The sequence below is a fragment of the Larus michahellis genome, chromosome W (assembly GCF_964199755.1).
Source record: "Larus michahellis chromosome W, bLarMic1.1, whole genome shotgun sequence".
In the NCBI taxonomy this organism is placed as follows: domain Eukaryota; kingdom Metazoa; phylum Chordata; class Aves; order Charadriiformes; family Laridae; genus Larus; species Larus michahellis.
The window spans coordinates 22,226,510-22,288,868 of NC_133929.1; the positions used below are offsets into that span (position 1 = coordinate 22,226,510).

At 44.4% G+C, this 62,359-nt stretch overlaps 1 protein-coding gene across 6 annotated transcripts; it reads right to left on the reverse strand.

The window, feature by feature from the left end:
• Positions 1-13,582: 13,582 nt before the first annotated feature.
• Positions 13,583-58,846, reverse strand: LOC141735565 (zinc finger protein 131-like). 6 transcript variants are annotated; one of them, XM_074568561.1, is made up of 8 exons: positions 37,191-42,622; positions 36,140-36,255; positions 35,851-35,989; positions 33,464-33,565; positions 31,790-31,934; positions 27,667-28,352; positions 23,350-23,480; positions 13,583-15,743 (listed from the first exon to the last, which is right to left on the reverse strand). In XM_074568561.1, the coding sequence occupies exons 3-8, from the start codon at positions 35,972-35,974 to the stop codon at positions 15,087-15,089; spliced, it is 1,845 nt and encodes a 614-aa protein (XP_074424662.1). In that variant the 5' UTR covers positions 35,975-35,989; positions 36,140-36,255; positions 37,191-42,622; the 3' UTR covers positions 13,583-15,086. The 6 variants fall into 6 exon arrangements, with proteins under 6 accessions (XP_074424662.1, XP_074424663.1, XP_074424660.1 ...); XM_074568563.1 differs by lacking the exons at positions 36,140-36,255; positions 37,191-42,622 and adding an exon at positions 58,705-58,807 and having other exon boundaries at positions 13,589-15,743; positions 27,667-27,889; positions 27,992-28,352; XM_074568562.1 differs by lacking the exons at positions 36,140-36,255; positions 37,191-42,622 and adding an exon at positions 58,705-58,846 and having other exon boundaries at positions 35,851-35,984.
• Positions 58,847-62,359: the final 3,513 nt, after the last annotated feature.

A 62,359-nucleotide genomic window follows, 5' to 3' on the forward strand; every position in this document is an offset into this window, starting at 1 on the left:
GAGGTCCAAGCAATACACAGCTCGCCACTGATTCACTGAAAGTCAGGGTCATGCTAAAAAGTTGCTACATCCCAAATCCCTAAAACTATCCTGCTTGTCATATCACATTTGAACAGCAAAAGCTTTCCTGATTTGAATGAGACAATATTAATGTTAATAAATCATGCTAATATTTAATTTCATTAGCTAATCTTATTGAGATTAGTTGAGTATCTGCCTTGGAACACAGATTATTTTTTTTGTCAAACCAAAGACTTACATAAACTGAGTTCCTTAAGAAAGAGTAGCACAAATCTGAGTAACCAGCAGCATTAGGAAACCAGTCGATATTCTTTCAATTGAATTTTTCTAATTAAATCCACTAGAAAAGGAACTGTTGTTCCAAAGATTTTTGGAACTGCTAAATATATATCATGGGGTGTTTAAACTGCCATACAAAAGATCATAAAATTTACCACACAGAAGACTATAAAACATCTCAAAAGCTAAGACAGATGATACTAATTAACATTTTAACAAAATAACACATTCAGTGTTCAAGTTTGAGGACCAGATTTTGACAAGCTTGCAAAAATGGAAGTTAAGAATAAATTCAACTCTATGGTATTACACAGATACGAATTAAATTCCATGGTTTCAGGAAGCATAGGTTCACTGATGAAGCAAAAAGTCAAGATACGCAAAAGTAGAGCATAAAACCATTTTAGAACATCTTTAAACCATACTCTTCCCTGCAAACATCCATTTCCCCTGATGCAGACTTATGCGGCATCTATACTTTCAGAACCACCGTTCACATAACACAATCCAAAATACCAAGTTTATGCAAAAGTCTATAGGTAAGATACTCAAATTCATTACCTTCCCTCAATTTCCTCCCCAAAGAAATCCACGGGAAAATTGCAGGTTAGAATCCATAAATGCATCCAAGAATAGAGGCACAACCACATACACACAGAAGAGTTTATAAGCTATTCCTATTTGACAAAAGTTCTGAAATAGTAATCTATTTTTAAACAGATAACAATATAATGATTCTAGCATTTCATTCACTGACTAATCTGTCCTAGATCTGCTTAATGCTCTACCCCTTTCTATCAGCCTTCCATCAACACAAGAAAAGGCAGCTGCCTGAATGCAGCAGAACTCAATGGAAGGGAAAACCCCTCTAGTTTAATTTTACTTTGTAAAGCGGGGAAAAAACAACAACAGGAAAACAACCAGTGGAACTAGCTTGTAATTAGTGTTAAAAAAAAAGAAAGAAAAGAGAAAGAAAATGTACAAAGTCAAAATATTATAAGATTCTGTACTACTTTAATGGTGATAATTGCTTGAGCATAACAGATTTTTTTCCATTTATAATTGTAATTAAACTAGAAAATACATTAAACCTATTTGGTGGGATTTTTGTCAAGAGACGTGAATGAAACCGCTGTTTAAGTGGTATGCACGTGAAATTATATGCTTGCAGGAAAACATACTGAGAAAGAAAAGCTGACTTTAAAACCATAATGATACTTTTCTGTAATACTAAAGGCAACAGTCATCACAGTGTCACTTGCAGTTCAAATGATTGCACATTAAAAAATATAAAGTTATAAGATCTGCTAATAGAGGAAAATGGAAACGAGATACAAAAGAGCAGCCTGTTTAGATTTCCCAAACTGAACAGGCTAACACAAGGAGAGCAAAACAAAACAAGATGAGAAATGCTTAATGTTGCCCTGAAGTCTTAGCTATATTTACAGCTAAGAGGGGACTTTGACTTGTTTGATCTCCTGTACCCCTCAATCTAGAAACCACGTTCCATTAAGAGTCTGAAACCCCTCAGGAAGGAGAAACTTTAAAAGATGGATCAACTCCTGAAGAGGTGTATTGGAAGCAATTCTCCAGCAAGCAGCTCAGAGTAGACATGACACTGTCTTTAATTTTGCCTGATGATGTACCACATGTGAACAGAGTCAACACTGCCTTGAGCTAGAACTACCTGCTTTGCTGGCACTAAGCAAATGTAATTTGCTTAATGTAAAGATTTTTGCTTAATGTAAAGATTTGCCTCTAATGTACAGATTCTGGCTCCTCCAAAGCTTGGTCTCCGACTGAACCTCAAGAAGGCTTTCAGATGCAGTCTTTCACAGCATGGGAGAATGCTGTCGCTGCTCAGCTATCCTACAGACATGCCTTGGAAACCATAAGCACCATTAAAGCAAATTTCGGGGGGGGGACGGACGACAACGACAATTCACTGATTGTGATGTAGTCCTGTATAGCAATTCTTTGATATAATTTATGTACCAGACTATCGCCCTCTCACGTGAAGAAAAGTTAAAAGAAAGTTTCTCAGCATCAGGGTCATGGGAATAGCTCTATGCAAGATACCCAGATGAGACAATGTGATGTTTAGTAAGAATTAAGCCTCAGTTACAATGTGTTTCTTTTGCTGAGCATAGAAGTTTTGGCAACTCCAATTTATATTCCCATGTATATTCGATATATTTTGCTTGATGACTATATTTTCATGTGAAGTATAAGGCTAGTTTCTGGGTATCTCTTAACTTCAGAGCTTTCATTTTTTCTGCCAAACATGTCCTCAGGAGGTCATCAAATCCTGGTCACCAGAGACCAAGAGCACCAAAGAGGATGATATAATCTGCATCTGGGAAAAAGGCCAAACCCAGCTCTTACTGATGCTCCAACTCCTTGATTCTGAAGGGAAATCTGCATCTTTTTTTTCCACTTAGCAAGATGTAGAGCTGTTTCAAGTGGCATCAAGCAGCAAAAAGGGGTCTGGGACAGAAAAGAGCATGAGGGATTAAAAAAAAAAAAAGAGCAAGAAGGCCTAGAAATAAAATAATTTGAAAACTCTTCATTACCGATGCAAGAATTTGTCAATGTTAATTACAACTAAACTGCTGTCAAGAGAAATCTCCTCCACCAAATGGAGCTGATTACACTTCAAATTAAGATAAAAATCAGTCATTGATATGCTGCAGAAGAGCCAACACTTTGCATTAGCACTACTTCTGAAATGCTTTCCTTTGATGTTTTTTTTAAATCTGTTCCTGCTAGAATCTGAGCATTTTTCAAGATCTCATGAATGTCCCCAGCTCCGGGGAGCTCTCCACATGCACCTCCATCCTCTAGACACCTGCAGAAATGCATTTCCAGTGATAAATATGATTACAAGTTGTTAAGGACGAGAGTGTAGCTGCCCCCTCCCCTCGCTGCAGCAGCACAGATAAAGGAAGCCTACTCTGAATTTGGTTCCTTCCAAGTAGAAGGATACAATAAATGCAGCTACAAAGGTTTGCAATGTCCATGTTTAGTGTGGTGGTGTAGCTGCGCAATGCACCACACATAAACAAGATATGGACTACAAGACAAAGGGCAAGATGTCAGTAAATCCCTTACAGCTCTACCACCAATCCAGGCAACTCTTCACAAGAGTGGAAGGCATGACACTCAGAGTCGCTGATCATTCCTGGAAAACTCAAATCCCCGTGCCCCTGTGGCATGCTCTTTGATAGCTCAAACAACCTTATGCGCTGTTGAGAGTAAGTACTAATGCTCAAGAGATTTACTGCCTGGCTCATCCTAAGTCTGTGCTTTTCAAGAGGGGATAGAGTTGTACAGTAGAGGCCTAAACAAGAAGCAAGCATGGAAGATGCCATTTGCTCTGAAGCTTTAGCTCTTTATCCAGACAACCTGTGCACACTATTAGGGCCTACAATATTGTACTTTACTGTCTTTATGAAGGTAACGCCATTGAGAAGCTACTAAAATTGAAAATATGAAACAGCAGCTGACATTGTGTTCACAAATCAACATTTATACCTTCCATGACATTAGAACCTTTTAAATATTATTTTCACTTTTGCTCCCAAAACTACTCTCTAGTAAGATACATTAGAAATTCACATGTCAGAGCTACAGGCAGGAGATTAAAACAATTGTTTGAGAAGTGTTTTCTCCTTCCACCCCATTCTTAGAAAGAAAAATCTAAGATATTGTAAATCCAGAAACCAGAATTTAAGAAAAACCATTGCACAGTCTCATTGCTTCACACCTTTCTCTTCCCTCTGCAATGTAAGCTGGGGTAGGGGCAATCACTTACACATTGCACATGCCTCAGGATATTTCCAAATGTCAAACACCAATTATAAAGAAGAAAAACATGCATGTGAACACAAGTATGTAAAGAATACCAACACTTTCAAAATATAAAAATTAACTAAATCATCAGTAAATATCGTGCTCCAAGAGATGCACCACTTTAACTGGGTGATAAATAGTTGCCTAAAGAATATCTATTTTCAAATATGCTTTATTTTCAAATAAAGCAAACCTGTAATTATAAACTCAGGCCTCCCGGCTGTGACATTTAGTAGCCTACCAGCATCCAAAAGGAAACAAGACTGACACAGAAGCAATAACCTTACATTTTTTGACTTAAAAAATAGTAAAATTATGAAACTGTAGAGTTAAATCCTATCCTGGACTTGAATACTGGTGCTGGGAGAACAAACGCAGGCCTGGCTGCTGCACATGTCAGCCCACAGCCTCACGGAGCCAGGCAGCTACTGGGGTGATGGGTCTAAGGGGGCATCCAGAAACTGACCCTCACCTGAGCTTGTTCCAGGCACCACTCCCAGCCCAGGGGCACAGCTGGAAAACTAAGAGGCAATGCCACAGTGCAGGAGTATTGGGAGGAAACTGATGGACAATCTGTTAGTAAAATAAAAAAGTACAGTTTTGGCATTATGAAGGTATAAACTATAAGGACAATAAAATCAACAAAACCAAGTTATAGATGAAAACCTGACACTAATGGCTGATAGCAGAAGATTTTTTTTCACTCTACAGGTCTAAATCAAGTACTTCGTCAAGAACATTTTCTATGCTTAAGGTCAACAAAATCTTAATAAAATTAACATGGGTATGAGATCAGTGACATCCATATGCTTTGTGGATGAAGCAAACACAGAGTGGGCAAACACAGTGGAAAGAGCTGCCTGCAGAGGCAGTTGAGGGAGCCTCAGGGAGAGCAGCCCAAGGCCACCAGTACACGCTGCAGCATGACACTCCAGGGAAGGGGGCAGGGGGGGAGCAGAGAAGACTTTTAGGGCTTATCACCAGGCTGGAGTGGCAAGCATATAAACGGTTTCCTAATGTTTATTCCTGCTCCTTTGTTTCACTGCATTTGGAAAAGCAAGACTTCCCTATTAAATGCTAATGAAAATGAGCCACTAGGATTTAAACACTGACTACCCATTTTAAATGTTATATTTATTGATGATGGTAAGTGAACAACTCTCCTTTGGTGCAATTATGCTGTACTTGGCCAAAGAGGAACTTTATTTAAAAGCAGAGCCCCAGGCTCAGTTCTACAGTGTAATTTTTGTACCTCCTGAACACTGGACCAGACTTGAGCTTGATCTGACAGAGACTCTTCAACTTGACTTCTGCAAAACCAAGTTTCTAAATCAGGATTCTGTGGAACCTGTAACTGATAAGAAAAAAAACTTACACAACTCCATCATGTATAAAAATAAAACCGAAAATGAGGAGCACTGGTGGATCCTCCCTCTATAACTAGTAGCACAGTTTCATGCTGTCCCTCTCTCAGCTCAGAATTAACCCAATTCACAGTGGCCTAGCAGGTCAGAGAAGACAACTGGCAGCACAATCACTTCCTGCAGGACTCAGAAAAGCTCATTCTTTCAACTGTGCTATATAAAAACCCAACATTATATATGGGCCTATTGTGGGGAAGAGGGCTTTGCTGAAGCCATGTTGGCTGTCCCCAGTCACCTCCTTATTTTCCATGTGCCTTAGCAGAGATTCCAGGAGGATCTGCTCCATGATCTTGCCAGGCACAGAGGTGAGAGTGACTGGCCTGTAGTTCCCTGGGTCTTCCTTTTTTCCCTTTTTGAAAATGGGGGTTATGTTTCCCCTTTTCCAATCAGCGGGAACTTCACCAGACTGCCATGACTTTTCAAATATAATGGAAAATATACATGAACTCAGCCTGGTTACCTTGACTTCATGAAAGCTTTTACGAACACTGAAGTTCATGAGTACATCTCAGTAAACTATAGGAAGAACTATGGAAGTAATAACATATCAATTTCAACTTAATGAGAGGCATACATAACTGATGATCAATTCAAACCAGGAGTAATTCTGAATTGTTCAGTGCCAGACAAGTTATCAAACACACTCTAATCGCCTTGCAGGGAATATTCACATTTTCTAACTTCCTTCCAGATTAAATACTTTCTCATTTTGCAATAAAAGCTTTAAAAGTAATGATGGCTGAACACCTGCCTGCGGATGGGAAGTGGTGAATTAATTCCTTGTTTTGCTTTGCTTGCGTACGTGGCTTTTGTTTTACCATTAAACTGTCTTTATCTCAAACCACAAGTTTTCTCACTTTTACTCTTCTGATTCTCTCCCCCATCCCACCGCAAGGGGATGGTGAGCAAGTGGCTGTGTGGTGCTTGGTTGCCAGCTGGGGTTAAACCACGACAATAGGAACAGTCAGAGGCTGAGCTAATTAATATTTGCCAAGTGTCTTAAAAGAGAGCTATCTACTCACAAAGGACTGGTTTTATCCAAACACACAGAAGATCTATGCTGGAGATTTTCTCATTGTTAGATGAGAGTTTCAAAGGATGGTGTTTCTTCCCCACCTCACAGTAAAAATCAGGAAGAAAAGCAAGCACTTCTGACTTATGAGGCTCTGGAATAATGCCAGAGGCCAAGACTGCCCATGCAAAAGTTGTGTGGTGTTTCCAGCTGTAAGGAGCTAATCCCATCACTTGTCAGTATGGTTCAAATTTGCGTGCTCTCATTTGTTATGTTCCCCACCTCAATGTAACTTTGCCTCCAAAAAAAAGCAAAAACCCCAAGTCCCCCCACAAAGAGCACATTTTGAACATATATCTTACAACCACCTCTGTCATTTGTGCTTCCCCCAGGTGAAGCACTACAGTTGCCATGATGTCATATCTGCTTGGGTCAGTGCTCTGTATCTCGTGAAGTGGGAACTTCCAAGCGCATCTCATTTCCCCAGTGGTGAAGTCCAAAAAATCCTCCCATAAAGTTCAACCTACAGGACCCAAAGAAAAACCCTTTTTAGCAAAGGGCTAATTGATCAGTTTATTGTAATTTTGCTACAATATGAGCAACCAATTCTTTTCCAGTGCAACTTGCCTTCAAAACAGAATTACTAGATCAGAATGTGTAGGGTCCTGCACCTGGGGAGGAAGAATGTCAGGCACCAGTATAGGTTAGGGGTGGACCTGCTGGAAAGCAGCTCTGAAGAAAAGGATCTGGAGGTCTTGGTAGACAGTAAACTATCCATGAGCAAGCAATGTGCCCTTGTTGCCAAGAAGGCCAATGGAATTCTGGGCTGCATAGGGAAGAGCGTGGCCAGCAGGTCGAGGGAGGTCATCCTCCCCCTCTACTCTGCACTGGTGAAACCACACCTGGAGTACTGCATCCAGTTCTGGGCTCCCCAGTTCAAGAGAGACAGGGAACTACTGGAGAGAGTCCAGTGTAGGGCAACTAAGATGACTGAGGGATTGGAGCATCTCCCTTATGAGGAAAGGCTGAGAGAGCTGGGACTCTTTAGCCTGGAGAAGAGAAGGCTGAGGGGAGACCTTATTAATGTTTACAAGTATCTAAAGGGTGGGTTTAAGGAGGATGGAGCCAGACTCTTTTCAATGGTTCCCAGTAACAGGATGAGGGGCAATGGGCACAAGCTGGAACATAGGAAGTTCCAAACAAATATGAGAAAAAAACTTCTTTACGGTGAGGGTGACAGAGCACTGGAACAGGCTGCCCAGGGAGGTTGTGGAGTCCCCTTCTCTGGAGATTTTCAAGACTCGCCTGGATGCAGTCCTGAGTAATGTGCTCTAGGCAATCCTGCTCTAGCAGGGGAGTTGGACTAGATAATCTCTAGAGGTCCCTTCCAACTCTGAAAAATTCCGTGAAATTCCATGAAAATTCTGTGAAATTCCGTGAAATGTATTATAATATATTATTTATATTTGCAATAGTGAAGGCCCTGTGTTAGTTTACAAAATAATTTTGAGTATTTTCATAGGACAAAGCTAAGGACCCCACAACTGGACAACATTTTAAAAAATACCCTAGAAGCTGCAATTTTTAAAACAACAATCTCAAAAGATCCCAAATAAGCAGCTGTAAGAATAGTAAAACAAGCATATTCAGGTACATTTAGTTCCTGATTCCCAAACAGACAAACTGTCTAGAACTAAGTAAAATCCTTAAGATCCTCACATCTATTTGTGGGATAAGATACTATTTAGAAAAGAAGCATCAGCTGAATTAAGGGCACTAGACGATGGATGATAATATTTAAGTGTTCAGGAAAAATAAATTCGACCACATTATTCCCCGTCATTTACAGCAATGGGTTTGCTCAGACCCTGGAACTGTTTTAGATATGAGAAAATATTTTAAAAGAAATTACCTAGTGCAAGAAAAAAATAGTTTAAAAAAGTGACAAGAAGGAAAAAATTAGAAAAAAATTATTCTTTCTCTCTGGTAATGTTAGTAACAGAGATGTAATAGAGAATAAAGACAGGGCTATATATATATAGTTTAGGGTCCTTTTTGATAGAATAATTGTTAAATTCTGTTTTTTTACACACACATGCACAAACACCCTTCTCTCCCTGAAAATGAGTACCAGTTTTTAGTTTACTGTATTTTCCTCCTTAACTGTGGAGAGGGACAATCTAAACACACTCTAACATATATGCACCCAAAACTTCAACAAATCTATTTGGTGTGAATCAACTGAAACATCAGTCTACATCCTTAAAGGAGAAAGCCCTGAAATAACAAATTTCTTGTGACACATGCTGTTCTGTTTATCAATAACTGTGCCAGCCATTCTAAAGCTATATGAACAGATTACATGATATAAGGAATAATACCCCAATCCAGAAAACACTGAAACATGTCCTGGCTTCTTACATGGAATTATTCATATGCTTCTTATGTTAAACACAGTATGGGATTTCTTAGACTGAAAATATTTTGGCTTTAGGCTACAATTAGACCTAGCATAAGAAGAGGGTGTCAGATAAAATACACGTGTCTTTCAAATAACCTGCATTTCAATAACAATTAAAAGCCACCCACATTGTCACTGTCTCTTGTTTACTCAATTTTAACAGCAAAAACCCCTCTTCTCCCCTCACCTCTGTAATTCATCTGTGAGCCCCTCCAAGCGAGTCTGCCCATGAAGAACCACTCTTGCAGCATGGCCCCTGAAAGCAGGTGGGTTTCTCTATTCCTTTTTCAGAGCATATCATATAATAGCATTTTCATGAATCAGATTACAGCCCCAGTAAAGGATATCATACACAGAGTTACACCTCCAGCTGGAGGGAGCAATTGGAAACACTTTATTTAGTGACAAAATATTACTGAAATTATTAAAACTCCTCCAGTGGCATAAGCATAGGCTTGAGGTAAAGCTTGTTCACATCAGTGGGAGTCTTCCTACAGCTCCGCTGATGCCAGAAGAATGCAAGATTAGGCTCCTTGTGTATTAGGTTTGTGTAGCAAGATTTTGGTAACAGGGGAGCTACAGGGGTAGCTTCTATGAGAAGCTGCTAGAAGCTGCCCCCATGACAGACACAGACAGTTCCAGCCGGCTCCAAGATGGACCCGCCGCTGGCCAAAGCTGAGACAATCAGCAACGGTGGTAGCGCCTCTGTGATAACATATTTAAGAAGGGGGAAAAAACAGCTGCACAACAGCAGCTGGAAGAGAGGAGTGAGAATATGTGAGAGAAACAACTATGCAGACACCAAGGTCAGTGAAGAAGGAGGGGGAGGAGGTGCTCCAGGTGCCAGAGCAGAGATTCCCCTGCAGCCCACCCATGGTGAAGACCATGGTGAGGCAGGCTGTCCCCCTGCAGCCCATGGAGTTTAACAGTGGAGCAGATATCCACATGCAGCCTGTGGAGGACCCAACACCAGAGCAGGTGGATGTGCCCAAAGGAGGCTGTGACCCCATGTAGGGCCTGTGCTGGAGCAGGCTCCTGGCAGGACCTGGGGCCCTGTGGAGAGAGGAGCCCACGCTGGAGCAGGTTTGCTGGCAGGACTTGTGACCCCATGGGGGACCCACGCTGGGGCAGTCTGTTCCTGAAGGACTGCACCCCGTGGAAAGGACCCACGCTGGGGCAGTCTGTTCCTGAAGGACTGCACCCCATGGAAAGGACCCACGCTGGGGCAGTCTGTTCCTGAAGGACTGCACCCCGTGGAAAGGACCCACGCTGGAGCAGTTTATGAACTGCAGCCCGTGGGAAGGACTCACTTTGGAGAAGTTCGTGGAGGACTGTCTCCCGTGGGAGTGACCCCACACTGGAACAGGGGAAGAGTGTGAGGCATCCTCCCCCTGAGGAGGAAGGAGCAGCAGAGACAATGTGTGATGAACTGACTGCAACCCCCATTCCCCGTCCCCCTGCACTGCTCAGGGGGAGGAGGTAGAGAAATCAGGAGTGAAGTTGAGCCCAGGAAGAAGGGAGGGGTGGGGGGAAGGTGTTCTAAGATTTAGTTTTTATTTCTCATTATTCTACTTTGATTTGACTGATAATAAATTAAATTAATTTTCCCCAAGTCGAGTCTGTTTTTCCCATGACGGTAATTGTGAATGATCTCTCAATATCCTTATCTCGACCTAGGAGCCTTTCGAGCCTTTCGTTGTATTTTCTCTCCCCTGTCCAGTTCAGAAGGGGAAGTGATAGAGCGGCTTGGTGGGCACCTTGGCGTCCAGACAGGGTCAACCCATTACACCTTGGCAAAGGCTAAAAGACCCAGTTGCATCGGAAGAGTATCAGAACTATAAAACTCAGCACCCGCCGGCGCGGGGAGTCCCCGCATGTTCCCAGCCCGCTGGCGACGCACAGCGTCTCAGCTTCCGCTTCCCGCAGCGATCGGCCAGCGGAGTCCGGCGAGGACCACGCCGGGGCGTTCGGCTGAGACAGTGCCACCTCCGGGGGCCAGATCTCCGCCCGGTCAGGGAGACACAGCCAGCCGCCACTGGAGTCGCACTCTCACCGCCATACCTGAAAACCGGCCCCCTCCCGCTGCCTCCGGCTCCGCCGGGCCTCGCCGCCCCTTCCCACAGACCAACCCCGGGCAGAGGCGGCCCGTCCCGGATCGCGGGCCTCAGCGCCGCCGTAGCCCCTGCCAACCGCCCGCCCTTTGCCCGCCTCACTCTTCCCCTCACGCGGTGGGGATGGGCCTCCCTGCCTCACCACGCCCCCTGCCTGCCCTCGGGGGAGGTAGGGGGCCTGCGCGGCTCCCAACGCCCCGGCTAAGGGGGCTGTCAGCCCGGGCTGAGGGGCCGCCGTCGCCTTTGCTGCGAAAGCTTGAACAGCTCTGCCGGCGACGGGCTGCGATCCCGCGACTGGCTGCCACCTGGCCAGGCACAGGCCCCCGCACCCCACTTACACCCTCCAGGTCCTCATGCCCCCACATTTGAGACCCGCTGCCTAGGAGCTACAGGCTGCACCCCCCCTTCGTAGTTTCAGTTCTTTTAATGATACAAATTATTTCCTTAAAAGGGCACCAGCCTTCATTTGAAGGAATCTGAAAGACAAGCCCTAGCTGAGACGTTTATAGATGTCAAGGCTCGAGTTAGGGGAAAAAACCCCAGCAGGCAGACAGCATCAGGGAGCTGTGCAAGCATTTCTCACATAATGTTGCAATTTCATTTACAATGATGCAAATTGGGGCATGCTCCCACAGTTGGGTCCAGCCATGGCTGAAGCTGGACTAGATCTGAGCTGGCAAGTCAGGAAAGGGCTCCAGCTTCTGTTGTACCTGCCTGAGCAGCTAAGTGTTTGACAAGCTACAAAGTATTTGTATTTTCATTATAAATAGGTTGCTTTAATTTTTAAATTATTTGCTAGTAGCAAACACTACAGTTTAAGAATAAAGTTGTTAGAAATAGCAAAAAAAATAATCTAACTGCATGTTACATTTTCATGACAGTCCCTATGGAAGAGATACTTCAGTCCTTAAAAATAAGCAACCAAATTAAACATCTATTTAAATGTTTTCTCATTTGAAATAATAACAAGTTACAGAATTTGTGTAAGAGAGTACCCTATTCTGCACCATTAGCTAATTAAAAGTTCCACTGCAGGCGTGAAACAAAGCAGAGGCTGCATGATCCTCCTCTAGTGACCGTTTCACACAGGACTGACATCCGATTTCATCCTCATAAGCCTGCAGATGAAATGCTCTTTGGCAACTGTTTTTGAAAAAAGCAACTAATCCTTTCTTATATTTTCTGAATAATTCAGCAGCTCTCAAACTACTGATCAGCTGCCTTTCTCCTCCCTGTCCTTCTTTCAGAAATAGCTTGTGACCTCTCATAAATATCATATATAAATCTACAGGTCTACCCCTAACCTCAGTCTCAATTTAATGCTCACTTTTTATTTTGTATCCAGACACACCTCAGGTTTTTGTTCATTTCTACTTTTCCATTTCTCACTGCCTAGAGCCCACTGCTTTAGCCAATTAGTTTCATTCGGCAAAAATTCAAGCATTCACCCCATGTATCATGGCCCACCACAGGCCCCAGGCAACAAGTGCCCATTGCAAGCTACAGACCAGTACATGCATAACACAGGGCACTCTGGGGACCAGCAGTATATGCTTATTTAGAGGGAAGATCTCCTCCAATGGTGCATAGGTAATATAAATTTTGGAGAGGTCTGTTTGTCTATACAGACATTTGGGGCAGAAAGAGGATGGCAAGGTGGCTGTTACAGAGAGCAACCAGCAACCATAACTTCTGACTCTCCAAGTCAATCATCCCTCTCCCAATATCAGCTGTTGCAGTATGGAGGCATGGGGGACTCCATGGGTGGAAGCAATTTGGGCTTTAGATTTTTGGGAAGGAAATTCTGGAGAAGAGGGGGTTGCAAAGGGAAACACTTTCCAGTGGAGTTATTACGTGAGGAGAGCCTTTCACCCTGTCCCTCAGGGTGAGAAGGGGATTGCTCATGCCCCCACCACACTCCCACCCAGGCTCAGCAGGAGTCTGGATGGGGCAGCACTGGGTGCAACAACAGAGCATCATTTCTCTCCTACCAAATTCACAAGCTGTTGTTGAAAAGGGGAGATCAAACAGAACAATAAAACCAGCCCAACTGTGCTTACCAAACCATGGCCCTGTTACCTTCTCATACCTTCTCAATTTACATTGGACCTTAAATTACCTAAAAGTTAGTTTCAGTGGTTAGACACACAGACAGATTGTTCCTTTAATTCCACAGATACAGACTTTGTGTCTATATGCACAAATACCTAAAAAATTAGGGTTATGCAGCTAAGCAAGCAGGCCTGTACCCTACATGTTATCAAAAGACAGGCTTCTTATCAGAAGCCAGGTATAAATACAAGAGCCAACTTTTACTTTCATGATTAACATTGGGCCACATTCTTCCCTCTGCACAGAATCTCATCACATATTACTTGCATCTCAGCAAACATAAAACATCATAAAAAAAAGAATACAAGTTATGTTAATCAAATTGTTTGAAATTTTAATTGAGATCCATGTTTGTTTTGCAACAATTTCTCAAAGGCTACACTATAATGAAACACAAGAATCATTTTGAATGAGACTAAATAAAAGCACAAATCTCAGGAAATAATTCTGCATTTGGAGAAGACTGAATAGAAAAGCCTGATTTTAACTAAGATCTACAGGATTACCAAGAGCATTAGGGAACAGCCTTGCAAAAATTCCTCCCTTTAGTTAAGGCTTTGAAAATAAAGTTTTCCAGAAGTATGGAGGTGCCTCTAATCTTAAGTTAATAATTGAGAATTAGAAGTCCTTAGCATCCTTAAACATAGCGCTAGACAAGTATTTTCTAAACAAACTTTACAGTAATGCGCTATTAATCTTATTAAAATGAGATTGAGTCTTGCCACTGGGATCTGGCACTGTAATTGCCAGCCACTCAGTTGTTCCTAATTTATTGGAAGAAGCAAATAATGCAATATTTAATGGCTGGTATTGTTTTATTGTCTAATATTGATTAAAATATTTACACTCCTACTTCTCAATCCACATTTTAGCACTCATACCTATGGCTTTTACTTTTAGCACATCATCTTTGTGTCAAGTGTCAGAATTTTATTTCAAAAAACCCAGGAACCTGATACCATATAGACAAGTCTTCTCTATATTTATGTTTAAAAATACTCATTTTCAAAAATGACGATTTATAAACGAAGAGTCTGCTGTAGCTTTCTTTCAGCTCATGTTTATCACAGATTCTACTGAGCTTTTCTTAAAGTGTCCCTTTTAGAGTGCCCTGCTGCCTCCATGTGGAATCTGTTACCTCTCTCACCCTGCCCCTAAATTTAATGGAAAAATAATAAAAAAAAAAATCAGTAGCTGACAATTTTAAGCAAAAATATAAAGCGCTATAACATTACCTACATTGCCTTTTACTGAACTAGGTTCTTGAACACTCTAGGAGCTTTGTGGAAATTTAACCAGTCAGTGTTGAAAAGGCACTCATTTCTCACAATGTTTTTTCCCCAGCCTGAAAGTTAGGGACCGTTGTTAGGAAACAGCAAACAGTCTGCCCAGAAAATTCACAGGTACCCGATTGGCCACTTACATTAGAACCCACCAGATTTTACTGATTCTTCTGCCACAGACACCCTGCAAATCTATAACAAGAGTTTGCTTCTATGGCAAGAGGAAAAGAGGTAAAGTTACTCATATATACCCAAGAATGGTGTAACAGTGATACAAGCTATTAATTATTAAAATCCTCAAAAAACTGTCCATCTCTGTGGTAGTTTCTGTTCCATGGTATTACATGAATGAGAAAGTTATTTTTCACATATGAGAGAAGTTTAGTTGTACACGAAGAAAGCTAACTTTGGTCCACTTGTCCAGCTTCCTAAGGACAATATAGTGGAAAGATGACAACTGATCATTCAAAAACCAATGTAAAAGCTAACAAAAATACTTGGGCATTTCATTCCTAAACCTGCACAGTGTGGTTATTTGTTCTTGTCATCCATCTTTTCATTCTGTGTGTCTGCTAATTGTTGAGTTTTTAAGTCTTCAGCTTGTTCGTGATCTTCCTTATCTACATCATCTACTTGACTAGTTTCCTTTTCTTCTACTTCTCCTTGATCAACACTTTCATATTCTACTTGTTCCAGGTCTGTTCCATCTATAAGTTCTGCCTGTACTTCTTCCATCTGTATTTGATTTACATGCTCCACGTGAACTTCAGCACCTTGTTCAGTTTGAATGTGTTCAACTTCCAAGTAACTAATTTGCACCTGTTCTTGCAGTTCCTCCATCTGCGTGTCTTTCACTTGACTGTCCTGTACAAGATCATGGTGCATCTGTTCCACGGTTACCTGTGCAGGATCCACTTGTACCTGAATTACTGGTAGGACATGTACTTGCTCCACTTGTTCTATTATAGTCATTGATGTTACTGGTTCAGCTTCCACAGCTTCCACTGGAAGAACTTCTTCTGTCACTATTCGTTCTGAAATATTGTGCATGTCTTTGAGATGCCTTCTCAGCTCACTGCCTTGCATAAACCACAAGTCACATAAGGTACAGTGGTTGGGTTTGTCACCAGTGTGTACTACCAAGTGATCTTTGAATTGATCCCAGCTGTTAAACACACTGTTACAAACCTGAAACAAAAGATACAGTATGTTAAACAATGCCAAAAGAAACATGACAAAGTATAGTGCCTATTTCAGATCATAGCTTCACGTAGTGTACCTTCTTGCTACTTGGATTAAAAAAACAACCATGTACGTTAGAGGTAAAAGCTGAGAAGTCAGCTTCAGATGAACAGAAGACCTGATGTTTATTTATTTTTAAGAAACAGTGTGCCATTTTGAGTTGTGTATACACATGATACCTACAAAATTTATAAGTCAGTACAGCATTTGAAAGTTTTCTTATTTTAACTTTATGTGAAATTCACATCCAGATTCACACCCTAATAAACATCTGGTGCTAGAATTTTGGGTGGAAAGCTATTTATGTAATAATACCGTATGATGGAAGTGTAATACAAACTGTCCTTTTACTGAAGTTCTAGATGCAGTACTACTAACCAACTTTTCCTTATCAGCTTTCATTTGTTCATGGCATTGGAAGATTTACCTGGCTAGACTAAACTCTCCCGTTTCGCCATTTCAAAAAAATACTTGAGTGATTTCAGCAGATAAAAATCTCTAAACTCCATCCCTTTAAGTCTCTTCCAGCTTAAAGTACTGCTTGGACTGCAGACATACTATTTTCACAAAACACTTGAGTGCACTTCCTTCCCTTCAGCTGGCACTAAGGTAAGTAACCCGGAAACAACACACAAAGACTGCAGAAATGAACAAGGTGCCAGGGTAGAAGAGAGAGAAGAGTGGGGTAGAGTCAGGTTCGGAGTAAAGAAAACAGGCTCAGGAGTCTTTGTCCATGCAAGTGTTCTTGGCTGCAGAAAGAAGCAAAAAACATGCATTTTCACTGTTGGCACCCCTTCACTTTTTGAAACATAATGTTCCAGCTCCTCAGTTTTCAGCAACAGCACAGAAAGATGATGGAGTATCTGACAGGGATTAACTCAAGGAACAGGTATGTGTAATGGAGCTGAATATCCCCATTATGCTGTTGAAGTCTTAAAATCATGCCTCTATGAAAACGCACGTAGCATGGGGAATAAACAAGAGGTGTTAGAGATGTGCGCACAGCTCCAGGGCTATGACCTTACTGGCATCATGGAGACATGGTGTGATGGCTCCTATGACTAGAGTGTTGAAAGGGAAGGATACAGACTCTTCAGGAAGGACAGGCAGGGGAGGAGAGGAGGGGGTGTTGCCCTCTATGTCAATGACCAGCTGGAGTGCATGGAACTCTGCCTGGGGGTGGATGAGGAGCTGACTGACTGAGAGCTTATGGGTCAGGATTAAAGGAAGGGCAGGGACAGGTAATATTACAGTGGGGGTCTGCTACAGGCCACCTGACTAGGAAGACCAAGTAGATGAGGCTCTCTATAGACAGATAGGAGCAGCCTCACATTCACAGGCCCTGGTCCTCATAGGAGACTTCAACCACCCTGATATCTGTTGAAGGGACAACAAAGCAGGGCATAAGCAATGGGGCAGCCTTGGCTGTAGTGATCATGAGAAGACAGAGTTCAGGATCATGGGTACTATGCACAAAACAACAACAAGTAGGATTGCAACCTTGGACTTCAGGAGGGCTAACTTTGACCTCTTCAAGAAACTGCTTGGAGAGATCCCGTGGGCTAGGGCTCTGGAAGCCCCCTCAAGAAAGCTGGTTGGTATTCAAAGACCACTTTCTCCAAGCTCAGGATTGGTGCATCCCTAAGAGAAAGAAATCGGGCAAGGGATGCAGGAGACCTGCATGGTTGAGCAGGGAGCTTCTGAAAAAGCTCAAGTGGAAGAAGGAAGTTTACAGCACGTGGAAGAAGGGACTGACCCCTTGGGAGGATTACAAGAATGCCATCAGAGTATGCAGGGATGAAACAAGGAAAGCCAAGGCCTCCTTGGAATTAAACCTGGCAAGGGATGTCAAGGACAACAGGAAGGGTTTCTTCAAGTATATCGGAGGCAAAAGGAAAACTAGAGAAAATGTGGGCCCGCTGTTGAATGAGACAGGAGCCATGGTGACAGAGGATGTGGAAAAGGCGGAGTTACTGAATGCCTTCTTTGCTTCCGTCTTTACTGCTCAGGCCAGCCCTCAGGAGTCCCAGGCTTTGGAGGTAAAAGAGAAAGTCTGGACAAAGGAAGACTTCCCCTTGGTTGGGGAGGATCAAGTGAGAGATCAATTAAGTAAACTGGATATCCACAAGTCCATGGGCCCTGATGGGATGCACCCGAGAGTGCTGAGGGAGCTGGCAGAAGTCATTGCTGGGCCGCTCTCCATCATCTTTGAAACGTCCTGGAGAACAGGCGAGGTGCCTGAGGACTGGAGGAAAGCCAATGTCACTCCAGCCTTCAAAAAGGGCAAGAAGGAGGACCTGGGAAACTACAGGCCGGTCAGCCTCACCTCCATCCCTGGAAAGATGATGGAACAGCTCGTTCTGGGCATCATCTCAAGGCATGTGAAGGAAAAGAAAGCTATCAGAAGTACTCAACATGGATTCACCAAGGGGAAACCATGTCTGACTAATCTGATAGCCTTCTATGATGGCATGACTGCAGGGATAGATGAGGGGAGGGCAGTGGATGTGGTCTACCTTGATTACAGCAAGGTGTCCGACGTGGTCTCCCACAGCATCCTCATAGGGAAGCTTAGGAAGTGTGGGTTAGATGAATGGACAGTGGGGTGGATTGAAAACTGGCTGAAAGATAGAGCTCAGAGGGTCGTGATTAGGGGCACAGAGTCTAGTTGGAGGTCAGTAACAAGTGGTGTTCCCCAGGGGTCAGTACTGGGTCCAGTCCTCTTCAATATATTCATCAATGACCTGGATGAGGGGATAGAGTGCACCCTCAGCAAGTTTGCTGATGACACAAAGCTGGGGGGGGTGGCTGACACACCAGAAGGCTGTGCCGCCATACAGAGAGACCTGGACAGGCTGGAGATCTGAGCAGAGAGGAACCTTATGAGATTCAACAAGGGCAAGTGTAGGGTGCTGCACCTGGGGAGGAATAACCCCATGCACCAGTACAGGTTGGGGGCTGACCTGCTGGAGAGCAGCTCTGTGGAAAGAGCCCTGGGAGTCCTGGTGGACAACAGGATGACCATGAGCCAGCAATGTGCCCTTGTGGCCAAGAAGGCCAGTGGCATCCTGGGGTGCATCAAGAAGAGTGTGGCCAGCAGGTCGAGGGAGGTCATCCTCCCCCTCTACTCTGCCTTGGTGAGGCCGCACCTGGAGTACTGTGTCCAGTTCTGGGCTCCCCGGTTCAAGAGGGAAAGGGAACTGTGCTGGAGAGGGTGCAGCAGAGAGCTACAAAGATGATTAGGGGACTGGAACACCTCTCTTATGAAGAAAGGCTGAGGGATTTGGGTCTCTTCAGTCTGGAAAAAAGATGGCTGACGGGGGGACCTTATCAACACTTATAAATACTTAAAGGGTAGGTGTCAGGAGGATGGGGCCAGGGTCTTTTCAGTGGTGCCCAGCGACAGGACAAGAGGTAATGGGCACAAATTGAGCATAGGAAGTTCCACCTAAACACGAGGAGGAACTTCTTTACTTTGAGGGTGGCAGAGCACTGGAACAGGCTGCCCAGAGAGGTGGTGGAGTCTCCGACTCTGGAGACATCCAAAACCCGCCTGGACGTGTTCCTGTGTAACCTGCTCTAGGTGACCCTGCTCTGGCAGGGGGGTTGGACTAGATGATCTCCAGAGGTCCCTTCCAACCCCTACACATTCAGTGATTCTGTAATCCAGGAGGTTCCTGGAATGCATCAATGATAACTTCCTTCTCCAAGTGACAGAGAAGCCAACGAGGAGAGGTGCCATGCTGGACCTCGTTCTCACCAACAAGGAGGAGCTGGTGGGGAATGCAAAGCTCAAGCGCAGCATCGGCAGCGACCATGAAATGGTGGGGTTCAAGATCCTTAGGGTGGCAAGGACAGCACACAGCAAGCTTGCTATCCTGGACTTCAGGAGAGCAGACTTCAGCCTCCTCAGGGATCTGCTTGGTAGAGTACCGTGGGATAAAGCCCTTGAGGGATGAGGGGCCCAAGAAAGCTGGCTAATATTCAAGGACCACCTCCTCCAAGCTCAGGAGCAATGTAACCGAAGAAAGAGGAAGCTGGGCAAAAACAGCAGGAAGCCTGCATGGATGAACAAGGAGCTCCTGGACACGCTCAAACTCAGAAAGGAAGCCTACAGAGGGTGGAAGCAAGGAGAGGTAACCTGGGAGGAACACAGAGAAATTGTCTGAGCAGCCAGGGATCAGGTTAGGAAAGCTAAAGCCCTGACAGAATTAAATCTGGCCAGGGACATCAAAAGTAACAAGAAAGGCTTCTATAAGTATGTCGGTGACAAAAGGAAGGCTAGGGAAAATGTAGGACCTCTCCGGAAGGAAACAGGAGGCCTGGTCACCCAGGATATGAAGAAGGTTGAGGTACTCAACAACGTTTTTGCCTCGGTCTTCACCAGCAAGCGCTCTAGCCACACCACCCAAGTCACAGAAGGCAAAGGCAGGACTAGGAGAATGAGGTACTGCCCACTGTAAAAGACCACGTTCAAGACCATCTAAGGAACCTGAAGGTGCACAAATCCACGGGACCTGATGAGGTACATCTGCAGGTCCTGAGTGAACTGGTAGATGAAGTTGCTAAGCCACTATCCATCATATTTGAGAAGCTGTGGCAGTCTGAAGGTCCCACTGACTGGAAGAAGGGGAAACATAATCCCCATTTTTAAAAAAGGAAAAAAAGGAAGACCTTGGGAACTACGGGCCAGTCAGCGTCATCTCTGTGCTTGTCGAGATCATGGAGCAGATCCTCCTAAAAACTACGCTAAGGCACATGGAAAATAAGGAGGTGATTAGTGACAGCCAATATGGCTTTACTAAAGGGCAAGTCATGCCTGACAAATTTGGTGGCCTTCTACGATGACATTACAGCATTGGTGAATAAGGGAAGAGCAACTGATGTCATCTACCTGGACTTCTGCAAAGTGTTTGACACTGTCCTGCACAACATCCTTGTCTCTAAATTGGAGAGACATGGATTTGCCGGATGGACCACTCGGTGGATAAGAAATTGGCGGGATGGTTGCACTCAAAGGGTTGCGGTCAATGGCTCAATGTCCACGTGGAAACCAGTGACGAGTGGCGTTCCTCAGGGGTCAGTACTGGGACCAGTGCTGGTTAACATCTTTGTTGGTGACATGGACAGTGGGATTGAGTGCACCCTCAGCAATTTTGCAGATGACACCAAGCTGTGTGGCACGGTTGACACGCTGGAGGAAAGGGATGCCATCCAGAGGGACCTGGACAGGCTCGAGAGGTGGGCCTGTGGAAACCTCATGAAGTTCAACCAGGCCAAGTGCAAGGTCCTGCACCTGGGTCAGGGCAATCCCAGGCACAAATACAGGCTGGGCGGAGAATGGCTTGAGAGCAGCCCTGAGGAGAAGGACTTGGGGGTGTTGGTGGATGAGAAGCTCAACATGAGCCTGCAATGTGCACTTGTAGCCCAGAAAGCCAACTGCATCCTGACCTGCATCAAAAGAAGCTTGGCCAACAGGTCAATGGAGGTAATCCTGCCCCTCTACTCCACTCTGGTGAGACCCTACCTGGAGTATTGCATCCAGCTCTGGAGTCCTCAGCACAAGAAGGACATGGACCTGTTGGAGAGGGTCCAGAGGAGGGCCACAAAGATGATCAGAGGGCTGGAGCACCTCTCCTGTGAAGACAGGCTGAGAGAGTTGGGTCTGTTCAGCCTGGAGAAGGCTCTGGGGAGGCCTTACAGCAGCCTTTCAGTACCTGAAGGGGACCTAAAGGGGGCTTTCAGGAGAGATGGGGAGGGACTCTTTATGAGGGAGCGTAGCAATAGGACGAGGGGTAACAGTTTCAAACTGGAATAGGGTAGATTTAGATTGGATATTAGGAAGAAATTCTTTACTGTGAGGATGGTGAAACACTGGAACAGGTTGCCCAGAGAAGTTTTGGATGCCCCATCCCCGGAAGGGTTCAAGGCTCAGTTGGATGGGACTCAAAGCAACCTAGTCTAGTGGGAGGTGTCCCTGCCCATGGCAGGGGGGTTGGAACTAGATAATCTTTAAGGTCCATTCCAACTCAAACCATTCTATGATTCTATGTTTGTGATGCTAGTGATGTGCTTTTTGTCCCCCCCAGGCTTACGCTTTACAAAGAAGTTGCACACACACTTCTTAAAATACTAACTAACTAACCTTATAGATAAGCACTCAAAATTACTTAGTCACACATAAAGGTAATGACTATCAGTAATGGCCAAGCACATAATTACTGTTCTTGCCACGTAAAGCCTAATTCTGTACTTGAGGCATACAACCAAGTGCACCAAAAGTGCTCATCAAGCAAGTGCAATTTTGTTTTCTCCTCTTTGTTCAGTGAGCCAAGATTTTATTTATTGAACACTATTCAAATTTAGTTCTAAAGAGAAAAAAGTCAAGAAAAAATTATCCAAGAATTGCTGTAGTTGCTACAGGCTGAAATAACACTAACCCACATTAACAATATCTGTTACAGAGAAAGCTATGAGGCGAAGCAATTAAACCAAACAGTCATAAAGACAAAACAGTATCTTCAATGAAGCTACTAGGTACGATTTTGTGTTATACAGTAGTTCTCATATTCAAAACAAACTTATCTTTAAGACAAAGGTATGCTCCCAAGAATTAACTTCAGAATAGCATAATAACTAAATGATGCAACAGCATCAGTGAAACTTCCAATTAAATTATTTGATTAGCAACACACAGAATTCATTCTTCTTCAGTATTCACTGCTTTCTGTGAATAAGATCACTCTGTTGGTTTTTTTAACAAATAAAGCTGATATCCATCAGTTTTCTTTATTACACAACAGAATTTAACCTCAAACCACAGCCATTCTGTGAACTGAATAAGGTGAGAGCCTTAAGGGGAGGGGAGAGGGGGAAGTGTGTTCTTATTTGAGACTGTCACAGCAGTGGAGCATCAAAACAGCAAATAGAAATGCTACAACCAACCTCAGCTCTCATATTTTCTAGCTTTTTCATAATCAACTTTTAAAAGTTAAGTAACATTCTTCTGAACAGCTTTTCAAATGTCAGCTACGTGTAGTGACCAAGTACCCTAGCTATCCATCTACAACGTTTATATTTGCTTAAAAGACATTACAGATTGTCATCATAAGTTGGAATGACTTTCCAGACAAAGTCAATACATTGGTACTAAACAGAAGAATAATAAAATAGGAATAAAATAGTACTTTGTATTTTGGACTTTAGTGAAGCATGCTCACAAGCAGGAAAGTCCTAGGTCAGTGCATCAAGAACCTTGAATAGGAAGCAGAAAGATCAGTGAGATGCAGATGAACACTTACCTACCAACAAGAATCTCTCTGATTAACAAAGTATTATGAAACTCCATATCAGTAATTCCATATTTTAAATGGAACTACTTAGATATAAGAATTTACCCTCATGTTGTGGTTGAATGCAATCTTTATGATTTATTTTACTAGAAGTAGTTCTTGGAGACATAAGCCCACTCTCGTTGCCTTTCCTGCTTCCTCACTCCCTCAGCACAGGAAGGAGGCATCTAGCCTCAGACTCTGCTACTTCTATTACCCACCTGACATTCATACAGCTTCTTTCTTCCCTTTTTAGCTCCAACTCCAGACTGACAGGCTGTCAGGTGACATTTGAGTGTGCTATTCCTAGCAAAACGTTCATGGCAGTTTGGACATTCAAATGGTTTTTCACCTGTTAAGACAGACACAGGTATTTGTAAGCATATAAAATCAGACAGTTTTCAGTCAGCTCTCCCTCCTTCCCCTCTCCCTTTTGATAAATATGCTGTAAAGATGTGGCCAACTGGATTATTCTACAGAAGAAGAGAAAGACATTCTATGTAAACTTTATTTATGTAACTAAAAGGGCAAAAACCTAATGTGGAGTCATAACTCTCATTTATAAAAAAAACCAAACCCACCAAACAACAATGTAACATCGTTACCAATGCCATTTAAGGTACATTTAGGTTTTTATGGAAGTTAGATTACTATACTGACAAAATATCTTAAAGAAATAGAAGCTATTTCTCTCTTTTCACCTGATAATATTAACAGTTAAAAACTCAACATTAGTATATACAAAGTGACACATTAAAGAAGGAAGTACTTAAAGAATACAATTTTTTGTTTTCAAGAACAATAACAGCTTATGCTTGAGAGCTGAAACTGAACTCCAGAAAAAGAAGTTTGCACAGAATGACCATGAAGTAACAATGCATCAGTATTAAAACAAACAAAATCAAATTCAACACTTTAATCCAAAGTAGTATATTGTTATTACCATCATCAAATAGTAACAAAGAACAACCGGTGTCTCTGTTTACTAATTCATCATGCACAAACACAATAAAATTCAAGGAAATTAAAGTACAAAAAATTAGGAACAGTGTGTTTCTTCTGAAAGTCCAGTAATTAATCTGTGAAGATACTGATACCAACATAACTACTGAAACAAACTACTTAATGAACTCCAAAAGAGGCTGAGACATTTCAGTGAGTAACGTAAGAATCTATTCTAGCTAGATTAAGTTTAAAAGCCTACATTTTCAGGAATGCAGTAGTTATTGACTACTGAGATGGAACGCCAATAAACCTGTATTTTCAGAAATAAAGATATTCAGAAGTACCTAACTAGCTTTTCAAAAGAAATCCACAAGTAGCCTATAATTCTCGTTTATACACCTAAAGGCCACAGAAAAATGTTAAATGGTGGTAATATTCCCCTTAATGGTTATAAAAGGCTATGTTTTTGGAGACTGTTGTACAGGTAATGCAGAGGATGCTGAACTGCCATCAAAGCAAAAATCACGGACTTTGCACGAGCAACCAAATACATTGGTGAGCCAAGAGGATACTACAGAACAAAACTCACACCGCAGACCTTCACCTGCCCTGCGATCTGGTTACATTTAAAGAGTTACTTGGAGCAAGGCACCGCCCAGTCAAGGACAGATTTATGCTATTATTACTCAAATACTTCAATAATCTTCAACATATTCTGCCAAAAGTATCTGAAAGTGACAATTCAAAGACAACAGTGGCGATATCCAAAGGCCAAAAGACATTGTGTGACTTCTTGCATAGTGCAAATCAACACTGCGACCTTGGCGGCACTGGTTACGGCAGCAATGGAAAACACAGAGAGCATGTCAGCCTGCCTCTAGCTTGAGAAATGTACTGGCGAGCTAGGGGATAAACTCCTCTGTTAAAGGTGACAACTTGCTTCTCTTGCCCCAGGTGTCATCCAACTACGAGTTTCGTCTCATCTAAGCGAGATTTTATAAAGAGGGAGGGTTCTGGCCTGATCTAACAATTATCTTTTTTCCATTTATGAGAATGGGCGAGATTTCACTTGTCAATTGTAAGTAACTCACAGGACAGAAATTCTGACCTAAGACAGTCCAATATTGTGCTGCTCCTTTATAACTGTACAGCCACAGGAAGGAGATTGCCTAAAATAAATATTTTTTAACCCAAAGACATTCATAACACCACAGTGACTTATTTGCCTAATACGTAAGAAATACCAGGGAATTCAACTATAACCATAAAGCTGCCATATCATTATTTACATTAGGTTTAGGAGAGAAATAGTAAGTCTAGTTTAGGGTTTTTGTTTGCCCCTCGCCCCTCCCCCCCCAACCCAATGGCAGGTGTTTATCAAATGAACTTCTTGGGATCATTTATTCAAGGTATGCAAATAGAGTCCATTTATTCACTCCTATGGAAGATGTTATTTACAGTTCAAAGCACACTTCCTGTAAAATATATTTTAGATTTATGAAGAATGGCAAAGACATTGATTAATTTTTCCTCTGAAGTTTGTATAATCTGCATACAAATTACTTCAGTTACAGAGTTTTTAGACAAGGACTGATTAATTTGGCTGCCTGGAGCACATCACAACTCCTTCACTTCCACCTTTGCTCATGTGAGCACACACACACTCTCCATAAAAGGAAAAAAAATAAAAAAAAAAATCAAGAAGGCCTAATTTTGAGAAATATTCAGCAGTCAAAATTCCCAGTAAAATCAGAGGGAATCAAAGCTGTTCAGTGTCTCTTTCTACTAGGGGATATAAGCTTTGTAAAATACCAGGATCAGACAAGCATATTGAGAGCAGTAGCTTTGTTCTAAGATTGATTTCTGTATGAGGAAATTGCTCTTCTTGTGTAAGACAAATTAGAGCTATTGAACTCAACAGATATATATTATTTAAGTGCAGCCTTGCAGAATTTCTGTCCTATGAATTACTTAAGATTGGCAAGTGAAATCTCATTCATTCTCATAAAGCGAAAAAAAAGAGAATCATTAGATCAGGCCAAAAAACTTCCCTCTTTATAAGTTCTGGAGATTACTTTGTTAGTACATTCAGTTACATGACATATAAGACAATTTAATTTTTTTCCCCCAGAGATTCAGAAGCTGCTTAAGGCACTGTATGCACATGTGAGAAAAACTCCATAGTTCTCCTTCCTTTATTTTACTGAGACAAAGATAATAGCTATTGGTAATGTCGAATTCCTACATCAAAAAGAATTACCAACCCTGATAAGGTGACTATTTCTGCTCCAATTGCTACTTTCATGTTATTGCTAGTGTTGTGATTAAACAGCAACACGATCAAATACTTTGTAGGACATTTTCTCCTGGCCTTTGAATTTCATTTTCGTATTCAACCAGAGCTATACAGAATTAAGAACTTAGAAAGCCTTTGGCTCACTGGAAATTTTTCCACTGACCTTAGGAGACCACAGTTAAATGGTAGTATCTGGTTTAATTTTAAGCTTAAGGCTTTCAAAATACTGAACTGGAAGCAATTAAGTAATTAGATTCCATATGTTATACTTGTATCAATAAATATTTAGAAAGTAATTTGCATCTCCTGTGATATGCTAAGCTGCTTCATCCCCAAAATCTTTTGTCACAACAGCAACCAACATACTGTGATATTTGGGTTACTCTGTTAATCCACCACAAACTTTTCTCTGAAAATACTTTTGTTAAGTAGCTTGTATTTGGCTTGGTCATAATGGAGAAACACTCCCTACTTCATAGGTAATAAGGATTTTGCATTTTTATAAATGCAATTTTTAAGGGGCTATTGGGAGTAGACTGGATACGGTGCCATATATCAGTACTCAGCAGTCCCATACACAGATGCAAAGACTTTAGCAACAACAAGCCATGAAAGAAATAGACCTACTACCCTCCATTAAATTCTTACTGATGACTCATGACTGACACATTAAACAAAAGCATCTGAAAGATCAGGACAACATATATTTTACATTCAGAGAGCTATCTATATAATGCTCAGTACCTATTCAGATAGTACAGACTTTTCAGTGAGATGAAGAAATAACATCTTAACCTCCCATGTTATATAGAAGAAGGAACAAGTCATTTTATACTCAAAAGATGCTATCCAGATTTTAGAGGCAGATTTTACAGTAACAAAAGTCTACTAAAGTCACTAGAAATGTTTTGCTGTGTTAATTAACAAAGAAAATGAAATCATAGATGAGATGTCAAGAGCAAGGATGAAACTTTCAAACAAGATGGTACAAGACAGAGTTGTTAGGGGGGTATTTTATGCCTAATGCATTAATAGGCATTTGCTCAGAAGTTCTCTTAGTTAAAGAAACCCTTTAAACTGTGTATTCCACTGAGAAGATCACAGTTCAGATCACATTTCAACAGAAACATTTACTAATAGAACTGTGAAAAAATAAGAGTAGCTCCTCAGTTTGGTGCTTTTGAAGAAAACAACATACTTTAAGAAATTATGCAATTTCTTAAAGTGCATAAAACATGCAAAACCCCAAAATACTAGAGCCAAAGACATAACTACAGGACCATAGCAGTGCTCTTACCTGTGTGCTTCCGGAGGTGCTCTTTAAAATGTCCAAAGTGGTCAAATTGCTTATCACAGTACTGGCATATATGTATTTTTTTGCCAGGTCTTTGCTTCTTGCTGGCACCACCTTCATCAAGGTGGTAACAGGTGAGGTGCTGTTTCAAAGCACTCTCTCGTAGGTACCTTTTATTACATATGTCACACTTGTAACTCTCAGTAGAGTGTGTTTTCATGTGTTCCTTAAAATGGTAAAACAATTTAAATGAACGGTTACATTTCTCACAGTGGAATAAATTCTTCACATGTGACAGCTGAAATTCCACAATTTCAATACCTTCTACCTGTTTGCACGAGGGATCAGTTGCACTATCACCTTCTTCTTGGATCTGGCATTTTTTCTCTCCCTGACGATACTTACTGGTGATATCTGCCAAAAGAGCCAAAGCAGATTCATCTGATGTACCCATTGTCTGTATGTACTTTATGGATTGCTCTGCAGAAGCTACTTCAAGTGTTTCCATGCTGTCATCTTCCACTTCAATTGTCCCCTCAGCAATCTCAACCTCAATTTCAACAGGCTCCGATGCTGCAGATGGCAGTGTTTCTGTGATAACGTTAGAGGTTTCAGCTATCTTCCTCTTTTTCGGTTTATTTTTACCTTGTGTTTGATTTGATTCTAAGGGTGATGAATTTTCTTTGTTCCTGCAAAGCATTTGCATAAACATAGTTAAGATCCATAAGCACTTACATAACAATTCCTGCCTGATACTGAGCTTCTGCATTAAACACTCCCTAGCTGTTTCTCAAAGAAGCTGAATGATGAACAACCACATAACTGCTCTGGTAAAACCCCACCTGGCGTACTGCATCCAGCTCTGCAGCCCTCATCACAGGAAAGACATGGACCTGTTGGAATGGGTCCAGAGGAGGGCCACAAAAATGATCAGAGGGATGGAACACCTCTCCTATGAAGAAAGGCTGAGAGAGTTGGGGTCATTCAGCCTGGAGAAGGCTCCAGGGAGACCTCATTGCGGCCTTACAGTACTTAAAGGCAGCCTACAGGAAAGATGGGGACAAACTTTTTAGCAGGGCCTGTAACGATAGGACAAGGGGTAATGGTTTTAAGCTAAAAGAGGGTAGATTCAGACTAGATATAAGGAAGAAGTTTTTTACAATGAGAGTGGTGAAACACTGGAATAGGTTGCCCAGAGAGGAGGTAGATGCCCCTTCCCTGGAAACAGTCAAGGTCAGATTGGACAGGACCCTGAGCAACCTGATCTAGTGGAAGATATCCCTGCTCATTGCAGGGGAGTTGGACTAGATGACCTTTAAAGGTCCCTTCCAATCCAAAATATTTTGTGATTCTATGAACCTGCATGCATTTCAGAAGCTAATTTGTCCTTAATCTATACTTCTTAGAGCTGTAGAATAGCACAGTTAAAGCTGTGTAGCCTTTGACATAAGGTTACTAAAGTCTTTTTAATAGTTCCGTTTGAGCAATAAACACCACCTACCAAGAAGAAAGGCCAGTTAGCCTAATGACATTGGTTTATCTAAGAAACTTGTGAAATTCTGTACTTGGAAGGAAAACTTCCCCAAAGGAAGGAGTTCTTTGGACTGCCTACTCAGAAATAAGATTCAAGTCCTTCCTACGCTATTCACCTCTTAAGCTCTGGAGTGCATGCAATTGCCTGCAGCGCTTACAGCTTGTTAAAAAACACTACAGCTGTGACTTCACACAATGATTATTATAACATCTTGTACTTCAAGAAAGCACACAAATAACAGCTGAGGTACCAAAAAGAAAAAAGAAAAAAAAAAGGCAAGCCACTGGGATGTGGAAAGTATTCTAGTTTAATTTTCTGGGGGATAGCATCCCATCTCAAACACAGACAGAGCTGAGTGGGCCAATGCTTTCAAGTCACACCCTCATGATTATCCACAGGACTTACGTGCTGGAGATTTTACAACTGATTATCAGTTTCAAAAATGAGTGGCTCTCTTCCCCTCAAATCAGACTGATGAGTAATTTGTGTTTTTACCTTCCTTTTCAGCCTGATGAACCCTTTTATGTAACCTACTCCCTATCACTTTCAGGTTTTCTAGTAATAGGAGAGAGAAGGTTTTTCTCCAGTATCTGTATGTCATATGGCAGAGATGTGTGGCTAATGACCTAATGCAGGATACAGCTTATTAAATTGCACCTTACTATATTCAGATACAGGAAGACAGAGCAGCTAAACTTATAGTTTCATCTAGCCTGGATTTCTGATGTCTAGAAGGTGACAGTTACTTTGAACATTACTGCAAAGATCTCCAGGATCATGTACCTGCTCAAAGAGGAGACTACCATCCTTGAGCACATTGTGTGGCTCAGGTGTGAAACTTTGAATGGGGATACGCACATACAACACACTGTACTTCAAGGATTAACAGCTGGTTGTTTTCTTTCTAGTCTAGATTATGCAACATGCAACTCTGATGCATTACACAAATGGTTAGTTCTATAATAATCTCTACTTTAGCTGAACTTTCTGAAGCTTACCCCTTTCAGTCAAAACTCAGACAGAGGCACTGTATTGCAATTCTTCCCCCTCCTACTGTGGAGGGGAAAACCGAGACTGACGGTGGTACTCAAGTTTTTTTTTCTAAACAAAAAATTCTCCACCAAAAATCAAAAATGAACAATAGAAATAACTCAGACTGGCTTGCACATGTGTTTGTTAAGCAAAACATTGGTTTCCTTATAACATAAAAATTATAGCGTTTACTAGTGATGCATAATCAACAAACTGCATAACATTATACAACAGTGGGAAATAATTGCAGGCTGGACAGTTTAGCTTGATGGACTGATCTGAACCTTGGTTGAACAGCTCTACCGGTGTACAGAGACTCAAAAGCAATACCGATTAGAACATGCTTTTTCAGTTTCAAGTGTCTTTTAAATTTCTCAAAAGCAAAGGTCTGCTTTTTTCCTGAATGAAAAAAAAAAATATTTTGGTGATACCATGCCTAATCTTAATAATGTCAAAAAAAGAGTGTTGGTGGGGTTGGAGGGTAGGACTAAAAATGCACAATCCCATCTTTCCTATTAAAAAAACCCCACATACTTATTCAGCTCTGCCACCAATCCACAGAATAAGCACAGAATAAGTTGATTCAAAAAAGTCAACACTGATGTTGAAAATCAAGTTTCCAGTGTACCATGTCATGGAGGGTTTTTTTGTGGTTTGCTTGGGGTTTTTTTTTTTTGTTTGTTAAGTTAGCTGGCTACTAGAGGAACTCGGGGTCAATGCCACTCTCCTTAACTAGTGTGTCTATGGGGAGATAAAGAGGAAGCAACAGTCTTTCCTTAGCCTGAACACAAAGACCTTTCAGCAGGTCTAGAAGAGAAAGCAATAAGCGTAATGCTGGGAGGCATTTATTGCCCCTCCCTCTGCTTCATGATAGAAGAACAGTGTAGCACACAGAAGTAATGAGAACATGACAGCACTTTGTGAAAGGGAAGAAAGGGGAAGAAAAACAGCATGACAGGTATGGCACCTGCTTTTCTGAGGTTGGAGTTTGGTAATGGAGTACAGTTCCTCGTACCAGATAAAAGGTGCTACAGTAACATTTGATTAAGTATTGATCCCATATAAAACCGATTATAACAATGACATTTGTTCAAGAAGTTTGAGAGATTAATTTTGCACCAAGAAGTTTTAAAATCACTGCCTATTCTCTTGAAAGCAGAAAGCTGCATGAAATCAAAACACCAGCACAAACTTGTTAATGTGGTCTAACTACCTGAGAGACATCGTCACTGTACACCCAGCTCTCAATCAGGCGTGGGCAGTCAGATAGCACAGAGACCTGGTATTAGCTACCACAAAGTCACAGCCCTACGATGTCTGCAGCATTTACCAGCCATGTCACTTGTCATCGAGTTCCAGACCAAAGAATGTGACGTTCATTTTTTAGCCTTTATAATTCTGACCCGTGTCTTATAGTAGAAGAGTATACAGTCCCACAAAAGTTTAGGAGGTTCCAGGATAAAGAACAGCACTGCAAAATACTGTCAGTGAGCTCTCGTAAAAGGATTCTTAAGACTTTACATTTCAGTGTTGGGAAGAAAAAGAGGCTTATTTGTTTACCTGATTTCAAGTGCTTTGATTGCTTCTAACATCTGTAGATACTCAGCTGCTTTCCAAACATCATTTGCTTCTTCCTCACCTTGGACCATTAGTTTTGCTGTATAGGTGAACTCAATTAGGTGACGAAATGCCATGTTACTTACACCTGTATACGAGCAAGAAAAACAGCCTCTTTTAGCAATTCCTCAGTCTCATCTATCTGATGAATCTTGCACACTTGCCTGCTCACTATTTTTGCTCACAGTACTTTGACAGCCAGTTTCGTGAAGATGCCGCCCTTGAAAGGCTCACGTTGGAATAAAAAGTCTACTATAGAAACACGTGAATCTGGAACAACTACAGAGTCATGCCACAACAAAGAGAAAAGGAAGGATAAGATGGACAAAAAGCTGTTTGTATAAAATAATAAAAAGTATAAACTTAAACATAAAAATATGATCTCTCTCTCTCAAGAGACCTCTGAGCAGCAAGTTACCAGAAGCTGAAGTATTGCTCCAGGAAATTGCTCCTTGCCCATCAGGCAAGTATTGCACCCCAGCCAAGGCATCTTCTATTTAATTTTTCTTCAGGGGAAGTTTTTTCCAGTGGCAATAGCTACCTGTACTGGTTTTGGCTGGGAAAGAATCAAATTGCTTCATAGTAGCTTATATGGGGCTACGTTTTGGATTTGTGCCAAAAATAGTGTTGATAACACACTGATATTCTAGTTACTGCTGAGCAGTGCTTCCAGAGTCAAGGCCTTTTCTACTCACACTTGCTTTATCAGTGAGTAGGTTGGAGGTGCACAAAAAGTTGGGAGGGGACAGTTGGGACAGCTGACCCCAACTGACCAAATGGATATTCTATACCATATGATGCCATGCTCAACAATAAAACCAGGGGGGACGTGGACAGAGGGGCCACTGCTCAGGGACTGGCTGGGCATCGGTCAGTTGGTGGCAAGCAATTGTTTTCATTTGCATCACTTGTCTGTCTTGGGTTTTATTTTCCTCTCTCTGTTATTTTTTCCTCTTTTCCTTACCACTTTTTAAAAATTATTATTTATTTTTAATTATTAAATGGTTTTTATATCAACCCATGAGTTTCTTTCTCCCCCATCCCACTGGGGGTAACAAGCAAGCCTGACTGTATGATGCTTAGTTGCCAGCCAGGGTTAAACCACAACACTACTTCAGAACAACTCAAGAACTGAGATCTAGGTAGGTGTCGTGGTTTGGCCTCAGACGGCAACAAAGAACCACCACGTGCCGCTCGCTCGGGCCTTCCCAATATGGGAAAGGATCGGAAGAAAAAGGCAAAACTCTTGGGTTGAGACAAAGGCAGTTTAACAGAACAGCAAAGGGAACAAGCAAACAACAATAACACAGATAGAGGAATATACAAACACGATTATGGAACTGCTGCTCACCGACCAGACCCAGGATGCCTCAGCCCCCTCCAAGCAGCGACTTCCTGCCCCCTCCCCCAGCAGCTCAGAGTGGGCATGACTCACATGGGATGGAATACCTGTGTCCCTGCCAGAGCCTGTGGAAAATTAACCCTATCCCCGCCGGAACCAGGACAGAAGGTAATCGATATGACCAAGCGTGCATTAAGACCATACCAAGGATACTACATTCATTTTGAGCTTGGACACACAACTCTGAAAGTTTTCATTCGCATGAATCAGACTACCTTCAATCTCCACCAAGGGCTCCTGAGTGAAATCTTGGAAGAATTTGTAGAAGAACTGGCTACAGGCAGCAAGAACAGCCTTATGAGCTTTGAAATGGTGACCTACAAAGAGAGACAAAAATTTTGGTTTAGGATAACACCTTCTTACTCATAGTGCAGATTAAGTGCCGATGCAAAGGAGAGAACAGCTGCAGAACCACCCAGTCTACAAATCTATTCCATCAGCATATAGTCACTTAGTACGTCTCCTTGTAACATGGGATACCACTGCAGCTAGCTTGTCCCATCTCATGCAGAACCTTGGACATCACTGACCTTGTTGAAGCTCTGCATCTCAATTAGCTGGAGGACTCACTCACTCCAGAGTGTTTCTCTTTTCAGATATTTAAGTTATGGGAAATTCCTGTGCAAACTTTTTCCTGTATGTCTTGGGCTCAGCTCTCAGGTTTTACCCAGGCTCTCCTTGGGTTTTGGTGCTCTTACATACGGATGTATTTTATCATGACTTCTGCCAGCATAAAGACCCCTGCAGAACAGAAGTAGTTCTGCTCTGTTCTTCCTGTTTTCATAGAATCATAGGGTTGGAAGGGACCTCTGGAGATCATCTAGTCCTACTGCCCTGCCAGAGCAGGGTCACCTAGAGCAGGTTACACAGGAGGGTTTTGAATGTCTCCAGAGTTGGAGACTCCACCACCTCTCTGGGCAGCCTGTTCCAGTGCTCTGCCACCCTCAAAGGAAAGAAGTTCCTCCTCGTGTTTAGGTGGAACTTCCTATGCTCAATTTGTGCCCATTACCTCTTGTCCTGTCCCCGGGCACCACCGAAAAGACCCTGGCCCCATCCTCCTGACACCTACCCTTTAAGTATTTATAAGTGTTGATAAGGTCCCCCCTCAGCCGTCTTTTTTCCAGACTGAAGAGACCCAAATCCCTCAGCCTTTCTTCATAAGAGAGGTGTTCCAGTCCCCTAATCATCTTTGTAGCTCTCTGCTGCACCCTCTCCAGCACAGTTCCCTGTCCCTCTTGAACCGGGGAGCCCAGAACTGGACACAGTACTCCAGGTGCGGCCTCACCAAGGCAGAGTAGAGGGGGAGGATGACCTCCCTCGACCTGCTGGCCACACTCTTCTTGATGCACCCCAGGATGCCACTGGCCTTCTTGGCCACAAGGGCACATTGCTGGCTCATGGTCATCCTGTTGTCCACCAGGACTCCCAGGGCTCTTTCCACAGAGCTGCTCTCCAGCAGGTCAGCCCCCAACCTGTACTGGTGCATGGGGTTATTCCTCCCCAGGTGCAACACCCTATACTTGCCCCTGTTGAATCTCATAAGGTTCCTCTTTGCACAACTCTCCAACCTGTCCAGGTCTCTCTGTATGGTGGCACAGCCTTCCGGTGTGTCAGCCACCCCTCCCAGCTTTGTGTCATCGGCAAACTTGCTGAGGGTGCACTCTATCCCCTCGTCCAGGTCATTGATGAATATATTGAAGAGGACTGGACCCAGTACTGACCCCTGGGGAACACCACTCGTCAAAAAAGCAGGAACAAACATTCAGGATAAGTTTTGTGCAAGCGTTGTCAGTGAAGCTACAGTGATTCCAGAAGAGTAATTTTTTCTTCATTTGGTTACTTTTTTCTAATCCAGGCTCTGTAGGACCCTTTTCCTTCAAGTGAGTTCTTGCTATCCTTTTAAGGATCAGATGGTACTCCTTTAGCTAGGTCTGTCCTAGTGGACACTGCCTATCTTCCTTGAAATGCTCATCCATTTTAAGACATGTTTGGGATGAGAAACAATCTTAGGTGATCTATCAGACACCACCTTTCCTAATGTGATAATAAGCACTTATATCTCCATCTTCCTTTTAAACTAATACCTATGTCTTTAGAACACATAGAAAAAGAAAAGGGACTATTTTAACTATATATTAAAATAGTAGGCAGATACCAGAGAAGCAAGAAAGCAACCTTATTTAAAGCTGTTTGGGTTTTTTTTGGTTGTTTGTTTGTTTTGTTTTTTAAACAATCAACCAATATTTGTATAAATCCTCTGCATGCAAACAGTCAGCTCAAGTTAGGGAAAGATATTTTTACAGTGTTTTGGAAATCCTTAGACAACACATTAAATATAGTACAGCAGTTTCAAAGTGGGTTTCTATCTGAAAATATTTAGCCCCTTCTTTGGAAAAGCAGAAGCAAAATTATTAATCACTGCTGGAGACTCTGTTCAGCCCAAGATTTTAAATGAAACTCTGCAAGCAACTCGCACACCAATACAGAACCAAGAATTTGTTAGCAACCCAGTTTGACAGCTGACGTGTGACAAACCCAACAGCTTCCCAGCACAGCTTTCAGAATTCTCTTTATACCAACTGGTTCTCAGGCCTGTGCATACCATCGACAATCAGAGTGATATCCGTAAACTGATCCTGCTCACGTTGTTCATTCAGTCTATCCAAAATAATTTTATACTGTTCAGGGAATTCCTGGATACATTCCATCATTTCTTTGGCTTCCATGGCAAAAGGACTACTCTGCAAAAGATGTGGCAGGACAGTAAGAATACTGCACCAATCAGTAAATACTATGAACAGTCAGGTTTGTATACTAACATGAACTTACTAGCACTTCTCAGGCACTACAAAAACAAAAGAAAAACCAAACTGTCTTGGTAACAGACTTACCTGATTTTAGCTATGTTGTGGTTTAGCCCCAGCCGGCAACAAAGAACCACACAGTCTTTCGCTCACTCTCCCCCACAGCGGCGGTATGGGAGGAGAATCGGAAGAAAAAGACAAAACTCACGGGTTGAGATAAAGGCAGTTTAACAGAACAGCAAAGGAAAGAGGAAAACAAGAACAATAATACTGACAGAAGAACATACATAACACAATTAACGTACGGCTGCTCACTGACCAGAACCTGAAATGCCCAGCCCACTCCTGAGACGTGATTCCTGCCCCCCTCCTGGCCAGTTCCCACAGCTATATACTGAGCATGGCATCACATGGTATCGAACACCCCTTTGGCTAGTTTGGGACAGCCGTCTTAGCTGTATCCCGAGCCAGCTCCTTGTGAAAACTGACCCTATCCCCGCTGGAACCAGAACATTATCCACCCCTTGTTCTATACCATCTACATCATGCCCAGATCTTACACTTTACAATTGATCATAGAATCATAGAATGGTTTAGGTGGGAACGGACCTTAAAGATCATCTAGTTCCAACCCCCCTGCCATGGGCAGGGACACCTCCCACTAGACCAGGCTGCTCAAAGCCTCATCAAGCCTGGTCTTAAACACTTCCGGGGATGGGGCATCCACAACCTCCCTGGGCAACCTGTTCCAGTGTTTCACCATCCTCACAGTAAAGAATTTCTTCCTAATATCCAATCTAAATCTACCCTATTCCAGTTTGAAACTGTTACCCCTCGTCCTATTGCTACGCTCCCTCATAAAGAGTCCCTCCCCATCTCTCCTGAAAGCCCCCTTTAGGTCCCCTTCAGGTACTGAAAGGCTGCTGTAAGGCCTCCCCAGAGCCTTCTCCAGGCTGAACAGACCCAACTCTCTCAGCCTGTCTTCACAGGAGAGGTGCTCCAGCCCTCTGATCATCTTTGTGGCCCTCCTCTGGACCCTCTCCAACAGGTCCATGTCCTTCTTGTGCTGAGGACTCCAGAGCTGGATGCAATACTCCAGGTGGGGTCTCACCAGAGTGGAGTAGAGGGGCAGGATTACCTCCATTGACCTGTTGGCCAAGCTTCTTTTGATGCAGGTCAGGATGCAGTTGGCTTTCTGGGCTACAAGTGCACATTGCAGGCTCATGTTGAGCTTCTCATCCACCAACACCCCCAAGTCCTTCTCCTCAGGGCTGCTCTCAAGCCATTCTCCGCCCAGCCTGTATTTGTGCCTGGGATTGCCCTGACCCAGGTGCAGGACCTTGCACTTGGCCTGGTTGAACTTCATGAGGTTTCCACAGGCCCACCTCTCGAGCCTGTCCAGGTCCCTCTGGATGGCATCCCTTTCCTCCAGCGTGTCAACCGTGCCACACAGCTTGGTGTCATCTGCAAAATTGCTGAGGGTGCACTCAATCCCACTGTCCATGTCACCAACAAAGATGTTAACCAGCACTGGTCCCAGTACTGACCCCTGAGGAACGCCACTCGTCACTGGTTTCCACGTGGACATTGAGCCATTGACCGCAACCCTTTGAGTGCAACCATCCAGCCAATTTCTTATCCACCGAGTGGTCCATCCGGCAAATCCATGTCTCTCCAATTTAGAGACAAGGATGTTGTGCAGGACAGTGTCAAACACTTTGCAGAAGTCCAGGTAGATGACATCAGTTGCTCTTCCCTTATTCACCAATGCTGTAATGTCATCGTAGAAGGCCACCAAATTTGTCAGGCATGACTTGCCCTTTAGTAAAGCCATATTGGCTGTCACTAATCACCTCCTTATTTTCCATGTGCCTTAGCGTAGTTTTTAGGAGGATCTGCTCCATGATCTCGACAAGCACAGAGATGACGCTGACTGGCCCGTAGTTCCCAAGGTCTTCCTTTTTTTCCTTTTTTAAAAATGGGGATTATGTTTCCCCTTCTTCCAGTCAGTGGGACCTTCAGACTGCCACAGCTTCTCAAATATGATGGATAGTGGCTTAGCAACTTCATCTACCAGTTCACTCAGGACCTGCAGATGTACCTCATCAGGTCCCGTGGATTTGTGCACCTTCAGGTTCCTTAGATGGTCTTGAACGTGGTCTTTTACAGTGGGCAGTACCTCATTCTCCTAGTCCTGCCTTTGCCTTCTGTGACTTGGGTGGTGTGGCTAGAGCGCTTGCTGGTGAAGACCGAGGCAAAAACGTTGTTGAGTACCTCAACCTTCTTCATATCCTGGGTGACCAGGCCTCCTGTTTCCTTCCGGAGAGGTCCTACATTTTCCCTAGCCTTCCTTTTGTCACCGACATACTTATAGAAGCCTTTCTTGTTACTTTTGATGTCCCTGGCCAGATTTAATTCTGTCAGGGCTTTAGCTTTCCTAACCTGATCCCTGGCTGCTCAGACAATTTCTCTGTGTTCCTCCCAGGTTACCTCTCCTTGCTTCCACCCTCTGTAGGCTTCCTTTCTGAGTTTGAGCGTGTCCAGGAGCTCCTTGTTCATCCATGCAGGCTTCCTGCTGTTTTTGCCCAGCTTCCTCTTTCTTCGGTTACATTGCTCCTGAGCTTGGAGGAGGTGGTCCTTGAATATTAGCCAGCTTTCTTGGGCCCCTCATCCCTCAAGGGCTTTATCCCACGGTACTCTACCAAGCAGATCCCTGAGGAGGCTGAAGTCTGCTCTCCTGAAGTCCAGGATAGCAAGCTTGCTGTGTGCTGTCCTTGCCACCCTAAGGATCTTGAACCCCACCATTTCATGGTCGCTGCCGATGCTGCGCTTGAGCTTTGCATTCCCCACCAGCTCCTCCTTGTTGGTGAGAACGAGGTCCAGCATGGCACCTCTCCTCGTTGGCTTCTCTGTCACTTGGAGAAGGAAGTTATCATTGATGCATTCCAGGAACCTCCTGGATTACAGAATCACTGAATGTGTAGGGGTTGGAAGGGACCTCTGGAGATCATCTAGTCCAACCCCCCTGCCAGAGCAGGGTCACCTAGAGCAGGTTACACAGGAACACGTCCAGGCGGGTTTTGGATGTCTCCAGAGTCGGAGACTCCACCACCTCTCTGGGCAGCCTGTTCCAGTGCTCTGCCACCCTCAAAGTAAAGAAGTTCCTCCTCGTGTTTAGGTGGAACTTCCTATGCTCAATTTGTGCCCATTACCTCTTGTCCTGTCGCTGGGCACCACCAAAAAGAGCCTGGCCCCATTCTCCTGACAACTACCCTTTAAGTATTTATGAGGTTCGCATGGGCCCACCTCTCAAGCCTGTTCAGGTCCTTCCCTCCCCTTCCCTCCGGCATGTCAACTGCGCCACACAGCTTGGTGTCGTCGGCAAACTTGCTGAGGGTGCACTCAATCCCACCATCCGTGTCTCCGACAAAGATGTTAACCAGCACTGGTCCCAGTACTGACCCCTGAGGAACGCCACTCGTCACTGGTTTCCACGTGGACATTGAGCCATTGACCGCAACCCTTTGAGTGCAGCCATCTAGACGGTTCCTTATCCACCAAGTGGTCCATCCGTCAAATCCATGCCCCTCCAATTTAGAGACCAGGATGTCATGCGGGACAGTGTCAAACACTTTGCAGAATTCCAGGTAGATGGCGTCGGTTGCTCTCCCCTTATCTACCAATGCTGTGGCAACATCATAGAAGGCCACCAAATTTGTCAGGCATGACTTGCCCTTTAGTGAAGCCATGTTGGCTGTCACCAATCACCTCCTTATTTTCCATGTGCCTTAGCAGAGATTCCAGGAGGATCTGCTCCATGATCTTGCCAGGCACAGAGGTGAGAGTGACCGATCTGTAGTTCCCTGGGTCTTCCTTTTTTCCCTTTTTGAAAATGGGGGTTATGTTTCCCCTTTTCCAGTCAGCGGGAACTTCACCAGACTGACATGACTTCTCAAATATAATGGAAAGCGCCTTGACGACTTCATCCACCAGCTCCCTCAGGACCCATGGATGGATTTGATCCGGACCCATGGACTTATGCACCTTCAGGTTCCTCAGATGGTCCCGAACCCGATCTTCTCCTACAGTGGGCGGTTCTTCATTCTCATAGCCCCTGCCTTTGCATTCTGCAACTAGGGTAGTGTGGTTAGAGCCCTTGCTGGTAAAGACTGAGGCAAAAATGTCATTCAGTACCTCAGCCTTCTCCGTATGCTGGGTGACCAGGCCTCCTGTTTCCTTCCGGAGAGGGCCCACATCTTCCCTAGTCTTGCCTTTACCCCTGACATACATATAGAAGTCTTTCTTCTTGTCCTTGATGTCCCTGGCCAGATTTAATTCTATCTGGGCTTTAGCTTGCCTAATTTAGTTCCTGGTCGCTCAGACAGGTCGCTGTATTCCACCCAGGCTACCTGTCCTTGCTTCCACCCTCTGTAGGCCTCCTTTTTGCTTTTGAGCTTGTCCAGGAGCTCCTTATTCATCCATGCAGGCCTCCTGGCATTTTTGCCTGACTTCTTCTTTCTTGGGATGCACCACTCCTGAGCTTGGAGGAGGTGATCCTTGAATACTAACCAGCTCTCTTGGGTCCCTCTTCCCTCCAGTACTTTTTCCCATGTTACCCTGCCAAGCAGGTCCCTCAGGAGGCCAACATCTGCTCTCCTGAAGTCCAGGGTAGTGAGCTTGCTGTGCGCCCTCCTCGCTGCCCGAAGGATCTTGAATTCTACCATTTCATGGTCACTGCAGCCGAGGCTACCCTTGAGCTTGACATTCCCCACCAGCCCCTCCTTGTTGGCAAGGACAAGGTCCAGCATGGCTCCTCTCCTCGTTGGCTCCTCTGCCATTTGAAGAAGAAAGTTGTCATCGACATATTCCAAGAACTTCCTGGATTTTTGTGCCCTGCTGTGTTGTCCTTCCAATAGATATCGGGGTGGCTGAAGTCCCCCATGAGGACCAGGGTCTGTGAACGCGATGCTGCTCTTATCTGTCTATAAAGGGCCTCATCCGCTCTGTCATCCTGGTCAGGTGGCCTGTAGCAGACCCCTACTGTCATGTCACCTGCCCCTGTGTTCCCTTTAATCTTGACCCATAAGCTCTTTGTTGGGTCTTCATCCATCCCCAGGTGGAGCTCCATGCACTCCAGCTGTTCATTGACATAGAGGGCAACACCCCCTCCTCGTCTTCCCAGCCTGTCCTTCCTGAAGAGTCTGTATCCCTCCATTCCAATGCTCCAATCATAAGAGCCATCATCCCACCATGTCTCTGTGATGCCAATAAGATCATAGCCCTGGAGGTGTGTGCACATCTCTAACTCCTCTTGCTTGTTTCCCATGCTATGTGCATTTGTGTAAAGGCACTTCAGCTGGGTGCCTGATGAAGCTGACTCACTGGCTGGAGCAGCTGCATTTCCTTCATGCTGCTCTTCAGGTGGTCTTCCTTTGAGGTGTTTTACCTGTGACTCCCTGGTTCCTATTGCCTCAGGAGCCCTGGCTTGTCCCCATAAGACTTCAAGTGTGCTGCAGCATACTTAGCACATCTCGGAGCAACAGGTTGAGGGCCTTCGCTAGTGACCCACCCCTCAGACCTTGGAGCATCAACCCTTGTCTTGTCATGAGCAACCCTGATAATATCCCCCTCCCCCAACAAGTCCAGTTTAAAGGTCAGTCTATAAGCCCTGCTAGCTCATGAACTAACACCCTCTTCCCCCTTGCAGAAAGATGCACCCCGTCCAACGACAACAAGCCTGGTGCATTCCACTACCATATCATTCCCTTAGTCTATAGGCTGCCCCTCTAAAGTGTCCGTTGAGTTCTTTTAATCCATGATTTTGGGCTCCATCTGTTAGAACAGTCTCTCAGGACAGGTGAGATGGTGTGTGGTGCCAGACTGTTGCATGCAGCATTTGGAGCTCGTGGCTGGTGTATCTGCTGTGGCTCATGCCCACGGTCTACGGGTTGAAGATACTGATCTCGAGGAAGTTGCTGGGTGCCAGCTGCTGGCTGATGCCAGTTCTAGTTCCATAACCACTACACTTTACTCGGTTTCAAAGTCCATCTGTCATTAGTTTGGGTGATTCTTACTATAGTACCATTGATATGGCATATAGGAATTGCAGTAGTGATGACATGCAATGGCTGGGTTATTTAGCAATTAACATCATACAGTTTGATTCATTGGCTATTCTCACCCAAAATCAGGTCCCCATGAGGTACACATCAGACTTACCCATCCTTCCACATCACCCACCAAGTGCACCCAGGTCCTTGGGCAAAAGCAACCCCACGGATGGGTTTGCCTTCATCCAAGGCAGAACTAACCCAGACTGTCTTCCCTAACACATTCTTCATGTGCACTACGGGGACTTTATCCCCTTCTACAGTACGTGGAAGTTTTGATTGGGCAGGGCCAGCCTGATTGGTAGATCCCCTGGTATTAACTAGCCAGGTAGCTTTTGCTAAATGTGCATCCTAATGTTTTAAAGTCCCACCACTCATTGCTCTCAGTGTAGTTTTTAACAGTCCATTGTATCGTTCTATCTTCCCAGAGGCTGGTGCGTGATAGGGGATGTGATACACCCACTCAATGCCATGCTCTTTGGCCCAGGTGTCTATGAGGCTGTTTCAGAAATGAGTCCCGTTGTCTGACTCAGTCCTCTCTGGGGTGCCATGTCGCCACAGGACTTGTTTTTCAAGGCCCAGGATAGTGTTCCGGGCAGTGGCATGGGGCACAGGGTATGTTTCCAGCCATCCAGTGGTTGCTTCCACCATTGTGAGCACATGGCACTTGCCTTGACGGGTTTGTGGCAGTGTGATATAATCAATCTGCCAGGCCTCCCCATATTGATAATTCAGCCATCGCCCTCCATACCAAAGAGGCTTCAAATGCTTGGCTTGCTTGATTGCAGCGCATGTCTCACATTCATGGATGACCTGTGCAATAGTGTCCATGGTCAAGTCCACCCCTCAGTCACGAGCCCATCTATATGTCGCATCTCTCCCTTGATGGCCTGAGGTGTCATGGGCCCACCGAGCTATGAAGAGTTCACCCTTACGTTGCCAGTCCAGATCCACCTGAGCCACTCCAATCCTAGCAGCCCGATCCACCTGCTGGTTGTTCTGATGTTCCTCTGTGGCCCTATTCTTCGGTACATGGGCATCTACGTGACATACTTTCACAACCAGATTCTCTATCCAGGCAGCAATATCTTGCCACAGGTCAGCAGCCCAGATGGGTTTGCCTCTGCGCTGCCAGTTGCCCTGCTTCCACTGCTGTAACCACCCCCACAGAGCATTTGCCACCATCCATGAGTCAGTGTAGAGATAAAGTACTGGCCATTTTTCTCGTTCAGCAAAATCTATAGCCAGCTGGATGGCTTTCACCTCTGCAAACTGGCTCAATTCACCTTGTCCTTCAGTGGCTTCTACAACTTGCATTGTAGGACTCCACGCAGCAGCCTTCCACTGTCAATGTTTTCCTACAATATGACAGGACCCATCAGTGAACAAGGCATATTTCTTCTCATTTTCTGGAGTTTATTATGTGGTGGGGCCTCTTCCACACACATCACCTCCTCATCTGATGATATTCCGAAATCTTTGTCTTCTGGCCAGTCCATGATCACTTCCAAGATTCCTAGGGTTTCGTGGTTTGGGCCGGACTGGCCAACGAGATGAATGACAGACGCTCTCTCCCACCTCTCAAAAACCCCAAGGAGAGGAGAGAAAAAGATAAAGAGATTTATGAATTTACAAGGTGTAGGAATGTATCTGAGAGAAAATGGCCATGTGAGCCAGCCTCCCTACTGTGAGAGATTAGATTAAGAGCAAAACAGGTGGTAGAAGATGGAATTAGTACATGGGAAAAACGGGAACTGAGAAGGTAGAAAACATGTTGTGCTAATGACTAAGCAATTTACTATGCGAATTCTTGTAACCAATCTGATGTGTGAATGAACTGCATGGACAGTGCGTGAACAGAGACTGTAAGCCAATCATATAGCTGCCGCTAGCGCGTGCTCTTATTGCCTGTCTATATATACTCTGTGAAAACTGGAATAAAGGGAGAACGATCATACTCATATTGAGACTCCATCGTTACTCCGGGTCCGTCTCCCACTCCAACATCTGGTAGCAGAGGATGGTTCAGCACGACTGAGTTCTCCGAGACTGCGGTAAGCAGCTAGAGGAGGGGAGTGGGAAACTTCGGCTGGGAGACGTGCTGCTTGGGCGCATCAGCGGGAGCAGACAACGGTGTGAGGTCGCTCCTCACCTCCCAGGCGCAGCTATGGAAACAGAAGCTGCGGCCATGCTACTCGCTGGGATCCTCTCTAAGAGAGGGATTGAAACACCAGCGAAACTGTTGCTCAAACTGATTAAGCCGGGGCAGGAGATGGGGCAACAAGTAACAAAAGAAGAAGGGGCTATATTAAGACTTCTCCTGCATATCCCCTCTAAGAGAAGGGTGAAATACGATGAGCGTATGCTCCAAAGGTTGTTAACCTGGTGCAGAGAGAGCGGATTCGCACCAGAGCCCCAGACAGCTTTTAAACCAGAAATATGGGAGGCTGTTGGGAAAAAACTGTGGGAAGTGATAAGTAAAGGAGACAAAGAGGCATCACCGTTGGAGACGACATGGCGGTTGGTGTTATCGACCTTACAAGATATGAAGGCGGAGCGAGCCACGGCAGCCGGGGCTTTTGCAGCATTACAACCCACGGGAGGGGGATCGAGCAGGCCAGGTCCGAAGGTCTGGGACGATCCCCTGCTGATCCCCTCTGCTCCACCTGAGGCCGAGGGAGGAGGCAGAATGTCAGCAGAGAAGGACAGAGCCGGAGCTGTTTGCTCCTGCCATTGCCCGCCTCGCCCCCTCCCCTCCCCAGTCGTCTCCCTGAGATAGAAGTGCTGGTTTTGTATGACTGCTGTGTAAGTGTGTGCAGGCGCCAGCTTATACCTGCTGATCAGCATGTGTGCTACTGTTTGCTTTTTGTTGTGTGCAGTGTCATTAGGTGACTCCACTTGAGCAGGTGTTCTGCCCGGTGTGGTACTGTTCTCGTATGCAACTAGGGCTGACACTCCGTCAAGTGAAGAAGTTTGTATATACACAATGTTTAGACGTAAGGCGAGCGCGCCCCAGGTAGATACACCAGGATGGGCTGTAGAACCGATGGAAGTCCTGAAATATTGGGGGAGTTTTCACGAGCCGACACGTTTATGCTCTCGGGAACGGCTCGCCCGTGCAGGGCGTATGGCTGGTTGTTTGTTGTTTGCCTATAAGATCATGGTTGATTGGGAAAAGGAGTTGAGCCAAAGTCTATAGGATGCTCTGTAGGAAAATGAGAACCTGAGCTCTTGTTGCAAAGGCAGACTTTTATGTCAGTTGGAAGTGATGGAAGGGGAAAAAAAAAAGAAAGAAAAAAAAGGAAAAAAAAAAAAGAGGAAAAAAAGAGAAAAAAAAAAAAGAAACCAAACAGGAACAATTAGATGGGAAATGTGCCACGTTAGCACAAAAGTATGCCATAAGCATTACGAGAAAGCGTCAGAAAAAGAGAAATAGGACACCTGATTCAAAGCAGTACTATAGAGATATGGTTTTGGGTTTTTCCTATATGTGTCTATGTTATTGCATGCCTTAGTAGATTGCTCTGTGTTATACCCTGCGAGACTAAAATGAACCCCAGCAGAAGCGGTCTCTTGAGCAAGGGGGTGGAATATGGGAAAGCAACGGAAGATCGGCGAGGAGGATTGTAAATACACTCAAGGGACTCGCACCTGGGTGCTGGAAAACACATATATCACACCAATTGTTATTCAGTCTCGGGTGCTTGCAAGAAAAACATTTGGATGACATAAGCCTGTAATGGACTCACAGACACCTTATCCAGCTGCTTGAGAATCTTGGCCTGTTGTGGAAGAAGATCAAAGCACAGTACCAGCAAGAACAGGGAGTCCGCATGCGCTCTTGCTAACGAGGACTCTTTTGCTGCCAAGGATTCGTGATAACAAGGACTCTCTTGCTGACAAGGATAAGTTTAACAATGCTACTAGTACAGCTATTTCTGAGTTATTGCTAGATGTAGATAGTATTCGATATGCGATGTTGCAAAACAGAACTGCTACTGATTTTTTGCTTTCAGCTCACAGACATGGTTGTCAAGATTTTAAAGGACTGTATTGTATGAATCTAAGTGAGCACTCCAAATCCATCCATGCCCAGTTGCAAGAACTGCACCGACCGAACCAGCAACTTGTGGAGACCACTGGGTGAAATCTCTTTGCTGGATGGACTTGGGGGTGGGGTTGGTTGAAGCAAATTATACTCATCGCCTGTGTGGAAGGAATTTGTCTGTTATGTTTAGTATGCTGTTTGCTGTGTTTAATAAGCATTATACGATTAGTTGTAAATGCCGCTTTGCATCGTACCCTTGTACGAGTTGTAGAATATGTTGCTCTAAAAACTATGTGTGTATCCATGAGAACCTGACCTTCACAGAAGAAGATTACAACAATGTAGTCACGTATCACACAGCTGCTGTTAGCAAAGCTGGATCATGAGTTTGGTGAGACTCGCTGCATACGCTGGCCACGCGTGCAGCGACTCTAGCCTGTACTTCTCCACTCAATCCAGTGCAGGATATAGGGGGGCTGTCTCGGGTCAGAGAGGGGGAGAGAGACATGAGCACACTTTGAAGGTACAGGGGATGCCCTGAAGCACTGTGTCTGCCCCCGCGCCCCCCCATAAGTTCTATGTTCATTAACCCCAACAGCTCCGAAGGCATTACAGCATGTTGCAAGATAAGATATAGTCTACTACTGCTGCAAGACGCACTGAACACCTTCCTACAAGAATTTCAACTTTACGCCCTGATAGGACAGTGGGATGATGCACTCGCAAAGAGCCTGACTGCATTAGAGTGGGTGTTTTTGCCACATACCTTTTAAAAACCAGTAACTATGATGATTGAAATGTTACCGCGATTGTTTTTCCAGGGTCGCTTGTGCTGTCAGCAGGTTTCTGGAATGGATCCAAGCCACGTATAATGTCCCCATCAAAAAGGATGACCTTGACCCTTGGTTATCACAATTTGACATGTCGTTGCAACAAAATATTCGTCCTTTACATGATCAGCTAAAAGCTCAAATACTAAAGATTCAAGACTTAATGAACCACAATGTATTTGAAATATTACAAAAGGATTTCTCGTGGGTAAATCCAAAGAAATTGGCTTTCTGGGCTAAATTTAGGAATCTGGGTATTTATTGCCTTAGCAGGGTTCTTTTTGATTCTGTTTTTAATTGTGTTTAGTATATAACCTGCTAAGAGCGTCACAACGAGTAGAAGCACAAGTCATGGCGACCTTGTTAATAAATGGTCTGGTGTTAAACAAAAAAGGGGGAGACGTGGCAGATCTACGAGCAGAGGCCTGCGTACGGCCAAAGACACAGTGAGCAGAGCATACAGGAAACACAGAGCCAAGAGAACAGTTCATACCTTCACTCCATCCTGTGACGACCCTATAACATTTTCGAATCTCGGACAAAGAATAGGGCTAAGTATTCTTCCCTCGCTAGGAACAGCAACGGCATTAAATATGTTGAATAAGATAGGGTGTTGGGCAAGTAAACAGATAAACCTTACAACTGAAATCCTATCTAGCTTGCTTACTGATGCTGATAGCATTCAGCATGCTATGTTGCAAAATTGAGCGGCTATTGATTTTTTGCTGTTGGCTCAGGGTCATGGATGTGAAGATTTTGAAGGTATGTGTTGTATGAACCTTTCCAACCACTCATCATCCATTCATAAGCAGTTACGGGAGCTGAAGGATAACATGTCCAAATTAAAAGCAGTTAAAAAGGGTTTCGATGATTGGTTAAACTCATGGGGTATAACGGGATGGTTATCAGACTTCCTAAAGCAAGGGCTCATGCTATTGTTGGTTATATTATTATTGATTATGGTAGCCTCGTGTGTTCTCTGCAAAGTGACTGACATGATAGAAAATGCCATGCATAAGGTCTGGCTGGCTCAAGAAGAAAAAGGGGGTATTGTAGGAATGTATCTGAGAGAAAATGGCCATGTGAGCCAGCCTCCCTACTATGAGAGTTTAGATTAAGAGCAAAACAGGTGGTAGAAGATGGAATTAGTACATGGGAAAAACGGGAACTGAGAAGGTAGAAAACATGTTGTGCTAATGACTAAGCAATTTACTATGCGAATTCTTGTAACCAATCTGATGTGTGAATGAACTGCATGGACAGTGCGTGAACAGAGACTGTAAGCCAATCATATAGCTGCCGCTAGCGCGTGCTCTTATTGCCTGTCTATATATACTCTGTGAAAACTGGAATAAAGGGAGAACGATCATACTCATATTGAGACTCCATCGTTACTCCGGGTCCGTCTCCCACTCCAACAACAAGGAACTAAACTACTTTAATGAAAATATTAATAGTAAAAAAAAATCAATAAAAAGAAAATAAGGAAATATACACAAAACCTTATCGAGCTCCCAGGATGATGATCACATCAAAGGCAGGCATTGAGGAAGACTGGACTGGAGACTCAGACTGGACTCAGCGATGGACGGGAACTGGATTCCAGACTTGGAGTCAGGAACGCATGGATCAGGATCAAAGGCAGATGAACAGATAGGGTCCTCCTTGGATGCTAGCCATTAAAGAAAGAGGTTGACCCATTTGCTCCCTCAGCTTTTGTACTGAGCATGGGGCAGATGGGATGGAATACCCCTGTTGGTCAGTTTGGGGTCACCTGTCCTGTCTGCTCCTCCCCACTGATATGACCCCTCTATGCTTTTCCGCTTCCAACCCTCCAACGGGGCAAATAACAAAATTAGCTGACCTTGGTTGTTATAGCAATAAGTATAAGCAAGAGCCTCTCTGCACACCATTCCTTGGTATTCACTATAAACATAGGTCTTATCACTCTGAGAGCAAACAGTTTCTGCACAATATGCTGTTAATTTCAGAGAGTTAGAAGAGGCTTAGCTCCAAGGTAAAATTACTGAACAGAAAGTTGGTTCCATTTTACCTCAAATCAGGACACTGGGGTTTTCCCATTCGAGCCTCCAGCGTGATCAGTGCAATCCACTTAATCCACTGTCCTGGTTTGAGCGACACAAGACTAATTCCTCTTCTAATGCTTGGGAAAACTGTACTTTTAGAAGACTCCAGTGTCTGAATTTGTGAAAATATTTACTTTATAGTCAGCTAGGCTATGTGGGATTCAAGGCCTCAGTATTTCTGAGCCTTGCCAAGTGCAGGGATGAGGAAGAGCAATACCCAGGCACTTGACCCAAGCTGGACAACAGGATTATTTCATACCATGGACGTCACATTCTATATAAATTAGAAAGTTCGCTGCGTAGTTGTCTCTCTCCCTTGATGGTGACGGTCCAGAGAACTCCTTGCCCCGGTGCTTGACCCCCAAGGCCTTCCCTTCCTCCCAAAGCCATAGCACTCGCAGTGTCCGACATTTCCTGTCCACTGCTGGGAGTGCACAGCTTCCTACTGATATAATTGGCTGAGTATAATCCTTGCATATTTGATATTAATATCGGGATCAATACTGGTTCTTTAGTATTATTGTTAATTATTTAGTCTTATCCTATTAAATCTATTTATATTTTAACCCTCATGTTTCCTTATTTTCACCAATTCTCCTTCCTAGGTGGGAGGGGTCATTGGGTGACAGAATGATTGTCTAAACGACAGTAAATGGTTATGGGTTTCTCAAACCATAACACCCACGTAGCATCAGTTCCATGATGCGTAGCAGGGACCATCACTTTGAACATCCAGCCCAGCACCGGCAGTCGAGGTGCTAAGAAGGAACTGTGCTTCCATACCAACCACTTCCAAAGCAGCTCGAACACCTTCATATGCTGCCAATATCTCTTTTTCTGTTGGAGTGTAGCGGGCTTCGGATCCTCTGTATCCCTGACTCCAAAACCCTAGGGGTCAACCTCATGTCTCCCCTGGTGCTTTCTGCCAGAGGCTCCAGGTAGGACCATTGTCCCCAGCTGTGGTGTAGAGCACACTTTTAACACCTTGCCCTGCCCAGACTGGCCCCAGGGCGACTGCATGGACTATTTCCTGTTTGATTTGTTCAAAGGCTTGTCATTGCTCAGGACCCCATTTAAAAACATTATTCTTCTAGGTCACTTAACACAGAGGGCTTACAATCAAACTGTAGACTGGGACATGCATCCTCCAAAAACCCACAATGCCTAAGAAAGCTTGTGTTTCCTTTTTACTAGTTGGTGGAGACATAGCTGCTATTTTGTTGATCGCATCCATTGGAATCTGACGGCGTCCATCTTGCCATTTTATTCCTAAAAACTGGATCTCCTGCGCAGGTCCCTTGACCTTACTTCGCTTTATAGCAAAACCAGCTTTCAGAAGGATTTGGACTATTTTACTCCCTTTCTCAAAAACTTCTTCTGCTGTGTTTCCCCATACAATGATGTCATCAATGCATTGCAGATGTTCTGGAGCTTCACCCTGTTCCAGTGCAGTCTGGATCAGTCCATGGCAAATGGTGGGGCTGTGTTTCCACCCCTGGGGCAGTCGATTCCAGGTGTACTGGATGCCCCTCCAAGTGAAAGCAAACTGTGGCCTGCACTCTGCTGCCAAAGGGATTGAGAAGAATGCATTTGCGATATTAATCACGGCATACCACTTGGCTGCCTTGGACTCCAGTTCGTACTGGAGTTCTATCATGTCTGGCACGGCAGCGCTCAGCAGTGGTGTGACTTCATTCAGGCCACGATAGTCTACAGTTAGCCTCCACTCTCCATTAGATTTTTGCACTGGCCGTATGGGACTGTTAAAGGGCGAGTAAGTCTTGCTGATCACTCCTTGGGTCTCCAGTCAATGAGTCAGCATACAGATGGGAATCAGAGTGTCTCAGTGCAACATTACCACCAATGCACTGTTGTGGTAGCAATCGGCACCTGCTGTTCTTCAGCTCTCAGGAGACCCACAACAGCAGAGTCCTCTGAGAGACCAGGCAAGGGAGACAACTGTTTAACTTCCTCCGTCTCCAAGGCAGCTATGCCAAAGGCCCTTTTGGGTCCTTAAAATACCCTCTCCTGAGGTAACCTATACCAAGGATGCATGGAGCCCCTGGGCCAGTCACAATGGGATGCTTTTGCCACTCATTCCCAGTTAGGCTCACTTCCGCCTCCAGTACAGTCAACTCTTGGGATCCCCCTGTCACCCCAGAAATACAAATGGGTTCTGCCCCTCTATAGCTTGATGGTATTAGGGTGCACTGTGCACCCGTGTCCACTAGAGCCTTATACTCCTGTGGGTCTGATGTGCCAGGCCATCGAATCCACACCGTCCAATAAACCCGGTTGTCCCTTTCCTCCACCTGGCCGGAGGCAGGGCCCCTCTAATCCTGGTCATAGTATCCATTACTCACTTCTTGCAGAAATGACTTGGAAGTTCCTTCAAGAGGATCAGAAGCAAGATCAGGCCTTCTGCTTTGTCTGGGGAACGGCCCACTGGAAACTGGGGCGGCACTTTTCCTGGAGGGATCCCCTTTTGTGGTTGTCCTTCCTTGCAACTCACGTACTTGTGCCTCTAGGGTTGAGGTAGGTTGTCCATCCCACTTCCTCATGTCCTCCCCATGGTCACGCAGGTAGAACCACAGGGTGCCTCGCGGTGTGTACCCTCTGTATGCTCTCTCGTGAGCAGAGAGACACCTACTCCTAATAGCTGAGATGCTGGCCCATACGGGTGGGGAGCAGTACATATTCTCTTCAAGTTGCTGGACCTTCCAGGACAGTTTCTCCACAGCTGAGACAAGGGCGGAAGAGAGACTTTCTTCATATCGCCGGAGCTGGCCAGCCACCTCATCCACCGTTGGTCCCTCTTCACCTTTCCATTCCATTACTGACAGTGAGTTGGCATATGACGATGGTGCGCTCCGTACAAACTTCCACCACATGGGCCTTGTGCATTGGACTTCATCAGGGTCTATGGGTAACTGTGCATCGATCGGCTCACAATAAATCATCTCCTGCACAGCTAATTCCCTCAGATACCGGATAACGCTTTCCATGGTGGTCCACTTGCTTGGGTGACATACAACATCTTCACTGAAGGGGTACCTCTCCCTCATGCCTGACGGGAGTCGCCTCCAGAGGCTGAGGGCTTGGGTCTTTTTCCCAATCGCCTTGTCAATGCCCCCTTCCCTAGACAGGGATCCCAGCTGTCTGGCTTCCCTGCCCTCTAATTCCAAACTACCGGCCCCATTATCCAGCATCGGAGCAGCCAGGTGACAATGTGCTCGCCTGAAAGTCGGCTGAAATCTTTTCACATATCCTGCAGCTCACTCAAGGATAGGGATCGAGTGATTATCTCTGGTTCTGCTTCTTCCTGTTTTCGTGATGACCCTGGTTCATTGTCATCCCTTACTAAGCGAATTGATTTCTCGGTGTATTTCTTCTTCTATATAGGGGTGACTGAGACTGGCATGGGTTGGTTTCCTGGTTCAGCTGCAGTGCCTATCACGGGGGTTGGAGTAGCTGCAGTGGCTGCCACAGGGGCTGCAGTAGTTGCAGTGCCTGTAGGTCTAGTTTCCATCTCTTCCCCCTGAGGGTGCTGCATAACACCGAGCAGTGCCTGGTAGATATTGGCCAGGGCCCAGCACAGTGCAGTGAGTTGCGCCTCTCTAGAATAGCCACAGCATTTTTCGTTTCAAATATTCTATCGCTTTATCAGGGTCCTGAAGTTGTTTGGGGGTGAAGTCCCAGACCATGGGAGGTGAGAAGCTCTCTAGATATCTGCCCATATGCCATGCTACCCATGACTTGGAGCAGATCTTTGGGTGGTAGTCTTAAATAGTTGTTTAACCCTAAACAAGATCTGGAACACATTCAGGAGACATAACAATAGGAACATTCTGGTTTGAACATTCCAAGGGTATTCAAAATTCTCAAAACCTGTTGTACCTGGCCTGAAGGAGAAAAGGGAAGCAAAAGAGATGGGGAAAGTGTCCCCCCCTGTTTCCCCCATAGACTGGGTGCTATTATTAATACATTCCAAGAGATGGTGCCCAAGGTACAGGCAGGACAGCAACACCATATAAACTCCTCAACATAACCGTCTGAACAGTGATATTATCATAAGTTGATATTACACAGGACCGCAAAATGATAACCCTGATCCCTCTCCCAGAGGCAATAAACAGCATTGCGGGGAGTACATAGAGCATATAGGAATTTACATAACACAGCCATGAGAACAAACCAAGCAACATGGTGACCAGCGACTATTTACCTAATATAATAAATGCACACAACAAGTTCGTTTTAACAAGCTCTGGTCGTATTTGTCGTTATCTCAATCCTTCGAGCCCCACATTGGGCACTAAAAAGGACTTGTGGTTTAGCCACAGCCGGCAACAAAGAACCACAGGGTCTTTCACTCACTTCCTCCCCCCCCTCCAGCGGCGGGATGGGAAGAGAATCGGAAGAAAAAGGCAAAACTCGTGGGTTGAGATAAAGGCAGTTTAACAGAACAGCAAAAGAAAGAGGAAAACAACAACAATAATACTGATAGAGGAATATACAAAACACGATCAATGTACTGCCGCTCACTGACCAGAATCTGAAGCCCAGCCCACTCCCTAGCAGCGGTTCCTGCTTCCCCCACCAGGCCAGCTCCCCCAGCTATATACTGAGCATGGCATCACATGGTATTGAATAACGACCCGGCTGACTCCCGTCCCAGCTCCTTGTGAAAATTAACCCTATCCCTGCTGGAACCAGGACAAGCTGACAGGTAGGAAACGTTAGGGTTAATTAAGTGCTCTAGAGGGAAGCTCTAGAGGAAAGCTCAGCCCAGGACAGCTGGTCAGTATTCAAGGATCACCTTCTCCATGTCCAGGAGCAAACTATACTGACAAAGAGGAAGGCAGGAAAGAATGCTAGGAGACCTGCCTGGATGAACAAGGAGCTCCTGGACACACTGTCACACAAAAAGAAACTTTATAAGGAATGGAAGAAAGGACAGCTAGAATGGCAGGCATATAAGGAAGCTGTCCGAACAGCAAGAGACCTGGTGAGAAAAGCTAAAGCTCAGTTAGAATTAAATTTAGCCAAGGAGATCAAGGGAAACAGCAAAACTTTCTATAGGTACATTAATGGTAAGAGGACGACTAGGGAAGGTGTGGGCCCCCTCAGAAAGAAAACGGGAGAACTGGTGACAAGTGATATGGAGAAGGCCAAGGTTCTTTTCCTCAGTCTTCTGACTTCTTTTCCTCAGTCTTCACTGGCAAGGGCTCCAGTCACACTACCAGAGTGACAGAAGACAATGGCAGGGGTTGGACAGAACTGCCCATTGTAAGTGAAGATCAGGTTTGTGACCATCTGATGAACCTGAAAGTGAACAAGTCCATGGGTCCACGTCCAAGTGGAGGCCAGTGACAAGTGGAGTCCCTCAAGGATCAGTACTGGAACCGGTCTTGTTTAACATCTTCATCAGCGACATGGACAGTGGCATAGACTGCACCCTCAGCAAGTTTGCCGACGACACCAAGCTGTGTGGGGCATCTGACACGCTGGAGGGAAGGGATGCCATCCAGAGGGACCTGGACAGGCTGGAGAGGTGGGCCCATGCCAACCTCATGAAGTTCAACAAGGCCAAGTGCAAGGTCCTCCATCTGGGTCAGGGCAATCCCAAGCGCCAATATAGGCTGGGCAGCGACTGGCTTGAGAGCAGCCCTGAAGAAAAGGATTTGGGGGTGCTGGTGGACGAGAGGCTCAACATGAGCTGTCAGTGTGCACTTGCAGCCCAGAAAGCCAATCGTATCCTGGGCTGCATCAGGAGAAGCATGGCCAGCAGGTCGAGGGAGGTGATTCTCTCCCTCTACTCCACTCTCGTGAGACCCCACCTGGAGTACTGCGTCCAGCTCTGGAGCCCCCACTACAAGAGAGATATGGACATGCTGGAACGTGTCCAGAGAAGGGCCACGAGGATGATCAGAGGGCTGGAGCACCTCTCCTATGAGGACAGGCTGAGAGAGTTGGGGTTGTTCAGTCTGGAGAAAAGAAGGCTCCGAGGAGACCTTATAGTGGCCTGCCAGTATCTTAAGGGGGCCTACAAGAAAGCTGGTGAGAGACTTTTTAGGATGTCGGGTAATGGCAGGACTAGAGGGAATGGATTAAAACTAGAGATGGGTCGATTCAGACCGGACGTCAGGAAGAAGTTCTTCACCGTGAGGGTGGTGAGACACTGGAACGGGTTGTCCAGAGAGGTGGTGGAAGCCCCATCCCTGGAAGTTTTTAAGGCCAGGCTGGATGGGGCTCTGAGCAACCTGATCTAGTGGGAGATGTCCCTGCCCATGGCAGGGGGGTTGGAACTAGATGATCTTTAAAGTCCCTTCCAACCCCGACAATTCTATGATTCTATGAGTCTATGAAGTGGAGCATGGCTTTATTTATATACATGAAAAAAAACAGTCAAAGCAGGTAAGTGCATTTCTTTATTCTACAGATTCAGCAGGGAATCACCTTCCTCAAAGTAAATACTGCAGGGATATAACATCTCCACAGCTAACTATTCTACATCTCAGCAGAATAATGTCAGAATCTTTATAAAGTTACTTCTTGTAATTCTACCAATCCACTTGTTGGAAGAATGGTTCTGAAAGTTTTCATACTTAAGTCACATTTTGTATCTAGTGAACACAAGCTATTTACTTCCTTTAAGTAAGATGTAATAAAGCAGCACTTTTCAGCTTCTGAGTATATACAAGTTACCAGAGATTTAATGTGCTGTCACACCCAAGAGCAGAGAGCTGCTTATTCATTCATCCTTTACACTTCTCCCACTGCAAGGTGAAATATTCTTTGGCAACCTTTTGAAAGAGACATGTAGGCTTGTAATCTGATGGCTGTTCCTCCCTCACTTATACAACAAACATAGCTGGGGTGAAAGTTGCAGAGGTTCTCAGACCTGAAGAGGTTTAGGAGAAATCTGTGCCTGTGGATGACACACAGATGTTAGTGTGCTACTTATGCAAAAGAATCTCTGGAGAGAGTCCAAGTGCTTCAATGAAAGCATTTCACAAATTAACTCCAGGCAAAATGACTCATCTTTAACTCCCATATTCACATGGCTCTCACACTGAGAATGCCACAGAAAAAGCAAACGCATTTCAAAGTCACATTAATGCAGAAACTTTGTTTCTTTTCACAGTCTAACTCACTTTGAAGAACATATGGTTTCTGAGAGAAAACGGTGATTAGGTTTGAATAAGTCTTAAGGGAATTTGAGACATACCCTTCACTATATTGTTATACTTAGTACAGACAGATTTTTTTGTGTGCAATTGGAATTGGAAAATCCTGAGTACAAACCTGTTCCTTACATGTACTAACCACGTCTGAGCTGATGCCACTATGCTTGCTAACTCCCCTTGTGCAGCTGTGTAAACTCTACCTCGCTTCCAGCAAACACACATACTGGTATATGGGGTTCAATGGAAGTAGAGAGAAGAATTACCTGGTTATGATAAAAGCAAAGTTATTTTCTTATGACTAACAGACGTCAAGTAAAGGAAATTGTGGAATTCCTATTTTTACCACAAAACACACTCTTTCTTGCATCTCAGAAAAACTGTCCCATAGAGAAGTCATTTTGCCAAGAGCATAAAAAAAGAAGAGCAGAAGCAACTGCTTATGGAAGTCTAGTTCTAGCTGCTATCACTGCTTTGCCAAGCAGATGCTGAAATACATATCAGGATCTTGTGAGGGCAAGGGGGACGGTGAAGTTGAAGGGAGAGAATGCCGCTGCTGCCTTCACCTCATTTTTAATGATGAGTCTAAGACAGATGATCAGCAGCTCCTGCCTTTCTTCCATCATCTGGTATTCCACATAAAGTATTACATGGGAAGCTGTCAGCCATTTACTTCACTGTTTAATTCTTCTTGCCCATTTTGACATGTCATACAAGGATAGCTGACTTGCAGTTAAAAGCATAATTCCTTAAAAGTTAAACCAAACAAAATTTCAACCCCCCCAAATATCATGAATTCCATCTAACCAAAATTTACTTCCAAATTGCATGTTTGAAGGAAGATCTTACAAAAAAAACCCCTCAAAACAACAGAGCAAGCCCCCCATCTAAGAAATTTAAATAAGTTTCAGTCTTTCTCAGAACACTGAAAATCATGAATAAGAAAACAACTTATGATAGATAATTTATTTTCCTGAATTAACACAAAACTAGTAAAAAAAGTTAATTTATCACGTATCTAAATACAGTTGCAGCATTCATTGAGTATTCTCATTTTAAACTCGGTGATATCGCAGAAGAAAGCTCAACAGAACAGCATATGTTTAATGAGAACACGACTACTTTGGAGCAAGAAGCGAAAGGCACAGTCCTCAGAGAAAACCCAAGAAGCCAGGGAAGGCAGACAGAAGCGATACACGTTGACGCTTACATGCAAGCTCATAGATGAGTGACAGAAACTGGACTAACTCAGTTATTTACCTGGATTTTCTTGGAAGACCCAGTTACTACTGACTTAACCTTATCAACTTCTGACACTGGATGCATCTCAGATAATATGCATGCAGTTTGCAGATCTGTTCTCATAAATCTACCTCAATGAGGTAATCTTATTTTCATACTCCTACACTTCAACAGGAAGTCCTCTTATTCTATACAGATCATACACAAACACAGGCAAGCAGAACAGAGTTATGGCAATTCAGACAACGCAGATCAGCAGACTGAGCAATGGCCAAACCACTGCCATCTCGTTGTAGCCAACTCAAGAAAGGAGAATGAGGGGTGTTTGGTGGGTAACAACAGTGGTTGCTTCAAGATAGCACAGACGTGAGAACTTCTTGTGCACTTTGCTATATATTTTTCTTCAAAAATAACAACCACAGAGCAAGGATGCAAGCCAGCCCCTCTGTCCCCTCTCAGCTACAGACAAGGTCTCGCCCCTGCTGAGGCAGAGGCAACCCAGGTATCCGCACCCTACCGAGCAAGGTACATGCCGGGTGCCGCACTGCTAAAGGGCAGGAGAGGCTTATCACTGCCCATAGCGGCTGCGAGGCAGCACCACGATCCAGCACCCCTTGCAGTCCCCGCCGGCTCGAGGCTCCACGGAGCTCTCAGAGGCGAGGCAAGGCCCCGCCCGAGCCCCTCGCAGCCGCGCGCGCCACCTCCGAGGTTCAGGCTACGCACTCCACAGCCAGCCACAGGCTCACACACCCCAGCCACGACCCTGTTGGCCGTCAACGCAACTATCGCCAATCGTAAGGCGGCGGCGGCAGAGCCCGCCCTAGTCGGAGGAACCAATGAGTGCCCGCCGAGTCCCAGGAGCGGGAGAAAGCGGAAGGCCTAGCCAGCGCCGAATGCCCACCGGGCACGGGCGCTCTGAGAGCGGCACAGGCGACCACCGGTAGGCGCGAGTATTCCACGGGGGAGCCCCCGAGGAGGGGACCCGGCCAGTGCCGGTCCGAGCTGTACGTTTAGCAACACCACTGCCCCGTTAGTCATTATTACGTCATCAAAGCGCGCATTAAATTGATTCCTTTACAATTCCTGGACGGGTCGCGCCCCAGCGTGGCACTCCGCGGAATGGGAAGGCAGTTCCCCAAGGTACTCACCACGAGGAAGCCCTCACCCTGCCACACCCGCCCTGCCGTTACCGCTTCCTGCTCCTCAGCTCGTTGAAAAGCGGGGCAGGCGTCAGCCAATCGCGACTCGCATTCCCGGCCTGCACTACGCGGCGGAAGTGACGTTAGAGTCACCTTTCACATGACAGGATGAGCAGACGGCAGGGGACGCGGTTCGATTTCTCGGTGCATTCTGGGAATTGTTGTCGGGGGGTGGTGGTGTCAGCGCCGCACGGCTGCGGGTGGGAAGCGGCCGTTGAGGGTGGGCGGTGCCGCCGTGAGGAGCCATAGCCTGGGCGGGCCTGGGAGTGGGGTGTCGCGTCGCGTCTGCTTCGTGCAGTCCCGGCCAGAGCTACGCCGGGCGGGGGAGCGGCTGGCGGTGGCCACCTGGCGTCCCGCCGGAGGATGGCGTGGCGTGGCGTGGCGTGGCGTGGCGTGGCGTGGCGTGGCGATGGCCTTGTCTCTTCCGCCCCTAGGAGGGGCGCGGCTGCTTTCTGAACATGAAAGAAAAATGCAATTAAATTCACCATTTAGATAAGATTAAATGCCGTTATTTTTATCGGACCTCAAGTCTGTACGTTCACTAGTTTCATAAATGAACCAACAAGTCCGTGCAAATTACTGTTATAAACAAAGTGCCAGCAATATTTGACTGCCCTTACTGTGTTATGGAAATTACACGTGCCAGCCGCCATAACAGGGTTCGACTCTAGGTTTCCACTGAATCAATAAGCTGAAAGGAGATTCTTCTATAAAGTCCTTTTTATTAATAGCATTACAACTCGAGCTGGGTGCCTCCAAAGAGGGACCTTGAACAAAGAAATCCCTGGGCAATTATACCCTCACAATCTAAATTCCTCACCCCTCATGCAACAGTTTGGACCAGTAGTAATATTAGGGTCTGGGGTCTTCATTGGGTCCTTTCATTGTCTCTAGGCAGGCTGTTTTCTTATCTCTAAGGTTGCAGCTTCTGTTAATAAATGTAGCCTCCTTATCTTCTGGCTTGAATCGGCTCTGGGGCCTTCTTTTACTTGACTAGGTAAAAGTTCACAGCTTGCAGCCTAAGGCTTCAGCAAATTTAGCTACTAATGCTAAGCAAGTTATGCTAAGTAAGTTCTATATAAGTAGTATACCAAATGCACAACAACTGTGAGGTCAAAACAAATACATGGGTGTGTTCTGACTGCTGAAGGAAAATGCATGTGTTTCCTCTTCTAGATGTGCTTTGGAAAGTTATATTGCTGTATTTTGTGCAAGTAACTATGTTACTTAATGCAATCTGTCAAAATATTCTGGAAGCCTGACTGGCGGGAGGCCTGGGAGCACTTATACCCCCAGCCCTTATCAGTATGAATCAATACACATAATTCTCTTCAGCTCCCCTCATTGAACTAACCTCCCTCCATTACATAACCATTCTTATATGCAGGGCATCCACACCGTGTTGTTTTTCTTTTATAATTTAAATTGAGTGGTACTTGAAATTAGTATCATTAAGTGTCATCAAAAACTGCACTGAAATACTACTCAGCAAATCTAAGCGTTCCTTTCCATGGTGCCCAGCTCTGCTCCTGTAGCTCCAAGTCCCCATAGCTGAAGAAAACAGCTGAGCAACACCTAACAGCTCCAACAGAGCTGCTGATTTATTTGGCTGAGGCACCTTAGGAAAAAATAACAAGTGAGCAGTGCTGGCTGTAACCAGCCCCTCTGCTATCCTGTCTGAATGTTGGCAACATGAAATGTGAATTTCTCTTCTAGGCCACAGTCTTCAGGGGCATCCATAATCAGCCAGGCTTCATGTGTTGTCGCCAGATGAAAACGTATTAATCCAAATAAACAAGCATAATAATTTAATTTGTCAAAACGGACACAATGACCATCCCTTTGACAACCTTTATGTCAATCATGACAACAGAAGAGCTACTGCATGCAATGACTATATGTTCTTATGAGCTTGCTCACATAATTCCTTTCAATGACCTTGTTTTATTAACTTCTCCAGCACTTTTCCCTAGCGCCAAATCTACATGATTACCGTTTGTCCTCCACTAAAAGGGTAAATGTCTATGAAGTTAATGCAGCCATTCAGCATAGAAATCCTACAACATCAAACAAAACATAAACAATAGACATTCAGTCAAGTTCAAATTCATTTTTATGTAGTCTTTAATACGGAAACTCCTAAGAGTCTGTGCAGTGTTTTATAATACAGTAATACAGAAAGATTGCCAGTTTTATCAGTACTGATGGTTTGTAATGTAATATAAAAAAAGTTTGAAGTCAAATTTATGTCCCTTTTATTTCCTCATGTTATTGCTTAATGGCCTTGCTAATGTAATAATATTAATTTTCCTGTTAGTAGGTCTGTTCAGACAATTGCTTTCAATCTAGGAGTTGTCTGCCACACCCATTCTTGTTTTCTAGTACATGGGAGTACATGAGGAATGTTGATGCCTCTTGTGTTTAAAAGATATAAAGGTTCACTTTTAATCATTATAGATCTAATTTTTAGTTGAAGAACTAGATCTCCAATAGATTGTAATTCAAATCAAAATATTGCTAAAGTTACCACTATAGGAACAAAACACAACATAATAATTAAAAATAATTTCATTTTTTTCACTCCAGCACCTTCTACCTATCCAGACAAGGTTGGTGGTTTGCTTATTTTTCATTAATTTATGTCTTTTTCTGACCATTTGCTTTTATTTTCCATAGTGTTTCTTTACTTTTTTCCTATGGCTTCACCCTTCAAATTTTTCTGTCAGATTAGGTGGGAGCTTTGAAATGAATGGTTCATAATTTGTCTTAATAGCTTTTCAAATATAAAATTAGACTGATTGAACTATAACTTTTCAGGTTCTCCTTTTTCTCTCTTAGAGATGGATGTGGTGTTTTACAGCACTACCTCTAGGATTTCTGAGAGTTATGTTACAAAACAATACAATTTAGTTGCAAGTCTCTAAATAACCTGGTTTATAGTGCATTTTATTTACATGAGGAAAAAAACAAGCAAACATCCAAATTACTTTTATCCGTATCTCTAGTTTAATCTGTATTAGCCATTTCTATGGCTAAAAATTCCCTGTTTTTTCCTTTTCCAGAATCACCTCAATTACACTCTGGAGAAATCTGTATTCATTAAGATAACCTGATAAGCCTTCTGAACACAACATTCAGCTGAGTTTGGGAATAATACCAAAGCATAGATGTTCTCTTCCAGCTCTGAGCTTCTCATGGCAGTGTTGAAGAAGGTAGAGAACATTCAGCCAGACTGAGTGTTGATTGCCTTTCCCAGGGAGAGCTGTGAAGTATCAAACCGACAAAAATGAATACTAAACTTATCATAGAAAAGTGTGAATCATACATTTCCCTTCTGTAATAAAAAACCTCTCTTGTCTGAAGAAATGAAGGAATTAATAAACTGCAGATGTGAAACCAAGAATTCAGAAGGTGTGCTTGTGTGCAGGATTGAGTAGATAACTATTTTTCAAAAGCAGTTGATTCAGATTATAAATGAAGGCCAAAAGGGACCATTAGCTTATCTAGTGCAAAGCTATCCACCTAGCAGCGTGTGACCTACACCCAGGTTGATGGAGAGTTCTGTCTGGCTCACCAAATAGTTTTGAAAGCTGCTTAGTGCACT

Excerpts from the sequence above, each read along its gene's own strand:
- LOC141735565 (XM_074568562.1), bottom strand. The coding sequence starts at position 35,974 with ATGGAAGCCAAAGAAATGATGGAATGTATCCAGGAATTCCCTGAACAG. Across the intron at positions 33,566-35,850 it reads TATCACTCTGATTGTCGATG|GTCACCATTTCAAAGCTCAT; the intron begins GTATGCACAGGC and ends CTCTCTTTGTAG. Across the intron at positions 23,481-27,666 it reads GCACCTCCGGAAGCACACAG|GTGAAAAACCATTTGAATGT; the intron begins GTAAGAGCACTG and ends CTGTCTTAACAG.